The sequence below is a fragment of the Barbatula barbatula genome (assembly GCF_947034865.1).
Source record: "Barbatula barbatula genome assembly, chromosome: 10".
In the NCBI taxonomy this organism is placed as follows: Eukaryota; Metazoa; Chordata; class Actinopteri; order Cypriniformes; family Nemacheilidae; genus Barbatula; species Barbatula barbatula.
In genome coordinates this window covers 15,387,593-15,459,681 of record NC_136773.1, presented here as the reverse complement: position 1 = coordinate 15,459,681, position 72,089 = coordinate 15,387,593, and the positions used below count along the sequence as shown (strand labels likewise).

General features: G+C 38.9%; 2 protein-coding genes across 3 annotated transcripts; one reads left to right on the top strand and one right to left on the bottom strand.

The window, feature by feature from the left end:
* Positions 1–22,592: 22,592 nt before the first annotated feature.
* rgma (repulsive guidance molecule BMP co-receptor a) lies at positions 22,593–34,112 on the top strand. Its single transcript, XM_079466471.1, has 4 exons — positions 22,593–23,113; positions 24,817–24,932; positions 28,062–28,573; positions 30,773–34,112. Exons 1-4 carry the CDS (start codon positions 23,100–23,102, stop codon positions 31,472–31,474), a joined length of 1,344 nt encoding a protein of 447 aa, XP_079322597.1. The 5' UTR covers positions 22,593–23,099; the 3' UTR covers positions 31,475–34,112.
* A 604-nt stretch (positions 34,113–34,716) lies between these two features.
* chd2 (chromodomain helicase DNA binding protein 2) lies at positions 34,717–63,687 on the bottom strand. 2 transcript variants are annotated; one of them, XM_079465842.1, is made up of 42 exons: positions 63,380–63,687; positions 61,908–61,962; positions 61,713–61,759; positions 59,748–59,802; positions 55,476–57,436; positions 51,550–51,784; positions 51,325–51,411; positions 51,104–51,165; positions 50,202–50,321; positions 49,567–49,740; positions 49,314–49,450; positions 48,934–49,159; positions 48,724–48,824; positions 48,593–48,634; positions 48,342–48,511; positions 48,040–48,164; positions 47,089–47,305; positions 46,911–47,000; positions 46,628–46,818; positions 46,228–46,416; positions 45,902–46,064; positions 45,666–45,818; positions 45,142–45,213; positions 44,591–44,740; positions 44,213–44,361; positions 44,024–44,120; positions 43,828–43,923; positions 42,527–42,697; positions 41,846–42,015; positions 41,719–41,760; positions 41,282–41,421; positions 41,058–41,196; positions 40,676–40,826; positions 40,430–40,552; positions 38,942–39,058; positions 38,685–38,822; positions 37,714–37,830; positions 37,423–37,601; positions 37,242–37,341; positions 36,958–37,153; positions 36,588–36,831; positions 34,717–36,498 (listed from the first exon to the last, which is right to left on the bottom strand). In XM_079465842.1, the coding sequence occupies exons 5-42, from the start codon at positions 55,535–55,537 to the stop codon at positions 36,201–36,203; spliced, it is 5,433 nt and encodes a 1,810-aa protein (XP_079321968.1). In that variant the 5' UTR covers positions 55,538–57,436; positions 59,748–59,802; positions 61,713–61,759; positions 61,908–61,962; positions 63,380–63,687; the 3' UTR covers positions 34,717–36,200. The 2 variants fall into 2 exon arrangements, with proteins under 2 accessions (XP_079321968.1, XP_079321969.1); XM_079465843.1 differs by lacking the exons at positions 59,748–59,802; positions 61,713–61,759; positions 61,908–61,962; positions 63,380–63,687 and having other exon boundaries at positions 55,476–55,587; positions 55,925–56,647.
* Between the last annotated feature and the right edge of the window lie 8,402 nt (positions 63,688–72,089).

The window sequence follows — 72,089 nt, the reverse complement described above, 5'->3', positions numbered from 1 at the left end:
TATCAACCTTTGTCTGGGTTAGACATAGAATAAACAATGTGGGATTGCCAGATGAGTGAAAACTCCCCCAGCACACATTCGACCACCTCAACTTGGCATCATTTTCTGTTTGTTGTGACCTGAACAAACACCTTTATACTTTTGACACCTCCCAGAAAAGAAACAGAAGGTCTCATCTGCTCATAACCTTCTCCAGGTCCCACACAGAGGTGCTAGAAGCTGTTGACAAGTGGCCTATCTCACTCCACCATATGCTTCTCTCTTACCCTTCTCTGGATCTGTTTATGGCTTAAAACTAAATGGATCTAGCGTAGCAAACAAAAACATGTGTAGGATAAGAGCAGAGTTCCGGAGAGCTGAGTCTAAATGCATTTACTCCATCGAATTTTGTTAAATAAATTGTTTAATATACTGTAACTATTCCAATGTTATCTATAATGTGTCAAGAGGTTTGAAACAGGATGACAACAGTGTGCTTTCACTGCCATTGAATGATTGAATAAGTGTAAAAAGAATGAATGGATCGGTTAATAAATGAATGCTTCATGTTTGGTTCTCAGGGAAGGAATGTTCAAAGAAAGGCTAGAAGAGCTCTCCAACTCTTAGACTCTTGGAGTTATATACTTTCTCACACTTGGTTGGTCATTTGTGCACAATGCTGCATATAAGCCTCGCCCACTACTATTGGAAGCCCAATTAGATTCCTATTGTCACAGGCCTGGCCTCAAGGCCTGCTTCCGTTCTTGTGTTTTGGGCTCGCTAGTTGCCAAGCGCTGCTGTATTCAGAATGCTCATTAGGAGCTTTCTGGCATCTCGGCTCTCCTTACAATTTGAATTCCTTTAGCTCGTCTCTGAATTGATGGGAAGGTCAGTTGGGGGATAATAAGCACTAGTCTATGATTGGTGCTGGATCTACTCCACAGTTCCTCAGTTACTCTCAAGGCCCAGGTGCGTGGTACCGAGGGCTCTGAGGCACGGACGCCACATCAAAGCTAAATCAGCCTGTACCTAATTGGCAGGCTGGTGTAAATCGGCTTGGGCTGCCACTTCTGCCCTCCTGTCAGAGGATCTGCTGTTTGGCTCCCCATGGCCCCAGTGAGTATGTGACTACGCATCTACCCTACCACATTAGGGTAGCTTCTCCTGCCACATTGTAAATAAGAAGCACATCTGCTCATTAACGGTGTCCAAAACCCAAATTTTCTTTTCCATGGGTTAGAGCTGAATCCTGAAAGTGTCCCATAGCAACAGTCGCTTTGTCTTTTATCAAATGGCAAGTGCTCCCTTGATGTGTTTTGTTATACACCATGAAAAGGTTAAAGGAATAGTTCACCTAAAATGATAACTCTGTCAAAATGTCCTCATTGTTATGCCATTCAAAACCTGAACTATTGACAATAATTGAATCCAAAAGTTATGTGCCTTTCTTTATAGTGAATGTGAATAAAATTGTGACAAACTGACTACAATTTTAAGAAACAGTTAACAAATCTTTTTTTAATAATAATTTACTCTCTTTAATGGCATCCTAGGTGTATCTGACCTTCTTTCTTCAGCCGGACACAATTTGAGTAGTTTTGAAAGATGTCCTGGCTCTTCGCTTGGTAATGGCATTGGACAGTGCTCCATTGTTTGAAGCAAACATACATAAATCTGTCATAAAACTAATCCATACAATTCCATGGGGTTAATAAATGTCTTCTGGAGAAAAACAATAACGTTTGTGGGTAAAGAAATTGTGATTTTGAGCCTAGATAAATAGATTTTGAACATGTGTAGATGAGAAAACAAAGAAATCACATGAGAAAAGTAGGAGTGTCAAATATGAATAATTTAAGTTTGGATCTTAATAATGAATCAGTTCAGCCAGTTCACTAAACACATTGAATAATTTGTTGACTAAATTATTCAGACTCAACTCGTTGAATTAGCAGTTTATTAGGAGAAAACATTAATAATGTTAAAAATTTTAGTCTTTGTAATAAAGCTTTAAATGTAACACTCTTTTATTACACTTTTTGGTAGTTTTTATTTGTGAAACAGTGGCCAGAATAGTCTTGAATAATATTCAGTTGTTGTACTAAACGTCTGTTCAAATGTTTTAGAGGTTTGGAATGATATAAATGCTAGTGAATGATAACTACATTTTATTTTACTCATTCTTTCAATTCAGAATGAAAAACATTCAGAATGATGTATGTCACCACATACAAATTTACATCTTTCAAGTGATTTTTGGTGAGAGTGCAGCATATGGACTTAATAGACACGGTGATCTTTGAAAAGAGAGGGCAGAAGAAAAGCTCAAACCTTTATTAGGCAGCCGTCTAATGGTCTCTCTGGAAGAAAAGGGCTGAACAGAGCATGGGGTGGCCACATGAAAGAGAGTAGAATAAAGAGAATCTTTAATGTGAGACTGAATGTACAGCCTGGACAAATCCCATTGTAACCAAGGTAACCGTAATGTTTCCAATGGTTGTCAGTCATTATGTCATGTGTCTTCCATCACAATGTGTTTAGAGGATGCCATCAGACTGCCCAAAATTCCATCCCGTTTCTTAGTAATGGCCCATGTAGTTTCGGCATTACTTACAATCTGCAAGTAAACTATTATTTGCTTAAATTGTTAAAAATGAAAGGTTTGTTGTACAATTTATGCACTTTTTACGTCCAATAATATGCTGTTGAAGTCTCCAGAGATGCATCCAAGCAATTTAATTTCAAGTCCATGATGCATTTAAAACTGGTTTGTCAAGAACAATGCGAGCAGAACTATCGCTGATGCTCATATAAACAGAGATTCACTGAGGTAAACACATGCAAACACATGTGCAAACACTCACATACAGCCACATGTGCAATTTGACGTCTGTGTGTTCATCTTCTCGTATTGTGGAAAACCAATTGTTTCTGTTGGCCTCTTTCCACTGGGGATTATTTTCCACAGTTTCAACATCTGCTTACCAGTCAGGTCAGCTGGAACGGCAAATTATCTGTAAATCTGCCAGTGTCCGTGCATAATTTGGATTTTTAACAAATTTGAAATGAGGATGAACTGGCCATATGTGAGGGTACACTGGGAATAAATGGACGACAAGAGTGAGAAAACGGAAATCCAATTTAAACTCGGTTAAAGGAACAGTTCACCCAAAAAATTCAATTCTGTCTTTATTAACTCACCCCCAATTTGTTGCAAACCTGTGTACATTTTTTGTTCTGATAAACACAGAGAAAGGTATTTGGAAGAATGCTTGTTACCAAACAGTTCTTGGCCACCATTGACTACCATAGTAGGAACATTTTATATGTAACACAAAAGAAGATATTTTGAAGAATATAGGAAAGCAAACAATTCTGGGGAACTTTTGAACACCATTGTCATTTTTCTTGACGGAGGAAATGTTTTTGTTTGTTTATGCTGTAACCAGTTTTAAAGGGAATGGTTGACTGTTTATGATCACTGTCATGGATGATGCCGTTTTGTCACGCTCGTCTTCACGCTTGGTAACGTCAACAGCTTGATCTACCACAGAACAAAAGGAAAAGGGAAGTGTGGTAGAGGGATGCAGGGCTGAAGTCTTGTGTGCCTTTTCAACGTTCTCCCTCAGCGATCGAGATAATAATCGGGCGAATCCGCATCTTGCCATAATCAGGTGGTACTTATACATGTATATTTTTGCCTGGCTGCAAAAGAAGAGCAGGGCTTCTTATAAACACCCGAAAAGAGCTGCGCCTCCCACCTGCTATTCCTTTTTTCTGACTGCAGGTAAGAAGCCACCTTCAACTTTCAGTGCTTGTGCAGGAAATTGCTTTTTTTGCTGCGAGGGTTCAAGGGTCACCCCATTCCCAGTGGGGATTTCTTTTCTAACACCAAAATACATCAGGTATTATAGCTTCTACAAGAGGGCTTAGGTCATTCTGTCTGTCTGTCTCTCTGTCTGTCTCACTCTCTCTTTCTCTAACTTTAAATTCCTTCCTGGGCCTCTGTACCCCCACAGCCTCGGCTGAATGAGAAATCAGCATCTCTATAAAACGCCCTTTTACGCCTGACCCCCTCCTTCTGTATTCAACCCCCCCACCCCAATAACCCCTTCTTGGCCTCTTCTCTGAAGTTAGGAATCCATAGGAGGTTTATTTAAGATGCACTAAGCGTGAGAACGACAGGGTTGGGAAAATCCATCCGGCCATGCTGAATGGACGGCATAGAAGCGTTGTGCCGTCATTCGAGAATCGGACATCTCCGGGGTCTTTTCTTACACGCTCCCAGCACAACTGGGTTTGTTCTCAGTCAGCTCAAACAAAACCAGCTGTCGCCCATACAGAAACGCCATTGCTGCAATGCCGCTTTCCCCAATTGAGCCTTTCTGTGGTGTCACTGGAGGTCTTTTGTCAACATTTGTTGTCTGTAACTTGTTTCATGATTTGAATATATTAGATGTGCGATAGTGGTGTGTGTTTGAGTGACAGATACACAGAAGCAAGAAGCTGGCCGTAGAAATAGAACAGAGGGGACAGATCACATGCTTTCTGTGAGGTTTAGAGAATGCTTAGCTACTGGGCATGAAAAGAGAGATGCTCGCACAATGAGTCCCAGCTATTTTATTCACATCTCCCCTCATTTGGATTTCCTACCAAGATTGCAGCTGAGACCCTGTTAGAATACCGTTAGAGAAATGAGCAAAAATAGCAAAGAATGTGTTGTCTTTTAAAGCTGTGTGACCCACAATTTAGCCATCACCGTTATGAATAATGCATCATGAATTTTGTTTATCAAGTCAGTTTGTCTCACTGTTTTAGACTAGTTAAAATATTCATGTGAAATATTAGAATTTCAAAATAGACTGTCTTGGCATCTTTGGGCAGTCAGTTTTAGTGTCAGATGTGCTTGGGGGAAATCTTTGACCTGGTCCATCATCTGACCCACTTGCAAGACGATTTTACTGTAGTTCGAAATACATGTATTAAAGGGATAGTTCTGTCATCATTTACTTACCCTCTTGTTATTTCAAACCTGTGCGAAGAAAATATATTTTGAAGAATGTTGGTAATCGAACAACTGTGGTATCCCACAGACTTGGTTTTGTGTCCATACAATAGAAGTGAATGGGTACCACCGTTGTTCGGTTACCAACATTCTTTAAAATATCTTCTTTTGTGTTCTGCAGAAGAAAGAAAGTGATACAGGTTTGAGTAAATGATGGTAGCGTTTTCATTTTTGAGTGGTCTATCCCTTTAACCTATCCAGCAGTGCTGTTTTTTAACTACATACAAAATGTAGTATTATTAATGTATTGTTTGCTCAGCACTTACATTTTTAGTAAATTCAACTCTCTAACTGTAGTTAAAAATGTGTTTCAGGTAATATAGATAATAATTATTTAGATTCAGTTCAACCCAAACTGTTTTGTTATTAAACTGGAATTGCTTTATTAATGATTTACAAGAATGGGAATTTATGGTTGCAGTAATGATGTTTAAATCCTGCATATTTAAAATTGGTGTGTTAACATAGCTTAAACTGTAATTTGTATCTTTTTATTAAACAAATGACTTTGAGGCACAAACTTTCTTTCACATATTATGTGATTTCAAACGTTCATATAAATAATTCATTACAATTAACACGAATAAGGATTTAAATGGGTGCACTATTGCAGACAAATTGAACTCTGAGTTTATTACTGTATTGCGTTTCATTATTCTGGTTGTTCTTTGATGTGCTGATTTTTTTAATATCTTGTTTTTCATGAATTACTATGTTTTGTATGTTTATTTCTTTACTATCAATGTATTAATTTAATGTAGTTGAATATTATTACTGAAATATTCTTAAGGTACGTATTGATGTGCACCAATGATTAAAACTGAATTAATTGAATAAATTGTTAAAATCTTGTTTTAGTAAATGACTGAGAAAATGTATAATAAATAGGGGTGTTTGGCTAGACTTAAACTCTCAGTCCCTTTAACTGCTGCACCGAGACAGCTTTATACGTTTACCGGAACATAGCCAGAGAGATTTATAGCATTCCTTCCCTTTACAGACAGAACTCATCCTTGAGCAATGCCCCAGTCTTTCCTACGCACCTTTGATAGTGCACCTATATGATAGCCACCTTTTTACCATAAGACCAGTTTTGTGAACGAAGCAGTCAATGAGACCAACCTGCATTTAACATGTTTAAGAAATATATTAAAATTGATATGACAGTAATCCTCCCAACAATGTTCCGCGTTATGCCCCCCTCCCCGTCGTTTTTTTCACGCAGAATGTGCTCAGACATGCCAGTCAGATGGCAGACTTGTGGAAAATGTGAAAAAACTGCTCCCATACGGACTGTCCCATTTCTCCCTGCATATCTCTTGATCCTTCATTAAACATTTCATGGCTGCCAGACACTGAAGCTCTAGCCTTATCACTGCCACTATGTTAGAGCAAAACAATACTGATGTACTTAATATCGGTAGACGTGTATATTAATAATGTATTACGTAAATGCAACATTACAATAACAGGTTTACAGTATATGCCTGTGGCCATAGACACAGTGTGATATGAAAATGTTGTTATTGTTGTACCTTCTAAACACTTATGTAACTCTGCAGCAACCGGTGTGAACGGGCCTTTAATATGCTGCTGCTTGTTGGCTACAGAACTAACGGATGAAAATCGTGTTGTGTTCATTTTCACGTATGTGAAAACAGAGTGTTCAACATAAATAGATGTACTTCATATTTACTATGGTGCATGTATTTTGGAAGACATGGAAACTAATTTCCAGTGACACTAAGTGTGTTCTTCCATTATAAGCAAAAGTGGGTCAACAGCAGCTGTCACGCTTTTGTCATCACTGGTAATAAACAACATAATGATGGCGGTGTGGAATTGGGGCGGTCTGATCAATCAGTTCTAATCTAAAGCACTGGACCGATGGTTGATCGCTCAGAAGCCAGAATCCACAATGCACTTCAGACACGAATTTCATTTGGCTACACATTTTAATCTGTCACTGCAGATTCTTCGTCTGAAAATGATGTGCATCCGCCATGCCTAAATACGCACATGTTGCCAAAATGAACACTTACGAATCATGCCAAAATAGACATTTCCGACCCGCACATTTCCACACGCTGCCAAGTAAGGGTATATTTTTCTGAAATTATGCAGAGTGAGGCGAGACAATATTTTGAATATGTGCAGAAAGGCTCATTTTGATTCAAACTGAGGGTGAATTTGATGGGCAATGATTGGGTTGGTGGGGGGGTCGCAGGTGTTTTAAACAACAACAGGCAGGTTTGGCTGACTGGTAGACATATGCTTCCGTGTCAGAGAAATACAGCTGACAGGTGGCTGGACTGGGCTGAATACAGCTTCCAGAATTCAGTCAGAGAAGAACCAAGATTTAGACTGCTGCAGTATTTCTTCAGCAAGTGGCATGTTTTGTATTCTAGAGCCTTATTCTTAACTTTCTCAGATATTACAGATGGATGATGGCGAGAGGAAATCTTGACGCATCACAACTTCTGGAAACTTTAAGGTGAACAATCATTGTCCTCTTGATTGTGTCAGAGCCACGGAAATTTCCTCAGCTTCCCCATGACTGTTCCCCATCTACCTTATTACTTTAATGTAGACATGATAAAGCTTAGCTTCTCTCTCTCTCGCTTTGTTTCTCTCTTCCCTTTGACTGCATTACAGCAAAGTATGCTGCATGTTTGAGTGTGCCTGCATGTGTACTATACACTAGGTCAATGTTCGCATGGGAGTGTGTGTGTACTTGAAAATGTGTAAGACCTTGTTTCTTCTCATTAACTGGATCCATAACCTGCTCTAGTGGAACAAATGGGGTTGTAGTTTCAACTTGCCCCATTCTGACAAATGACTTATTCTCCTCATCCACTGCCTCCTGCCTGCCCGAGGTGCTGAAGTGACAATGATGCAGGTATTCTGTCTCTCAGCCAGCGCAGCTTTGAGGTTTTCAGAAAGATCGCAAGCATGGACACCCCCAGGTGCATTTATGTCTACACACACAAATGAGCACAGATGGAGAGAAAAGGGGAACATGCACACAAAAGGAACACAAAATAAATACTGAAGTGTGATATCATCTTTTAACAGCTGCACCTCTGTAACACCTCAGTCCTCCAAAGAGCAACAAACAAACACACACACACACACACACACACACACACATACACAAAGCATGCATACTTAACATATGCAGTTGCAATCCAGACCCTTTCTTTCTCACCTGAAGCACATCAAAATTTCAACAAACCATTAAACAGTCTCTCTTTTGATTGGTACGGTTTTGAATAAAACCACAATATGTTAAAAAATATTAGTTTGTTTTGCTTGGATCTCCCGGGAGCTTTGTGTTTATTCTTGGCTGGCCCTTAATCTCCCACTCGTCAACCCAGATTTGCTGCTTTTGACACTCTGCTTTGCAGTGGCACAAATTCGGCTGACAAGCTGACAAACCAGGTCAAGGTGTAAAGTGATCTTGCACCTGTGGCTCTTTTGTTCTTCCAGCACGCTTTATAAGCATACAAACTGCTTTGACTGTAAGCTTTGGCGTTTTGAAAGCACCTCTGAATTATTTGAAATATGTGAAGTCTATTGTTTCTTTTATATTGCACATTTTTCTCTGTTAAGCGTAGTACAGATAGACTTTTATAGCTCAGGAGACCAAACTATACTGTTATGATGTTTCCTCTTAACTTGTTGAATTGAGTTGTTAACATAGAGAAAGTACACAAAGCTTTGGTGGTTTATATAATAGCTCAGGTTTTGGGTTATGGAAGAATTGAACGAGAAATGTTTGAGTTCATGTAATCTCAGATTTTTTAGTTAAGATTTTGGTGTCTTGCCAAATCTGAGCTCAGTTTGTGACATTTTTGAGACTTCTTCTGAAACTACATGAGACAGGGTTTTTAAGGTATGCAATTGAGACATTACAGAGATCTGATTTGTTATTTCATTTCCTATTGGTGCATTGTTGCTATGCTCCACACCAACCTTCCGGCCCACCCTTTACCCACTACCCTGAGCACCTCCATGTTGTTAGAAGATATCCACACTGTAACCTAAGATTTCGTACCTGCCACAGTGTTGCCGCTGAACAAAGAAAAAAGAGGAAAAAGAAAATACATGTCAAGGCTTGTTCTGCAAGCCTGCTATTCTGACACACACAAAGACAGCACTCGTCCAGGCTTTGTGTTTGGGATTACTAGAGCAGATATGCTAAATCCAACCAAACTGAGACTATGGCTTCTGTCTTATTATGGCTTCTCCATCGCACCATTTACAGGTACTGCCCATTCACCCCTTCACTGCAGTTAGAGTCTTTTCTCAATCACGGAGACGATGTCTGTCCATGAAAAGAGTCTGGACACTAAATCTTTCTTGTGGCATGGTGGAGGGGTATTACTGACAATACACGTGGGTTGGTAGGCGGGGCTGAGAGAATACATAATGTGTAACTGCTGACTAGTAGTATTAGTTTCTTTTGAAGGATCGTGTCTTACCCGTTTGAATAGAAATGTGCCTCTCCCTACATGCCCTTTAGAAATTTGAGTTTACGTTGTTGTAAAAATCATGTCGTTTAAATCCCCAGAAGGATTTAAGTGAATGCGGCATTCATGTCAATAGTGAGGCAGAGCTGGTATATGTAGTGCTTAATGAATGTAACATTTGTAATAACTTAATGCAAAACAAACTTAAAGTCATATTAGGTCTGTGCACGTTAAATTGAACCTCTACCTTCTTTTGAACCAGGCTTAGGTAGTTGCCAAATATTGGAAAATAAGACAATCAAATGACCTTAAACAGCTATTCCTTTTTCACATTGAGGCCTGATTTGGAAACAATTTTACAATAAAGTGGCTCACATTAGTGAAGCATGTCTTTTCTCGTTTATTCTCTCTGACGCATTAAATGTGCCGCTTTTGATAACTGGCTTCCCAATTCTGGTCGCATTCATTGTCACATTACTAACAAAAAATCATTTTGGCTATGTCAGCCTCCACTTGGAGTTCATCAGGTAGACCTGACAAAGCAAACAATTCATGAGGCTGATTTAGTGTATTGGGTTTACTCATGGCATGAAACCACAGCAGAGAGGTTATGAAGAGGAGCACAAGCTTGACTGAACACATATCTGTCATTTCAATAAATGTATTTGCACCTCAGATGAACTTTTACAAGTTTATTTGGCAAAGGTTGGTGAGGACGTAGAGAGATGAGGTGCTTTTAATGGTATGGCTTGCCAGTGTTCTTCTTTTGTCTATTACTCTCTAACACAAACACTCTTCATTTTTGTCTCTCTCTCTGTGTTTCCTTCTATGTTCCATTGGTTGCCTTTTTTAAATAGCATTTTATTCTCTTTTTTATGAGGGAGCCTCATTGCTTGTCAGATGCCTCGGTGTGATTGAAGGCTTCACCTTTATGTCAGTTAGCCGCATTGTGTTAAAGGATTTGCAGGTGCAAAGGGACGCCTTCATGAATGGAGTTAAAGGAAGGCGGTGCTTGAGTGTGTGTGTGAACCAACAAATGACAGCAATTTGTTTAAGCCATTTTTTCGAGTTTTTTTAAAGGAATAATTTAGCCAAAATATATAAATTCTGTCATAATTTAGTCTCCCTCATGTGGTTAAAACCCTGTATATGTCCCTTTCTTTTGTAGAACACAAAAGAAGATATTTTGAGAAATGTTTGAGTTGTTTTGTGTTCACAATAGAAGCCAATGGGGTCTCTAGTTGTATTAACATTGTATTAACATGTGCTGCAGAATTGAATGACCCAAAAGTGAATAAATGATGAAAGCATTCTCATTTTAGGCTGAGCTACCCCTTTAAATAAGTGCTGTGATCAAATGTTGGTTTGTAGTTAATAATCATACAGTCCATTCTGCATAAGTTAAACAAAATAATAAAATGTTTGATAATTCTGACTTAAACTAACCTTTGTTACAGGGTTTAAGTCTCAAGGATGAGAAATGTAGTCAACACTGTTGTGTAAAAACTGAGAAAAGGGGATGAGCCCTGCAGTGACATCCATCATCTGTTGAAATCTTAAGAAAGGTCGTTGACTGAAGTGAGTTGAGGTCTTTCTATCAAACAATTCAAGAACAGTGAAGATTCATTCTCCAGCCGTTTACTTAGCATCTCTCATACTTAATGCTACAAAAGCAGCCAACACCTTCCTTAAATATTGATAGAGATGCAAGGAAGAGGCAAGTATGGACAGCATCTGCAGCCCGGGCAGTTTCTAGCTGGCAGCAATGGAAGTGTGTGACTTTCTTATCTGAGTGTGAGCGTATCTGTGTGATTTCAAATTTCCTCTGTGTGGGCTGAGACGGCTGAAAGCTCACGATTTATTTTCAGAGCTCCATACTGACAGATATTGGCAGGAATGCCAATGTGTCACAAGAGCAGCTGTTTACACACTCGTGTGCAGACACATACATGATGTCATACACACATTTGCACAAATCAATAGGTTTAAATCGATAACGTATTTGGCAGAAATGATTTGTCCTCCACCTTTTTGAAACTCTGCCTAGCACGGTTTCTGGATGTGTTATAGCGTTCCTCCTCTTGCGGTTGGTGTTTGTGTGTGTGTGTGTGTGTGTGTATGCATACATTCCTTTGCCAAATGGAATAAAGGTGGTTCTTAACTGTGAGTGGTGGAGTTTAGATCAAGGCACTGCACTGTTAAAACAATATAACTTGCCAAACAGACTGATATAGCAGAGACTGCTTGTGCAGATCACCTTACCATCAAAAAAAATAAATAAATAACCAGAGTGACTGACTGCTGCAGGAAAAAAAACATGTGTTAACCATCTGGATAACTTGTAGCAAACGCTATGCATCCTGCCCTATGCTTAAGACAAAGGATTCATTTTAGTGCCTGCAAAGATTTTGCTAGTCTAATTTTTGCATTCAGGGTCGAAACTGCTGCTGTCTGTTTGTGTCGACGGGAAAACACTGTGGCCTGTGGTTACATAACATTATCCATCCTGCTTTTTCTCAGCTTTACAAGACCTAAGCACTAAGTGGGCTGAGAATATTTCTGCCGCACCGCTGTGTTTGAATTGGCATTCTCCTCCAGCTTTGAGAAGGCCAGTCTTGGCACTACAATACCCAAACACTTGTTTTAAACTTGTAGCGTGTTGCCTGAATACCAATCCAGGGAATTTGTATTGGCCTGAAGGTCGAAGCGCCCACACTTTACTTGTTTTGGATAAGAGAGTCCTTTTCAAAGGGATTTGCCAGGTATTGTTTCTGCAAGATTTTTTATTCATGTCATGGAGGAACCCTGGATTCGATGTTTTCCACGTGGCAAGAATAAAACAGCCTTCATCTGGGAGGGAAACAAAAGCGTGCGGACATCTGCCGAAATCAGTGGTGTTATAGATGTCCTGCTTAACGCTTAGAGATGCCACCTATCTCGAATTAGCAAGAACATATGTTTCAGTTGTTTAACCCAGTGTTTCCAAACAGTGAGGTGGTGAAGATCAAGTCTAGTCTCTATATATAGTGTGTTTAATTCAAGTCCATGGCGAGTAGACTAGACTGCATGTTGAAACAGGAGAGAGAATGGCAGCATGGCCTGCAGGCAACTGTGAGTCACTGGTATTATTTTGGCAATGGCAGTCGAGTTGGGCTTGTGCCTTTCTGTTTCAGCAACTTTTCACCCGAGCCAGGTTCTTTTTCTCAAGGCGTTCTCGCTGCTCTGCCCTGATAAATACACAAGAAAATATACTCATGCTGCAGATACTGTTTAGTCTGAAAAGGTTAAGAGCCTTTGGGGTATGGTAATAAAACATGACTGATATCTGCCAACTTAACTGCGCTGGCATCTGACACTACTTGTAAAAAAGGACATCTGCAACAAGTAGCTGCTATTTAAAGGTGCGCTGTGACTTACGGTATCAGGTTTGTCCGGTTCAACGTCATACCGTTGTCAACAGACACTAGAATAAAAACATTTACATGATACTCATCAGCACATATGGAAATCAATTCCATTGGACTTTTCAAGATGAAAAGTGCTACTGTAGCTATACCATATAACTGGTTATGTGTCTGTTCTCTTTACTGTTGTAATGTACAATTAAAGGGATAGTTCACCCAATAAGGAAAATACTGTTATCATTTACCCTCTTGACATTTCAAACCTGAATGACTTTCTTTCTTCTGCAGAACACAAAAGAAGATATTTTGAAGAATTTTGGTAACCGAGTGGCCGTACCTATTGACTCGCATTAGAAGCAATAGAAATTACACTTGTCTGCAATAGAAGTGAATGTTCAATAACCAGCATTCTTCAAAATATTGTTTTAATGTCCATTTTTGGGTGAATTATTCCTTTAATTAAAGTTGTTCCTTAAAGTTGTTGTTTTATGTATTTGTCTCTATTTGCATCGTGGGTGATAAATACTGGGGAGATATACATGCCACCCATAGTTATAATGCCTGATATGCCCCGAATCACAATACTTGGTGAGATCAGAAAATATTCTGATCTTTGTTACTCTTACGCCATGTAAAAATTATTGTTATTTTAAGCTTTGACATTTTTCAGCCAAGCCGTTGGTTGATATGCACAGCGTGTAGAGGTCTTGGATGGAGTTCAGTAGCCTATTATACAGTATATCTTTTTTAAATGCAAATCTTTAAGCTGTCTTCTGCACATTTAGATACATCTCAGCGGGGAGCTAACTGTGCCACAAATTACTTTCACATGCTTGTCATTTAGTGCCAGAATACCTTTTATGTTGTTTGTAGGTTTTACTCCATCTAAATCCGTTCCATTGAAGAAGGCAAACTGAAGCAATCACAGTGTAATTTTACTCCAAGTGATCAATAATAGTGTAATTTAGCTCATCGGAACTTTCCCTTTGAGTCAGGAAGGCTGGTAGGATATCTGTAAGTCATTTTCCAGTAATCATTTGTCAGTGGATTTTAATTCTTCTGGACCTCCACGGGGACATTTAAGCAGCCTGTTAATGACTCAGTGCATTCAACATAAACTAGTTGAACATCTCTCACCAAACTCTTCCCAGCCCACTAGACATTTTAATCCCTGCGAAATTGTTCCATTGTTACTGTTATAATAGCTAACGCTTAACTGCTTGATTAATTTATCCCTATAAAGACTGCTGAACAACTCCAAACTAAACCCATTTAAAATATACGTTATATAACATTTATTGGATCAAAACAATAATGGACCATATATTTAGCAGAATCCAAGATGTTAATCATTTAAAAAGTATTATTTGTACTGCCCTGATTAAGCTATTTTACATAACAGTTATTTATTATATATATAGAAACTCAGATTTCCATATTTTAATTTTTAAATCATTAAAATTATAATAAATCATTATAATTAGTTTAGTTAGTGTTTGTTACTGTGTTTTACAAATAACTAAATTTTATCATTTAAAACCTTTTTTTATTTGATGAAAAGTAAGACAAAACAGGGATTTGGACAACCAAGGTTTCGGAAGGACAGCGGCGATATACAACTATTACAAAAATCGATATTCAAGAATGAAACAGAACCAAAGGGATATCAACCTTAAGATGTAAATTGGTTTGTTTATTTCAAATTTATAATTTTATTGCCCTTCAGCAGTTACACAAGAAGTTATATTTTCGCACAAAACCAGCTAATAAACTGGGAATAAAGTTCATATCAAGCTATAATATAACTAGTTATTTCATGACTTAGTTATACATCGTTTTAGGTTTTTTAAATACCAATACATCATGAAGCAGATCTGAAATGTTTTGATGCTGCAGTGCTTTAGTGCCCTATAGGCTTTCAAAGCAGGCTGGTTTGTAGTTTATAGTCTTGTTAACTTACATGTAAACACTGTATGTTTGTTGCTTGGTTGATGCAATTCTTCTGAGGTGGGACTACTTCTTTAGGTGGATGAACATTTTTGTGACATGGACATAAATCTTGTGGTTGGAGTTTACATAACTTCCTTGAAAACAATGTTTTATTGATATATACACAACATCATCCCTTCAACCTCCCATCTGAAAGTAACCAGATTTTCTCCCTTAACAGATTTACAGGTTATGATATGAGTTGAAAGATCCTATAAAACATTGGACAGACATGGGTGGTAACCAATTGTATCACATTTATAATATGAAGTGCTATGGGTAGATTTTCAAAATAATTTGCCTGATACCAGTATTTCGGTTATAAGTGTATTTAACCTTGGCAATTGACTGCCTGCCAGTTGCAGTTGGGTTGGCAATAACCCAAAATATTAAGCTGATTCGGAATGAAAATATGCATTTAGAAAAGATTTGACTCTGTTGAGATCAAATAGAGTAGAGCTGATTCTAATTGATTTCTAAACTCTCTCAACAGGGAGATTCTGATTCAATTACGGCTCCAATCCATATCAAGCACTATGTTGAAACAGCAGTGTATTGAGCATACATTTTGCTGGTGGCGAGCTGAATTAACTTTTCTCATCAAAGTATGCAAAATATGGGCAACTCCCCATTTTGTTTATGTTTCTTGTTTGCCTATAATTAAAAGATTTTATCCAATTTGTTATACAGAGAAGTACTAACCAGTACAATTACTTTGAAAGGATATCCGCTATTCCACATATACATAAATGTACAGCGTTAAACACCTGCGCCACTGTAGAGCCTCTTAAAGTGGTGTTGGTTTTTATTTGGAACCTGAATACTTCATCTGAGGGCTCAGAGCCAAATACATCATTTTTGTCTGTTGCAGCTCTCAGAGCAGCTGCCATCTTCTGTCTGCCAGACACTGAAACTGTGAAGAATCATGAAGGGTCGATAATTGGCCCGCAGCTGTAGTTATTTTCACTGTGGAGCTCTGGCCTGTGACTGGACATTACAAAAGGAAGAAAAGGACTCACCCCTACAGCTGTGCATACAAGACCACTCCAGAGGACCCTCTTCCAATCTAACAACACGCCCATTAGAAACAGGGGAAAACTGACATGAACCTGACATGAATCACCACCTAGTTGCTTGTTGATTCTTATCTTTGTATGCCACATGTTGTTTATGACGATCTCTGGCTTCAGTAGCACAGTTGTGTGTGTGATTCATTTTAGTTTTTTAATGCAGTTAAACGTGTTACTACTTTGTACTTTCCAGTAGATAGATATTTTGTAATGATTCAAATAACATTTTGAACATCCTACAGGTACTGTAGATATAGGCTTTTTTTTATTTTGCTGTCACACCCTATAGCACACATAGTACAGTTTATTTGTCAACTACCGTATCTGCATATGGCCAGAAAACTAGTAAATTGTTCATGTACATGTATTACTGGTTATTTTGCACTTCGTGTTTATCTATTATCTATATTATTTATATTTAGTAAATTTTATGGTTTTGTCTTTCTATTGGGCTTTGTATGGGGCATTTGTGACAACACAGGTCAATGTCCCTTAGACACATCAGTCTTTTTCTTCCTGTAAACGGCAACGCATTTGCGCTTATTTGCAGACGGAGATTCACACTCTGCCGGCTCTTGTGCACAATACGCATGGTCCTCGATTTGATCAAAACTTCTAACAAAGAACGATATATACGATTATACGAATAAGCCAGATGACTACTACTAGTAAATTATTACTTTTCCTCCTCATACTACTACTACTTCTTTAGAGGTCTTTATAAACCTCTGAAGACATTGTTTTGTATATTTGATTGCATATCTGTCAACATACCGTCCACAAAAATCTTACACTGAACCTTTAAATTGCATGTCCTTGATTTGAAAGGCTTGCATATTACTTGATAATATATCGATTAAAGTCGTTATTTTGGTTTGTTTTCGCACATTAAGTATTCTCTGCGCTTCAAAAAATAACCGGAGCCACTATGAGCTAGTGGACCAATTTTACAATGTCTTCAGTTCTTTTCTGGACCTTGACAACAACTATAACCATGATATCTATGAGGAGGCCTGGAAATCTCTCGGATGTCACCTGAAATATCTTTATTTGTGTTCCGAAGATGCCGGAAGGGTCATGTGGGCGAGTAAAAAATAACTCAATTTAGCAGTTTAAGAGCCTACTTTTGTTATGCATCTTACACCCAACTTGCTGACGTGACGTTATATAAATTTTTATCAACTCTATTTTGCCTTTGGGATTATTTTAATTGCAGACCGTACTTGCCTCTAAGTGCAAAGCAGGAATTAAAAATACGCACAGCTCTTGGTGGACTGATATATCTAACATCTAAGAGTAGCTTTCCAGCCAGACGATGTTTACATAATGAGACGCCCCATTCCCCCATCTAAAAGGTGTCTGCTTATAAAGTATGCGCTGCTAAAGATTCACATCAATGCTGTCGTATCCTGATAAAGTGAATGTAATGATGCCTCCCAGGCCTCCCCATAAGAGACAAACCCTCAATCGCACAAATAGATCACAATTTTAAGTCTTGTGCAGTGCTTTTCTTTGTGCTGTGGGTAGCTCCATGCGAGCGCTCTTGTCTTCCTTTATATCAGTCATCTGTTTCTTTTTCATTTGCTCTCAAGGCCACACATTTAATTTTGTGTTTCATCAAGGAGGAAATTGCACGCCTGCGAGAAGAAGCCAAGGTGATGTAGGTGCACCGAGACACGGTGCACCACTGAATCCTTTCCTCTTTAATTCAGCAAACGTTGCTGATGCATTATGCATGTCTAGGCAGTCATCAGTGGGGTCTCGGCACAGCAAGTCTATGTATTGTGTGTTTGCGTGTGTGCGTAATATACTGGAGGGTTTGGGAAAAGCAAATAACAATTTCTGGTTATTTGGTCTGTGAATCATTAAAGCAGATTTAAATGTTGGGATGTGAATTAGCAAATCTCTTATTTGATGCACTCAGTCAGTACATAAAGTATAGCGTGTTCACAAAATAGTGCATTTAAGTGATGTAGATATACGTTCAAGAAAGTTTAATGTTTGTCTTTACAATAAGGTTGTATGCATTCACTAACATTAACAAAGAAGCTAAAAAAAACTATATTATGTATTGTTTATCAAAAAATAGCCAATAAAAATAGTTGATGTTGATTTTCAAAATGTGTTAGTAAATGCTGAAATGATCATGAACTAAAAATAATAAATGCTTTAGAAGTATTGTTCATTGTTAGTTCATGTTAACTAATGTTAACAAACAAAGCCTTGTTGTAAAGTGTTGCTATGTTTGTCTAAGAACTTCTCTTATTTAGTCCATTTCGTTATGAAATCTCTTAAAAAATATACTGCTTTAAATGTTGATGTACAATTTGGTTTCAATATAGTTAAAAAATGTAGAATTCCCATTGCTGTGTATACGGGTAGAGAAATAGGCTTGTGGTGCAGATGGTTTAGTTGCACCATTCACAAGATTCGCATAATAGGACTAGGTGTTATAATCCCACTATTTAAGCATGTTTGAATTGCTATTGCATTGTAGCTCTCCTCTGTGTTTTGGGGGGGATAAATGATTATAGAAATACATAGCATATTTAATATTATCTTTCCTTCCTATTATCAAAGAGACATCTCATGAGTTGTGTCCGATCCCATTTTCATCACATCCATTATCCTGTGAAAGATGCCTTTTGGTGAGTTGCTGGTTATAATGCCCTTTGTATGGTTCCCATCAATGTCGACACATGGTCAGTTGTGCACCTCAGGCTCATTGGGTGTTTCGGCCCTTTATCACAAGACATCCTCAGCTAAAGGATGCCCACCGCAGGTTGGGTGTGTGTCGCATTGTAACAAGGTCATCTTGCAGCCATGCGGTGTCCATCCGCCTCAACCACAGCCATTGGCTTCTACTTTCCGCACCATTGGCCAGTTCTTGATTGTCCTCCACTGGACCTGTCCACTGAACCCCACTTCCTTAGTCATTTACCTCATCCAGATAAGTGGCTGCAGCCTCAAGAACACTTGCTTTGCTGGTAGCTTGGTGGCATCATACCTGAACGCAACCATTCACGCCAACCCGTTGGCTAAGGCTGTTCCAGCCCCACTTGCAAAAATGTGCATGCTTAATGTCCCCGGTTCCGTATGACATGACATTATTTGGGCTGTGGTTTAAAAAAATAGGAAATAAGTGGGAGATACTAGCCAGCCAAATCTTGATTCCTCCATCAGCTTTGGTTACAATCAAGCCCCTCTTTTATTGTCCCTTCAGACTCACCTCTAAAGACAACTTGATGGAGCTGCCAATTTCACACTGATTTTTCCCCAGAGTTCAGCTGTGACCATTAAACTTTACCAAGCATCCTTCAATTGATCACGTTTCCACTCGAATAGATTTTCCAATACTCACAGACAACTATGACACAAAACTGTTCACCGGGTATGCATAATTAATAGGAGTCTATTTAATTCTAATATGTTAAACAATCCGATCATTAATGATCATTTGTGCTAATGAAATCATTTAAACCTTGTATTTTTAGATATGGTCATACCTAAGCAATTATAATCACTTGCCGCCTATTCTAGAGGATTAGGTTAATGCATTATGCATGAAGTCTAAAGTAGAGGGATTATCCAGATCTGCGCTTTGGGAGAAAGAGATAAATGAAGGTAGTTATTTCACTTGGCACAGCAATCACAGATAGGGGGTTCCAAGCAGGCAGTTCTGACATATTTGTTTGCAGTTTGTCTACGACATGCTTTGCTTCATTTCTTATAAATTATTGCCGAATCACTGAAGAACCTCATGTGCTGGACATGGCAACAGAGTCAGTCTGGGATTCTAGTCAATCTCTGAAGTTGTCGAGTCAATTTGCCTGAAGTGAAAGTAGTTTTGAACTTTCAGACTCTCATTCTGCCACAGCAATTGTTTTGCAGATGAGAACAGAAGAGGGGGATTTTGTGTCATTGTGAACGCTGTCTGTAGAATGCTAAAAGAGCTAGTGCTCTCTGCCTGTGTACAAAATGGGGTTTTATGAATTCATAAAAAAAGTCCAACACCATTTGCTTAAAAGCAATTTGTTTGATCGAGGTCATGTCAGGATGAGAATTTTTTGCTATTGTTAGTCAGATGATAAGAAGGGTGATAAATGTGACAAATCTGTTTGCTTAACAGTGCTGTACAGCTAATAACTAATAGGAATGTCCCTTAAGCACAAACAGGGCTGACTGAGAATGTAAACTAACCTGAATCCCTCAGTTCTGTCATCTTCAGAATTTATAAAGAGGAATGAGATTCCACTGATGTAATAAAATGCATTTATGAGGTCGCTGTTGTGTTGGTCATCACAAACAGTCCTGTTTGGAAATATTGTAAGTACAGTTTGAGTCAAGAAAATCACTTTCTAATATGTCAGGTTTTTAATACGTATCTAAAAAACCAAAATGACTCTGACATTTCTAAACACAGGATCTTTCCCATATAATTATTATATGCAGACAGAGGTTGAACCCAATTAACCTTAAAGGGACAGTTCACACAAAAATCTGAATTCTGTCTTAATGTGCTCACCCCAAATCTTTATAAATGTCTTTGTTCTGATGAACACAGAGAAAGATATTGAATATTGGCCATGGACTACCATGACCAAAATTGTATTTTTGGGTGAACTGTCCCTTTAAATTGCTTCGTTATCCGCATATGTTTGTACACTTTCAAAAGAAAACAGCAGAATGGGACCCAAAGCATTTTTCCAAGCACATGTCACTTTCAGGCAAGGTGTTAGCAAATGAGCATTTGAAACTACACAAACTCCATTATTGCTGCGTTGAGCTGTGAAGATAACACGGCAACAACCCTGTTAAACTCTCCAAGCTGCTGTTTGAATAGCTAGTGTGGACATTCACTAGTCCACATATACGTTGATAAACCTTCTGACCTCTAACAAAGGGTCAAAATGCCAGTCCAGCCATTATTTTAACTTATCTCCCTAATTACACTTTACACAATAGAAATAAGATTAAACCTTCCTTTGATCGTGTTTTTGGTATTCTTGTATGCGTTCCTTCAAAATGTAACCACGCTTTAGATTATAGCGTCAGTAAAGCAAACAATTCATTAAAATAAATGTTGTTTAGATTCAAGCGCTGTGCCCATTCTTTTTCCTTTTACGACACAAAGTGGAAAATGAATGGTTTTCAGCTTGATCTGGATCACATGGTCACTTTCCATAATTACGGGCTGAAAAGCTTCACTCTCTGGCAAGTCTCATCCTCACCTCAGGTTCTGTTATCGCAGCCAGAGGTTTAAAATATGCCTAGAACTGACAGAACGCCTATAATGAGTTACATAAAAACATAATGAGATTGGCCCTGACAGGATTCAGTCAAGAAGCAAATGAAAGGAAATCAACAGAGAGCAAAAAGGAGGGGTCTTATCGATTTTTCTCTTTTTTTCTGCTGTGGTAAAAACGATAACTGATTGTATCTGTTTTCATGTCTGAATGAGTGACCACCGAAACATATTGAAGTCTATGTGCTTGACCGAAATTTATTAAATTGCTTTTCTTCCTCATTCAGCACAAGTGTGACACTCTGATGTCAGAGTCATATTGCATTTCTATTTTCACTTACTTTGTTTTCTCTGTCAATTACATACATATGGCACGGAATGTACAAGTTACAATGTCTGCCGAACATGGTTGTCAATTGAGCTTTTCTGTTTGCCCTTGCACCCCCCTTTTCTTGTCCTCCACCAGCTGTGTTTGAGGTGAATGTCCAGCATCCGGCTGTTCTAAAGCCATTTTCTTCACACCAGGGTGGAAGCCTCTCCCTTGGAAACTAGCAGATCAATGTAAAAGCGATACCCATCCAGCAACTAAAATATAATCATGTAACAAATAAAGCCTCAATTTTTTGTGTCGTTGAGTATACACTATTGACTCCCATTTTATTTATTTTCCTTAGGGCAATAAGGGGGGGGGGGGGTCGAGATCTGCTCGGTTACTGACATTCTGCCAAATATCTTCCCTTGTGTTTATCAGAACAAAGAAATGAGTAAATGATGACAGAATTTTCATCACTTTAAGAGTAGCAAACACACTTCAGGTACCAGCACATGACTCAGAGAAGCTGTTTCTAGCACTTACATTTCTTTCTGGATCGATGCCATTTACATTTAGATTGTCTAATTACCTTTTTTGTATCCTGAGTGGTTTTAGTGTTTAGAGATTTGCATGACAGTGCTTGTGTTGCACATGCTATGCATATTTCTAAAGGCAATAATAACAAAAAAACATGTGAAATATTTGAATTACTCGTAAATAAATAATAATTGTAAATATGATTTATATTGAATAATAGATGCATCATTAGGCCTATAATTTACACTTAGTCATTAAGCAGACGCTAAAGCGACTTAAAAAGAGTTCGGGGAGCAATAAGCGATATGTCATAAAAGAGCAATAGTACAATTGGTGCTAATACACCTAATATAAATAGACTCGTTAGGATGACATCAACGTGTTGAACAGTTGGTCATGTTTACTTGAGACTCGGTTTGTAAAAGGTAACCCTGAATTCAGTGGTTGGGAGTTTTGCGACTGCAGCGGCGTCACGCAGCGCGGATCATTGTGTCTCACACTTTCAAACTAGTCATTTCACAACACTGAGGCGAGGAAACGAGCCAGCGCTATCAACAGTGCTGCCCCGAGGGCTCTTCCTACTGAAGTCCCGAGAGCCGGAGAAGGAATTTGGGAATACAGCAGCAAAATGAAGAACACTATTGATGGCAATAGAGCTTCGCGAGGTTTCCTTTTGAATCGTTAATGTCTCGCTAAACTGGTTGACGGATTCTACCCTCATTCCCCGAGCGCCGGGACACGGATGAAAATAACATCAGACACCGCAAGTAGATTAGCAATCCTTAGATAAAAGACTTAGTCTATCTCGCTATTAAAATTATCGGGGAGTGTTATAAACACAAGAGGGACAACATGCAGGGGCGACAGCAGAGTTCAACCTCTGTTTTAACAACGATGTATAGATTTAAATAGGATTTCGGATTACTGATACAAGACACGCCAGCACGCGCTTCGATTCGGATCCTACCCACAAGCTTCATCCCGGTTCTGCAAAAAAACTCAACCCAAAAGTATTGAAGAGCTCCATGCATTCGAAAAGGTTGGTATGTTTTGAAGACATATGTAACAAAACAACGCAACTTCGGTTATTTTAAATGCATTACTCTTGCATATTGAAGTATATAGTATATAGGCAGCATTTAACTTTAATAGTTTTTTTTACTGTTATTGATAGCGAGTTTGTTAGTTAGTCAGCATTATATTACGAGCAGTAACATTGTTTTTCTAATCTAAAAGGATATCCTACATTGTGGTTACTTTCAGTAATAATTCAACATAAATTACTTATAAAAATCAATTTCCCTGTTTAATTTTATATGTCAGAGATATTACCATCACTATATAGGCAAATTTGCTGTTTTGTGGTCATTTGCTGTAGCCCCCCAAAAATATGATTGTCTGATTTTTTTCTTCTCTCACCTTAGCAGAAACTAAAGACGTTGCATTTGAACTATAAGTGATAAAATAGTTGTTTTTTCCAAAACGTTATGCACGAGTATAAAAATCTGGAGATATCGTTCATTCTTCACCACTGTGCAAGCGCCATCTGTTGGATTGCAACAGCTGACCCCCAAACAAACCACACAGAACAGTCACTTTCCCTACACTTCATCCTTCACTAAGTGACTTGGCTTGTTAACATTCCAGAGTTTAAAGGGAATTTTAGGATCTATTTTTCTATTTTATATCGAATGATACGTCATCTTTTTGGTGAGCAGTATCTTTATATTGTACAATTTATAGTTGATTTCCAAGCAATCCAGTTATATTTACATAAATAAGAGTAGTTCCATGAACACGGTTTGTGCTGCAGTAATGTGTGTTTTGGACATTTTTTTCATGCTAATGCAATGCAGTGCATTCGACCATTCAAGAGATCTGTCTGATTCTTACACGCTGTTAAAATTGAGTGCAGAAAGTTGTTAAATAGATAATGCCTTTATTTCGACGAATATGTGTGATGCCTAGGAAGTGCCTTTAACATGGTCGTGCGTTATGATGTTACAGTTTAGATATGAGGGGCGTAGATATCTTTCCCATTACTAATTATAAATACGTTTTAATGGCTGATAAAAGCATGTCTCCCCGCACCATGCCCTCCCTAAAATCAATATACTGTTTGTATACGTTAAGCATAAATGTCAATGTAAATCATTTAACATTATGCAAAAAAAGATTAAAGCACGAACTGTCCCCTTTTCATTCAAATAAACATTTAATGGGTGAAATAAACAGTGTATACTACACATTTGTATGGATTCATTATTTGATCTGTTGACGGTTCTTTTGCATTTAGATGTTCGTGTATACATATTTCCACTTTTTGTAAACTGCAGAATTGAAATCGCATACACATTGCATGTAGTATTATTCACATCTTTGTTTTTAGTATCAGGCTGTCTATTAAAGAGAAACAAGCGATACGTTCATTTGCACGGGTTCTCAGCTTACAATGCGAACGGCGAAGTAGTTTTCAAAGCGTAATTTGAAACTAGTGAAGGGTTGGTGGCGAAACAGCGACTTCTTATTGGTGCTGTTCACAGTATAGGCTGCACCCTCTTGACACCAGCGAACTGGAAGATCGATGGCATGTTTCTAGCGAGGCTTTGGGAATGTGTGAACACGGAGAAGAATACCAATGCCAAACGTGCACACATTTCGGAGTGTTGCGGTACTTCAGCAACTTATAATCAAAGGGAAAGTCGCAGTGCTCTGAATCCTTCACTTTGTTGGTTTGACTAGGGAGAGGAGAGGAGCGCTGTCCCGTGCTGGATGGATGGTTATGGGGAAAGGAGCAGGACTATCGGCGCTAGAAGTCTGCGAGTTCCTTGTGGTGTTTCTCTGTCTGTTTCCAACAGGTAAGAAAAATGCATATCATAACAAATCTGATGTATTCGGAATCTGGGTGTGTAAAACGAAGACGTGTGTATATGTCTATGCATTTGTCGAGTTGTTAATGTAGCCTAGTGGCTACAACGTAACAAAAACAACGCACACTCGGAGCAGTTAAACGTGTTGTAATAAGGCGGACAATTACATACTTTGTTACTTGGTTGCAAATTAAACGCAGTTGGGTGTACTTAGTTTTGTTTAGTCATTGCCCAATTATGTTTTGAGAAAACGTATAATCTAGAACTTGTCCGTGTACATTACTTGATAAATATACGTGATTTGTTGAATGATGTTATTGTTTGCAGCATTTCAATTCGTTTCACAGACTGAACTAAGATATAAAAAAATGCAAATATTTTTTCTGTTTATGCGCAGTTATTATATAAACATGTTACAGTCAACATTGTTTTAGGGATGTTGTTTAAAATGTGATGTAATGTTATACAATGGGGTTCGGTTCGGGTTTGCATTAATGCAGTGTTTCCCACAGCACTGTTGTGTTTGGGGGAGGGGAAGCGAACCCGCGTTACTGGCGCTTTCTCAACATCTATAACATGCCTTCACTCTTCATTCGTTGTATTTGTGAGGGCCACATCCACACAAAATCCCCACAAACATTGGCTTAAAAACACAGAATGGCAAAGACCGTTTTTACTAAATCTTATCGAATTATAAAAAAATACTTGTACAAATAGTTGTTGAAAAGTCAAAGGTGTGTGTATGGTTTTTGTTATAAGGGGTCTGGATATGTGTGATGATTAATTAATTTGTATCTCAGCATAATGGAATTTACATGGAAATGGTGTTGGGCTCTGTGAAGGTTCAGTTGTATGCAGTGTTCAGTTTGATTTCATACTCTGTGTCTCAACCCCTTTCAAGTAATTGAATGGTCAACAAAGGACAATCGCACAAGCGCTAGTCGTCGACATCTTAAATTAGCTCATTGTCTCTTATCAGATGGATGATAAATGCCCTGTGTTGCTGGTAGGTGGAAGGTGTGTGTGTGTAACAGGCATAAATGATAGGTGTGTAAGCATTTTGAAACAAAAAGTTTGAGTTGTGAAGAAAAACATCAAGTGTACCGTAGGCTTTTAAAGTTGTGTGTTGATGTTTCTTTGTAGAGTAAAGCACCCAGAAGGAGTTATGTGTTTTTAGTTAGCATATCCTCAGATTCACTGAATGTCATTGTTTTATTAAACACAAAAGATCCCCTTTAAATGATAAAAAATACATGATTTAAAAGCCTCCCGCCTTCAACTCTTGTAATCTGAGGAAGGGGGAATGTGCTTTTGCATTTGATTATGGCCTTTTGCTCTGGACAGGTGGCTATCTCATATCCAGTTTGACCTGTGGAATGGTGAGATCTACCATGTGTTCCGCCCATTGGTCCTGGAGCCAGTTTCCCTCCAGAGATCCTGTTTCTTTAAGGCAGTCCTCAGCCCCCTTCTCTCCTGCCCTGTATGGCTGATGAAACTCTACCTAATCCCTTTACACAGGGCTAATTTATGACTCTGCTGGTTTCTTCTCAATGGCAAATTGCATTGTCTTCATTCAGGGTCTGCACCCGTCCCACGTGCACACAAACAGCTACCCTCTTCTTTTAAAGCCTTAGATATAATTTTTGAGATGTGCATTTGCCCTCGCTTCTTGAGGTCACTGACACCCACAGAGCTTTACTAAAAAGCCCCCCAGCGATCGCTTAGCAATGCAAAGAGACAGCACAAGGTGTGAATGTGTGTGAATTTGAAATTAGATGATTAGCACTTCTCAATAATATACTTTTGTCAATGTGAACTTGTCATGCTTCTTTCCCATTTGTTTTAGTGCTGCTACTCTGAATTGCACCTCAGACGATGTGTGAAATTACTATAAATTAGTCTGAGATCTGGAAATCTTTCAAGAGGTTTTCAATATAACATACAGTCATTTTGCAAGTATAAAGTGATGCCATTCATGGTAAGGTAATGAAGTTAGGTAAGCCTGTCAAGAGTTTATTACTTTGTAATGATGCCTATTTAGATGCGTAGTGATTTACGTTTGTATTTAAATAGCTGTTAAATGTTGGGCCCTTTACTGTTCTATAGGCATAATCTGAATATCTCATTAACATTTTTAATGTTTTGCATAAAACCAACAAATATTTATTTGCCTACTTTTTTAGCGTTTTATTTATTTATAGTTGTATTAAATATTTTTAGGCCACACCAAGCCAGAGCTTTCCCTATCCAATGTTTATTTTACCATTTCACTGTGTCATCTCAAGAAATATCTGTATACACACAAAACCGTTTAACCGACTCAAAACAATGTAGTATACACGCCAAATCAGTATGTGACGCTGTTATTCCTTCACACAGAGATAGAAGCATTTTCTTTCTAAGGTTTTCAGACTTATCACCTCTGGAACCCGGTTTAAAAATAAGCGGTTTCAGGCTCCCAACACGCCAAATCCATGTGGACGAAACAAAACCTTTATGTATACAGCTAAAAATGCGTTTCCGTGTGGATGGCCTATTGAAGGGCAACAAGACAACAATAGCGTGGCTTTATTGTACGTGATGAGGACTTAAACTTGATTGAAGTTGGCAAAACACAGAGTCTTGAAACTTGGTTTGGAATGTTGCTTTTTATTACCAATGGAATTAAAGTTTTCTCCAGATGTGGATAGAATTTGTGCGTTGTTGTTAGCACCCAAAGCACAACTGACATTTACGAACAAAACATAATAAACCGACCTTTATTTATAGTTCAATACTGAAATAAGTTAAAAAGATGTGTATGTCTATATATAATGTATATATATAGCATATACAGTATGTATTAAATGTATAGTGTAATGTTTTCCTGTAGTGATGTTATAGCTAAGGTAAATCTATAAGAATGGCAGACGGTTTTGTCAAGAAAACAGAGATTTCACACTTCTGTTTCTCGAAAGTCTTTGTTTTATTTTAGCAGTTAGTTTATTCATTTGCAACTTTATCTCAATTTTATCTGTTTTGTCAGCTACTCTAAATTGATCCTTATTCTGATTTAGTTTACTCTAAGGTTGGTTTGCTCTTGGCAGTGTGTTAACTGCATCTCTCTTTTCTTTTCAGCAACTCTGCAGTGTAAGATCCTCAAGTGTAACTCCGAGTTCTGGGCCTCCAGTTCTGGCCCAGAAGAGGAGTTTTGCATCGCTCTGCGAGCTTATAACAACTGTGTCCGTCGAACTGCCCGTACATGCCGAGGAGACCTTGCCTACCATTCAGCTCAACATGGCATAGAGGATCTAATGAGCCAACACAACTGCTCCAAAGAAGGACCTACTAGCCAACCTCGTGCCCGCACACCCCCTCCCCCAGTCCAGCCACCTCCTCAAATAGACACCCATGTTCCATCAGATGGGCCAGAGGTGTGTCACTACGAGCGGAGTCTACTACGTAACGCCGCACCGCCCAATTACACCCATTGTGGCTTTTTTGGAGACCCACATCTCCGCACTTTCAACGATGACTTTCAGACCTGTAAAGTTGAGGGAGCCTGGCCACTGATTCACAATAAGTACCTGTCTGTGCAGGTTACAAACACACCGGTTGTCCCCGGGTCTTCTGCTACTGCGACCAGCAAGGTAATAATCTTTTTTGGCTGAACAAACGTATTGGATAGCATTTTTGGACAACTGTTTAATCATAGTGCCATCAAAAATGGTTCAGCAAAGTTAGGGGTGGATTGCAATTCAGTTCTAGCAATTCAAATCGATTCACAAATATAAAAAAAAGATTATAAATGCTTTAAGTAAATATAATAACGTGGTGTCATCGTAACAAAAAAGTAAACCGCGAGAGATTTGCAACACCCGGTCCAGTTAGAGAGTGCACACCTCACGCAGAGATACAGCAGAGCATACACGAGCAGTAGAGAAAGAGAAAACCATTCAGCCCTGTTGTACTAAACTTCAATATAAACGAAAATCTTTCTCTGCATCTACTCTGTGCAGCTTCAAAGTGTGCTCAATTCACCATACCAGAGTTTGTTAGCCAGATCACGCGCACTGCACAAGACAAATACAGTAATATTGTCAAAATCACCTCTCTTACGTGTATCTGTCAGTTAAAAAAATGTGACTGCCGTTTAACATGTGGCACAAATGAATCGCGTTTATTTACTATTATACACTTGTTTTAATGTCTGACTCAAGAATTTATTCTGAAGCGAATCGTGACCCTAAGAGTCTGAATTGAATCATGAGGGACCAAACAATTCCCACCCCTAGTAAAAGTGTGGTTTAACCAGTGGGAAGAAAAGGCAGGCCCTGAGTACATACTCTAGTTAACATTTGGAGCGGTTCCACAGATGATTTGATAAGCGAAACAATTGATGAAAATCTGTTAAAGAATTTTGTTAGGGAATGCCAGAAGTTACAGAGGTTATAACAGTTACCCAGACTCTTTCATTTTTTAGGCTGCCAAGACTAATGTTACTATATCTGTTGCAGTCTTTGCAATTGTTTGCTTGTAATTTACAAGCCTTGTTGTTTTAACTAAGTGCACAGTCCTTACAGGAAACTGGCGATATTTTCTCTGCCTTAGTTGGCCCTCATAAATTATCATTGTTTTGCTTTACGGTACATTGGATAAAGTGGGGAGCTGCCTTAGAATTAGCCCAAGGTCGAAGCACGAGAATGAGTTTACGTGTTCGATTGTAGAATCCTATTTTTTGATGTCCAGTTTTAACTTTTTGAGCTCCTTTTAGAGGCCCCTGTTGTAAAGCAGTGAGGGTGGGAGAAAAACACAAGAACTTTGTACTCAGTCAAATAAAAAACAGACCAATTTTCCATCATCAGAAACCTCTAATGATTCATCATTAAGTAGATGGACCCAGAGTTTTTTTCTCATAGGCGGTAAAGGGATAATGATATTTTTCTAAACCTAGCTAGTTTTAAATAAATGATAGCGTCTCAGAGGTTGCTCAGCTCGGACAAAAGTGAAAACAAGTCTGCAAGCAGATGGCACCTGTGCAAACAAGACGTCTCTTGTTTATTGATAGGCCCTTTGCTTTAAACAAGCTCTCGCTGTACTGTGAAGAACTAGCCTTGGGTGGGTAGCGCTAACCGGGGGCAGATGACAGCAGCATTAGTGATTATAGGGTGGTTTGGTTTAACTGACTCTCCACTCAAATCGGCTACAAACGCACACATATCACCGTCCCCCTTCACCCAAGATCAGAGCAGCCAGGACATCCCGAGGTCACACATGTGTCAGCAGTCCATTGGCCTCCTAATGGCGGCTTGCTGGAAGAGTCAGAGGTAGGAGCAGCCTTCTCTAATTAGCCCGTGTGCAGGCTGTGCTCTCTAGCTGGCGCAAATCCACTCCCTGGAGCTGAATCTGGGGTTCACAGGCAGGCTCTGAGCAGCATGAATGGATTGTCTTTGTGTCTACATACTGAGGCCTGCTGTAACATAGACTGGACCTGTGTTTCTCCAGAGTGCGTTTACATTGGCCCCCTGTATCTTGAGCTGCTGTTGAAATGTGACATAACGAAAGCTGCTGGCTTGGAGGGTCCGCACTACACAATCCTTTGGTTCTATAAAGACAAGGCACAGTTATGTTGCGTGAAATACTTAGCCACCATCTTTTGACATTTGCAATAGTGCATGAAAAACTTCATGTCCTTGGCTTCACTTTGTTGTCTTAACAACTGTGGCGTATTTCACAACAAGTAAAAACATTGTTCACTGAAGCTGTAGCTAGAAGTATTTACTTCTTAATAAAACTGATATGATGTAAATAGTTTGTTCTTATTTTTCCTTTTTCTCTCTTTATCACAGCTAACAATCATTTTCAAGAACTTTCAAGAGTGTGTAGACCAGAAGATGTACCATGCAGAGACAGATGAACTACCAGCTGCTTTTGCTGATGGTTCAAAGAATGGAGGTGACCGCCACGGGGCAAACACCCTACGTGTGGTGGAGAAGGTGCCTGGTCAACATGTGGAGATTCAGGCACGATACATCGGCACCACTATTGTAGTTCGGCAAGTTGGTCGCTACCTCACCTTTGCCGTGCGTATGCCCGAGGAGGTGGTTCATTCAGTGGAGGACCAGGACAATCAGGATCTTTACCTCTGCTTGCATGGTTGCCCTGCCAACCAGCGAATTGACTTTAGGACCTTCAGAGCACGGGCCGCAGAGAGCCACGGCTTGGGCAGAGGTCGACCTGGAAGTCCTCCACATGGCTTCACCTACCAGTCAGCCATGGCCAAGTGCAAAGAGCGTCTACCTGTCGAGGATTTATACTTCCAGTCATGTGTTTTTGATCTGCTGTCTTCTGGAGACATCAACTTCACCATGGCTGCCTACTATGCTTTTGAGGATGTTAAAATGCTCCACTCCAACAAAGACAAGTACCACATATTTGAAAAGGATACGATATTCGACTCTGCCACCAAACAATTTCGTTCTAGCTTCTTTGTCCTCTTCAGCCTTGTTACTACATGGTTGTGGACTGACTTGTGTTCCATTTGTCTGTAGTCACTCATTGTTAAAGATGATTGTAAGAAGCTGTATGCATGTGAAATGCTGCTCTCACCGTGTTGCATTCCATCAACCAGAGGCTGAGCTTCTCAGCCAGAACCTGAGCTTCTGCCGAGGGCTTTCACTCTGGTGTGTCTTCTGTGACGCTCATATATCGCCATCATCATGTATGTCTATTCATCAGACCCCAGAGTAGGAGCGTTCCTGCAGAGCCACCGGTCTCTATGGTCATCTTGCTGATCCTATAACTGCTCCGTGATGGGAAATGCAGTGCTGAGAGGTCCCGAGACACTGCTCAGATTAAGCCCTGCTGGTTCCCACCAGGGTGACATGCCACTGACAGGAGTAAGAGGGGAATGATCCTTTGCAGAAAAAAAGTTTGGAGATGTTTTTCTGTTCACTTGATGCCAAGTGAGAGGTGAAGTATGTGTCCCGGAGCAAGGCTGGAGGACATGACAGGAGCTTTTATTAATGTCTCCTAAGGATTGAGGGCCGCCAGGAGTCCTCTCTTTGAAGAAGCTCCAGCTTTGGAAAAGCGTTAGCTTTCTAGAGAAAGCCCCCTGGCCAAGGCCATGTCAGACTAGTAAGTCATGTTGGCTACAGTGGAGATTAATGGGCCATAACATCAGGCCTTTTGTATAGTTTGTCTGTGTGTGTGAGTAAATGAGAATGGTGGTGTGTGAGTGAGCAAATCATGTGTAATTGTGTGTGCGTGATTATATGAATGCTTGTTTGTGTCTGTGTGAAGTGTTTCATAATAGCTGTATATTGCACCCAGGGTCCTACTGTAGCTCTGGTGTGGTAGTTCATTGGTCAGTAAGACATTTTACTGCCTGCCAAGAGCTCTTCTCTACACTTTTATAAAAAACACATGTTCGTTATGTCAATCAAAGTGTCAGACTTAAATATACAACCACCCTGCTTAGTTGTTCTATATTGTATATATATTGTATTTTCTGTCAAATCTTATGTTTTCATTTAGTCCAAACTCATTTTCAGGCACATAGAGAACGATCTTTGTGTTTACAGAGTACAAGCAAAAATAATATAGTTTCATTAAAAACAAATAATCCAAGCCATACGGTCGTATGATAGAAGACAAAAAAAGAAATAAAAAAATTATGCTGTCAGATTGCAGTAAGTTACCTTACCTAACAATCAAGGAGAGCCAAGTTTCACATACAGCTTAAGCAGTTTGAGATGAGACCCACAAGCCCTATAGGCAGATCCATCAGTCATCCTTATGGCTTCTTAAAGAGTAACGCCTAGCTTTCCATTTCAAAAGGGTGTAGACGTGGCTGTGCTGTAGGCCTCGTTTAACACGCAACTCTGTAGATCTGTGAATTTATGGCAAAGGCTTTTTGCCAAAGAACAAGTTCTGGTGCCAACATTTCCCAAACAGCTGAATTTTCTCTTTCTAGCTTTCTCATGGGGCCTTTGTGGTTTACTTATGTATTTGGGCTCAAACCAGATGTCCTGATTGTGTATACTATTGTAAGGTGCTGCTAACTACATTGTGGTGCAGGGAGCTATTGAGGACATCTGCCATGACAGTTTGAAATGGAAGGCCTTTCTCTTAAGCCATTAGCTGGCGCAGGAGTATCTGCACCCAGTATTGTCCATAGCAGTAACAGTATTGTGACAAAATATATACGATACGTAGCGTCACTATTTCAGGGGTGGGACGTACCAAAATTGGCTTGTTTGTTAGATCCTAAGTCTAGATCAATTCTCTAGTTAATACTTTTCTCTTCAGCATTAGGTTGAAGCGCACGCCCAAACTAACAGGCCATGTCTAGAAAGTTTTTGGCAGATGAAGCCCAACTAACATCTTAATCAGATCATCATGGCCCTTTAATTCATGCAAACATTTGTCATGCTTTTCTCTTAACAGTGTTTGTTTTCTCTCAGTAAGAGGTTTTAACTATGAAATTATGGTTTAGATGCAATTATACATAAAGAATTCTTTGAGAGAGAGAACTGCTTCATGGTAATTTAATCTTACACTGTAAACACTTTGCAAGCCGTACTACTGCAAAGAAATATTGTGTTGGTGTAGTTCATGGCTTCAAAGAAATTTGAAAGTATACAAAATGATTGTAATGATGTGTGCTTAAGTGTGTTTGTGTTGCCAGTGCTTTTTGGATTTAAATGTGTAATGTGACATGTATATAAGTATGTGCGTGTTGGCAAAGAATATTTTGTGCTGTTTTTTATCAGAGGGTATGGTGAATTGTACCTTTAAATTTAAAGCGATATTGTGTTCACAAACACCACAATGACAGTAGGATCATATTTGGTACGATAATAAAAATGAGTTATCATGTCCTTAAGTAAATAATATGTAGGAAATGTGTGACTTGTGCTGTTTATGTGTTGTTTATAACAAAAGCACTTTATGTTTCGAAACGTTAACTTAGCTCTTACTTGGTTTTAACTTGATGGGGAGAGAGTTTATCAGATTTGTAACTACAGAAAAGTAATTGACAACATTTTCAAATGTATTAACGTTGAATGGGAGATGCCAGAAAGCTGTTTTTGTATGTAGGACTAAAGCGGTGCCACACACCACCTGTATATACTGTAACGTTAAATTATTTATTTGAAGACAAAATAAAGTGTCATGTTAAATTCTATTTGATGTGTGTATTATTGTATTGCGTTGCGCACCATTTGTTTGTTTATATTTTACCATGGAAATGTTTTACTATAGTCAAAGGCTTTCAGTGCAAGTGCTGTTCGTTGGTTAATACTGCCATCTGATGGTATTTTCGGTAAACGTTTATATTTTGAACCATTGAACCTATTATTTGTATTGATACAGAAAGCAAGAAGCAAAAAGAATATCTACAATTTCTTAGGTAATTCGCCATTTTGAATGAATAAATTACATGCGAGAAAAACGTACATCGAAGGAACGTACCATCACTCCAACCGTATTTCACTTAAATCCAATCTAATGCTATTAATATATTAAGTTAAATTTACATATATTTTTAAAATATCAGAAATATGGCATGAAACAAATTACCTCAGAAACCCCAGCCGTTCCTGTGTCTTGTGCGCGTGGGTGAGTCGAGCACGCGCTGGACAAACAACAAACCCGACGTGCGTTGGCACGTTTTTGCCTCTTTGGGAATTTTAAGTCAATATAATTCTAAAACCACTTCGATTAAATAAAAATAATGCAGACCGGTTTGTTTTGCATCACAGCGAGTAATAAAAGTCACAGACATGTCCACGATGTAGGAAAGTTTAATACATATAGGTCTATAAACATTATGTACAGTACAATTAATCCGAACAGTGGCTTTTCACAAATATAAATTATTTAAATTTGCTTATCTCGAAGCTTAACACATCTGTTGAGTGTGCGCAGGACATTGAATGGGAAGAGGAGAAACGTCTTCAGTATTTCAGAGCCCACATCTCACTTCACTGCCACCATGATCTTTTGGATTTCAGCGCACCAAATTGTTCCCCAGAGCTGGCTTACCATGCATTTCATTAAAACTTCATCCTGGCAATTGTTTTAAATACTCAACAGAATAATACTGCATCTCATACATCCTTATACCAAACTGGTGTTTCAGTCTACACAAGAATAAGGCACAGATGGAGAAACACAACACATAAACAATCAATGAATGGTATTTACCAGCATGCCAGTCTGAGAATGTTTGGCACAAAATAGCTAGTGACACCCAATAACTCCATGAACACACATCTTTCCATTCATTACACACAGTACTCATATTTCCACTTGAAGGTCAAAAAGATCGGCATTGTTAGCACATTCAAACTGGGAAATGAACTTGAGGAAAATAAATTCAGGTAATGTCTATCATTACTACATAATCAAAAACAAGCGAGTACTGTCCTTTAGTGCAATACAAAGATGCTGTGGTACCGATTATACGACATCTGACCAGAAAGTGGATTCAGATGGTGCCATGTGTTACAGAAAGTAAGACAACGATAGCTTACACGTTATGATTATTTAGTGTTCTAACAAACAGGTCTTCATAGACCCTGAATACTCTTCAGCCTTATTTTCTTTTTTAAATAAGGCTACTGTCCTCTGAGAGGGTCTTTGTGCATTGATTACAAACAGAGGACATGCGTACATATTCAATTCAATAAATTGAGCAAATGTTCATTCTGCTGAATCACAAATACAAAATTTATAATATCGGAGATCGATGTATGATGACAAGGAAAAGGGAAAACATATCCTACATGTTTTAAATAGCTGAACAGAACGATGACTAAACATCTGAAGGTGCAATTAAAATCATTTTTTTCCTACAAAAGGCTACTTTCATGAACTATTGTTTTTTTTTGCACAAATCAAAAGTTCACAAAACAAAAGACATGAAAATCAAATTATGGTTCGCTTCTGGGATACACCCTCCCTTTCTGACAATGACTCAACAAACAAACAAAAAATACACGAGGCACTTCCAGCTTAGCCATACTTCAACACTCTTCAAATACATCATAGTCCATAGGACTAACCATGCCTTATTGTTCATTATCCACAGTCAACAAAATGGCAGACCTAACCTGGTCGCTGAAACCCAGAAGACAGCGAAAGACAGTTGATAGGCAGAGCTCTAAAATTTGGACCTGGTTGTGTCTCCTCCATTTACTGGGTGGCACAGACAATGGCCTTTCTGCCACATGGCAGCACTGGCGGTCTCTGCTCTGACCAAATATTTGTTCACGTTTTCCTGCTGTTCCAGTTGAAGTCCGTCACAGATTTCTGCTCTCCAGTTCTTTCTGCAGGTGAGATTGGTTCGAGAGGGGATTTTTGGGCTTGAGGGGAACGAGGATCAATCAGTGCTGGTGGTTTGTCTGGGTGAAAGGGGCGGTAGTGATCAGGCCCCGCAGGGCCGTGATTCCCAATCGGTCCCCTGTGATCAGGCAACCTCCTGAAGTCCTGTGGATGCCCTCCTCCCCCTTGATGGTAATTCGGGGAACGGTATTCATCGGAGCGCCTCCTCTTGGGATCTGGATGTCTGAGAGCAAAACAGCTAAATCTTAGTGGTCATGAAAATATTAACTCACCCTTTTGTTTCAAGACTGTCTAAAGAAAAACAATGCTCACCTGTCATAATAGTCTCTGTGGCCCCGATGATCTCTGTCATTACCATATTGGTCATAGGGACGTTTTCGAGGTGAACCGCTGTTACGGTAGCTCCCCGAGCTACGGTAATCATTGTGAGGCCGGCGATCGCCATAATGGTCCCTGTACCTGTGATTGTCGTACGGGTGATGCCGATCCCCTTGCCAGGGTTGACTGCTGTTACCTGGGTAGCCATATTTACGGTCCCTTTGCCAATCTCCCCTGTCTGCCAAAGATGTTCAAGCACCACATGAGAAGTCACAAAATGGCATTTAAATCATTTGTAACATAATTTGATTCAAACATCAAACTGTATTTAAACCAGTCGAGATCTGATAGTTCTGCAGCTCACCATCATTAGGGAAAGGCCTTTTATTAGCCTGGTTGTATGGCTCTCTGTGATGGACATGGGGGGGTCCGGGCGGGTGATTGGCTGAAGGGTGAGGCTTGGTTGACGGCTGAGTGCCTGTTGAATCCCGGCTTGACCCTGATGGCTCAGGTCGAAAGGGCTTCTTTTTGGCGGGATCGTCCTTTTTCTTTTGATCCTTCTGTATGAAGCATGAGACCAGAGTAAGTAAATGGTGGATAAAAAGAAGTGTATCTGTATAAATCTTTTAGCCCTTAAGCTGAGCTTACCTCTTCCTCTTGCGAGCGCTTCTTTTGAGCCATCTTATACAGCTTATGTAGCTTCCGAGCGCCAAACTCAGTAAATTTGGACACGAAAATCCAGAGGTTTCTGCAAAAAAAAATGTTCAGCATCAATATAAAGCTATGGAAGGATGAAGGTGGATGTTAAGTGTGCTTGTGTGTGTCATACCTGCGCCACGTCTTGACATGCTCAGGGTCGCTGTATGATTTGAGGCACTCAGTGATGCGGTCTCCGATCTTCAGCAGGCAAGTACGAGTGTGCTGCAGCTGTTCCTGTACTGACAGATCCTCATCTGGTTTATCCAACTGCTTCAGAGCTTTCTTCACTGGCCTCATCCTCTCCTTACACTAAAACATCAAAAGCAAATATTAATCTCATAGTATTTTGTACATACTAGTAAGATGCGTCTTTTTAAAGAATGACAAAATATCAGACACAAAATGAGAATTTAACACTCACAATGCTGAATGTTTCCTGATCCAACTCATCGTCTTCCTCTCCAATTGGTATCGGATCACTTCCAGCAGTGATGTGCACTGGACCCTGAGCCTTCTTCCCTTTGCCTCCTGGTTTGGCCTGAAATTTTGAGAAGTTGAGCAGATGAAAGAGACAATCTCATTCAAACATAATATTTAGTTATATTTTACCCCTTTATACTGGGATTCGGGTTTACAGAACCTTAAAGGACCAGTTCACCCAAACATTTTAATTCTGTCTTCATTTACCTGTCCTCCAGTTGTTCCAAATCTGTATACATTTCTTTGTTCTGATGAACACACAGAAAGTTACAAGCTGTTTGGTTACAAGGATTCTTCCAAATATCCTTCTCTTTTGTCATCAGAACAAATACATTTGTACACATTTGGAACAACTCGAGGGGTGACTAAATGAAGTCAGAAGTTTTATTTTTGGTTGAACTGTCCCTTGAAGGCTGTAGTATAGTCTTAGCTTTTCTGCCTGCTGTTATGTCTTTGCAAAAGTCTTAGGCACATTAGATGTTTAACCAAACATACTATATAGAGTAATTATTCGACAGTGAGCCCAGACTGATGCATTTGATGAATACATACCGCAACCTAGTGCTATCTTTTTTTAACGCATTTAATCTCATCCACATGCAGACAAAACATTCAAATATGCAAGTCGTAAAAATAATAACTGCACACTGACACTCACTAAAATGAGTGTCACAAAAATGTGTGCAATACAGCCTGAACACAGCGTAAACCTAACAGCTTTTTAAGTAGAAATTATTATATTGGGAACGCAGACAAATAAATTGTAATTGTATAATTAAACTGTTGGCTACTCAAATCATCTCACAATCATTTAGTATGGTAGTGAAATATAGCACTTAATCCAAGGTTTCTAAAGGAAACCCTCTGTAGAGAAACATAATACTAAAGACTCGATGGCAGCATCTGAAATACCTTCTCTTTTTTGGACTTGCAGCGCTGTTTGTCCTTCTCCGCCTCCTTTTCTTTTTTAGGAGTTCCTGCTTTTTCTTTGTTCTCTTTATTATCCTTTTTCTGTTTCTTCTTTGTGGGTGATTTTTCTGCTCTGTCGTCCTGGAAAAAAAGAGAATTGCAAAAATGCAGTGTAACCAGTTAGGGTTGTTTATTTATATCCTTACGTTGAGTCTATAGTGTTAGGCAGTATGAGATGTGGTGCGCTGAAAGTAACATACCTTCACTTCTCCCTCCTCTGATGGGTTGTCAGAGAGACGAGGAGAGGAAATATCATTAGCCAGCTCGTTGTTTGGGGCCCTTTTTTTCATTCGAGGTTTCCTCTTTTTGGCTTTGGTCTGGTAAGTGGAAGGACATAGTTTAATCTTCAATCGTTTTAGGCTGCAATTTGTTCTTTGAGGTCCAAAACGTGTAGAACATGACTAGTTGGTTACATGGTTGTTGGAAATAATATGGAAATATTTAGGAGGAATGTCCTAAACCCCACAAACCCTCGAGACTGATGATCAATGTACATTGGGTCTCATTCATAAAACACGAGCAGAAGATTTTTTTTTGTAAATCGTTCATAAAGTCAATTCCAACATAAAATGTTCAGATTCATGAAAATGTTAGTTGGTACGAAAGAAATGTACACCTGCTCTATACCACGTGTAGCGCATGTAGCGTTCTGTATTATTTTAGACAAACTGATGACCCTGCATTTAGATGCACTATCATTCACTATGTATCACTTTCCCGTGGCTCAGAGCATGGCACTAGCACCGCCAAGGTCATGGGTTTGATCCCAGGGGATTGCACATACTCAAAAATGTATAGTATAATGCAATGTAAGTTGCTTTGGATAAAAAGTATGTAAATGTAAATGTTTCATAGTGATATTTCACAAGTCTTATATAATTTGTAACTTTTTAACTTTGGGTAAAACGCAGAGCTCGTCGCTGTCCTTTTTTACACAGACGTCCAATCACAGTGAAGAAGATGCGGGACAAATACTACCTTGACCAACCATCATACACAACAATGGAGAAGTTAATATTAATGGCTACTGCATTTTCATATTAAGTAATATTCGTCAAAATAAGATACTAGTAACAAGTAGGCTAACTGTTGCGGATATTCTAAATCACAGCACTATGTCACCAAGGCATCTACGAAATAATGTGCAGTGCCTCTAAAGGGTTCTCAGGCGCCACCAGCTGGTCCTTTTCAGAAGAGAACCAAGTATTATTATTTTAGCTGGCTAAAAACGCTTTGGTGGACATAGTATAATTGAGCATATAGCCTATTAGTATCTTATGCATTAATGCAGTATAATGTAGCCAAACCAGAGAATGAAGTCCAGAGGATTCCAGCATTCAAAATTCATAGGAGGGGACTACGCTCATTGAGAATGAGCATGCATACGCACACTGTTTGTGAATGATTGGAATTCATTAACATACACACATTTTACTATGACATCTGACGTTCACGAACTATTTGTGAATGCAAAGGAATTTTGAGGAAGGCAAAGGTTTTTGGGAAGCTCTGTTTTACGCGCAAATAACTTGGAATGTACTCATATATTTACGAATATGAGGCCCCTTGTGTCATAACAACTAATGGCACTCCAAAGCTCAAAAACAGTGTGACGGATCTTACGATCCCTTGCTGTAGTGTTGTTTTGCAAACACAATAAAACTGATTGCTTAGAGCTCTATGATCACCCCATCTCCTGCTTTTGCTGTATCTTGGCTTTCCTGTTCTTTCTTCATCATCTTGAGCAAGTAGTCCGCTCGCATCTGCAACTGCTTTGCCTGAGGTTTTTTGTTAGGGTCATCTGGTAGAATCTACAAACACGGACAACAAGAAAGTACTTAACGTCAATTACACGGCCAACCTGAGCATCAGAGATCTCTTTTTTGCCTCCTAGGAATTTTTGAAACATTCATTGCCAAGAACTGACTCTGTACCTTTTCTGAGAGTTTGAGATCAGGGTCGGTTTTAATCAGGTCCCAGTTGCTGTAGCCATGCTCGAAGATGCCCAATAACAGCTGAGTGTCGTCATTAATATCCCAGTCAACATCAAAATGGGGTGTTTTCACTCGACAGGTCAGCTGAAATCTGGCCATTAAAAAAAAAAGAAAGTCATTCATAACCATTGCTTATCTTTATGAGAAGTCAAGAAAAAACTAATTCCAGAGGGTTGATTAAATCTCCATCCAACGACCAATGAGTATGCTTACTTCATGTGTAGGCCACACTGCAGTTAAGTAATATACAGCTACTGAATAACGTCCTACAATAAACAATGATCACTATAATATAGCCTTGACATTTGTGATCCGGGCTTACTTGCTCCTTTCTGCAGGATTTGAAGGCACAGATTTATTGAGCGGCTCTAAATCTTCCTCATGCTGGATAATGGACTTTGCATTGACCTGAACCCCTGAGATCTTGATGTTGATGCCTCGCCTTTTCCCAGGTCCTTTAGCTGTAAAAAGAAGTATTACATGCATTAAGAGAATGTGTCATCTAATAGTATTTTACTTCGCACCGCTGTGGTAACATTGACATACCTTCTACAGGGTTTTCCTTAATGTGTTCCTCGTGCTCTTGTACTGCAGTCACACAGCTGTTGTGCAGCAGTTCTCCCAATCGCTTCAGGTCTGCTATAGATTTATCCACCAGCTCAGAGTCACGGGCAATCCCCTCCAACCTACAGAAAATCAGCCGTGACCGGGTTAAGTATGGCTTTTTACACAATATGAAAATAAAGATAAGTCGTAAAACTAAGAGGGTCAAAACACACGAAGCTCATAATTAAAAGTATAAACCCATGTTACAAGTTTTCTAGGGCCATTAAAACCTTTGTGTGATAAACAGCACAATAATACCAGTTGTTATTCACCGTAAATCGTGGTAAAAAAGTAGAAAAGCCCAGAACATATTTTTGAATTACAACACAAAACATCATTATTTATTGTTCTTTGTAATAAACTGGTGCATTTCTTACCTCTCAAGAGGCGCTGCAAATTTCTTGTATGCCTTTATGAACCTAAAAGCAAACAAACAATTAAGTGCTTAAACAGTTTAAATGTCTCAATTTAATAAGAAACTGGACGTTCTGTCTGTTCCATTACCTGCGGATCTCAGCGTCTGTAAATCCCTCGACGTTGTTTTTGCGAGCTCTCGGCCTGCCTCTACGCTTGGGCCGTTTGTCATCCCCGCTGTCATCTGATTCGCTGTCAGAGCCTGAGGTTCTTTGCTTCAGTTTTGATCCCAAATCACTGTCACTGTCATTAGCTTGTGCCTAAAAACATCATTAAACTGTTTTAACAAACACAATCACCATGTTTTCATGTAGCCTTGCAGGCTGTACTGTACTTGGATCTGTTGGTTTTATGCCCTTAACCAAACAAAAGCAATATTAAAAAAGTGATTTAACTCAATATTTTCTGCAAAAAATCAAAGCAAGAGTAATGAGCATGTGGTTATAAACACACATTCTTATTGCTGGGGAGTCCACCAAGCTGTAAAACTTAATGACTCATTTCCAAAAGCTACGATGCCGCATATTTGCACATGTTCTGCTATCCTGGGGGAATGCAGCACTCGGCTATAAAATCTAATGAGTCATTGCGGTTTGCGTAACATATCACAGATCCGTCTTAAGGGGAGAGGATGTCAGGGAGCCCTTCACACTGCCCTCTTATGTACTTGCATTAATAACATATGTGTAAATGTACACTGGCATGTATGTACTGTACATATGATGACGCTAATAAGTGGATCATCAGGTTATTCAAGAAACACTTCCTCACCCTCTTGTTGGAGCTCCTACTTCTGGGCAGCATGTAGATGTCTTCCATCTCTTTCTGTTTCTGTTCCTCCTCCACCTTCTTTCGCTGGTCTTCAGGAATGATGTCATCCCAGTCTCGCACATGCTTCTCCTCAAGCTCTGGAGTGCTTTCATCCATGGTGAAGTTTGCCACCTGCCAGAAAACATACCAAGTTCACACTCAAAATTTTAAGGTTTGCAGATTAACAAAACCCCAGAATAGAAACAATTCAGCATTTATTTCAAGTACAGCACCAGTCAACTTTGGAAAAAGTGAGAGGCTAATGATATTAACTGGAGGTTGACCTATTGATCAGCTAGCCGATTAATTGGGTCGATTTTGGGGGTTTTCAATTTATCAGCATCGACCGATTGTGCCGTAAATTATGCCGATTAACAGGCAGGTGCATCTGTGTGCCGTTAAGCGTTGTTGTGGAACACGCGACGCTACCTCTTGCGCCAAACAGATTACCACCGGCATAAAACTGTGACGTCCCCCTCTGCCTGCTAACTTTATAACTACCTGATAACTTCACAAGAAAACGGTAAGACTTAAATACTTTTTATCCTTAATCTAGCCTTGTATATTTCATTAATAAAATATGATGCTACTTGAGAATGCGAGAAACTTTTTGGAACTGTATTGTTAGCGAACCTTCCACCACATAGTTCAGGCTACATGTACGCATGGGTACCAAAACCTGGTGACGAGGCCAGCAGCTAAATTCTTACAGTTGTCCGCATTGTATAGCTAGATAAACTCTGACGTTACCGGAGAATGTCTCTCCCTCTGAGGCTATGAGACGGAGCAACTCATACTCTGCAGCCATGCCTTGATACAAGACTAAACGTGCACGTTATAGCCAGATGTTAACTTTCCTGCTTAAATGTGTCTGTGGGTCGGACTAAGAATGCGACCGGGGCAGATAAACACAGAGAGGAGCGTATTTTTTTTTTTTAAGTTCTTTTTATTAAGCCGCAATACACGCTGAACACTGTAAGTGCGAGTTAGAAATCTGAAATGAAGAGAAAACATTCTGCATACCTGGTATGTTTTTCGTCATTAAACGAAACTTTTAAGTCTTCAGCTAAAGTTGAAATCCTGACTTGTTGTTTCCCGTCGTTTACACATAATGTCCGTTGGTGTTTTAATTAGTTTCGCAGACAATATAAACTGTTTTAATTTTGTAATCAATATTGTTAAAATAACTTTTGACTGACAATGTTTTTAGATGTTCGAGCATCATCTGTGTTTGCATTTGTTGTCCATAATCTCCTTAGTACCTTGAACTGTGACAGAAGCTCATCTGTGGCACTCCCTAATCCCTGATCACTCTCTCTTGTTTCAGCAAGCCGCAAGATCTCATCGATGTCCATTTCCTGAAACAGAATTTAGCCTCAATACCAAAATATAATATTCTCCAATGTCTATGACAAATGTGAGGTTAATCCACCGTATGTTTTTGATGATAAAACAAACCTGTGGTTCTGATTCCTCTCCCTCAGCTTCTTTGAATAAATCCTCTGCTCCAAACTTTAAGATTGCTGTCAACTCTTCTTTATTGAAGGGGTTTGAGCTAGAAAAAAGTCAAAAAGTAGATATACATTACTTGTTATATTTTGACTTGTAAAAACTTTTTGTATCCTCTCGGAATTTGGCGGTTCTCACTTTGAATTTCCAGAGTTGTTATCCAGCACGGTTCGCCCAGTGGTGTCCATTCTCTGAATGACGAGATGGTCAAGAACCATCTTCTTTTTTGCCCTTTCTATAATGTCCTCCTCCACCGTGCCTTTGGTGACCAGTCGATAGATATTCACCTATACAGGTAATCAAATGCATACATTTATGCACTATTTATACATTTATTTTAATATGTTTTTGTACATTAAATAAAATCTACTCAACAGTTAAAGATTCTTTGTTGAGGTCTACCGGAAGTTAAGTTTGGGCCACAATATTTGTTTACGCTGTTGCCCCTGAAACCGACTATAAAAAGCTCATCCACACCGATGTGTGGTTACACATTACATCAAAAGTTTTGCATACTTGTTTTTTTTGGCCAATCCTGTGAGCTCTGGCCTGGGCCTGAAGATCATTCTGTGGATTCCAGTCTGAGTCAAAGATGACCACAGTGTCGGCAGAGGCCAGGTTAATTCCAAGCCCTCCTGCACGTGTGGACAGCAGAAAACAGAAATCCTGAGGAAAAAACAGCCAAAACAAGTTGGATGATAAAATTGTTATCACCGATTATGCTCAAATGAACTGTATAGAACAACAGGACAGTAACTAAGTGCTTAAAATGAGTTGAGCTTATTTTTAAGGTACAACATTGGTTGCTTTTTATGTGCAACATACATTTGCCTTTATGCACCAATCCAATGCAATAATTTAGATTTTAATGGCATTGTGTATCTCCTATCTCCAAAAATATCTCTAGGCCTAGATTTCCCACAAATCATGCATTCCCAGCAATGAGCTCAACTGAGCTCTGACGTCAAGCGTTGATGGACCATCAAAATCACAACCAAAACAAATGTCTCAGGACATTGAATTTCTGCCCATAAAAACAAACAACCATTCCACATTTTGCTTCTTACCTCAGAGCCTTCAGCATTAAAGTGGTCCAATGCTTGCTTTCTGAGCTCTCCCTTGATCGAGCCGTCCAAACGCTGAACATTAAAAAACACACAGACACAGTTAAAGAATGTCAAACCTTGCACCTCAACCAAACTAGGCCACTCCGGCTAGAAAAGCTTCCACAAAATCCCTAAACCCTCTTTAAAACAATATTCCTTTAAGGGCGAGAGAAGATATTTTGGCTGACCAAAACAACACTGAGACGCTAGCTGTGTGAACGTCAACGATCAAAAAAGAACCGGTGGATAAAAATAGGAACTAGCTGTCAGAGCATCCATACTGCAAACCAGACACATGATTCCCTAAATCATTCGAGCCAAATACCAACAGGCTCGAACACAAGCTACACCTCAAAAACTTACCACAGATCTAAAGCTAGAGAACCTGCAAATAATTAACTCTGTCTTATTTTTTAAGTAAGTTGTATTTGTCTGCATCTATTAGCACTATTCCTTCAAGACACAGTGGTTATCTTGGATCATACCTGGAATTGATATCTTTTGAAAGACAGGTAATCTGCAAGTATGTCCAACATGCGGACCATCTGTGAGAAGATGAGAACACGGTTTCCTCTCTCTTTCAGTCGTGTGAGCAGCTTATCCAGAAGAACCAGCTTCCCACTGCCACGCACCACAGCCTGAACATAAACCAACCAACATCTTGAAACCAATGTTCTGCAGTGACCAAACACTGTATTCCGCACATCTCAGTCAGCTGTACCTGCAGCCGCTCTAGTGTCGTTTCAGTCTCACTGTCCTCCGGGTGTTTGATGAGGAAACCATGGTTACAGCATTTCTTCAGCTCCATCACGATGTTAAGAAAGCCAGAGGAGCTGCCCCGAGTTCCCTTAGACAAAGCTCTGAAGTTTCTTGTTAGGATCCACCTTAAAAATGTCACAGGAGCAATGATGAAAGACCTGCATTCCAATTGAAATCTGGAATCTAGATTTGGCTCAATCATGAATTTGTCATTTAACAGCTACTGTATCAAATGCTCGAGCCTGCAGACTTGGAATGTAGTGTGAAATTGGATAAAACTGTCCTTACTTGTAGAACTGTTTCTGCTGGGCGGACATGTCGACTCGGAGGATTTGCTCCACTTTAGCAGGCAGGGATTTCTCGACGTCTTTCTTAACACGCCGCAGCAGGAAAGGCTCCAGAACTTTGTGCAGGCTCTGATAGCCGTTGTCCCTGCCTTTACCATGCTCATCCTCAAAATCCTCCCAGGACTCAAACCTGAAGGGAAGTAAAGTCATCATCATTCTCTTTCATCATCTAAAGTAAACCTAAACGGCGCATCATCTAGATCTTGGTTCCTGTAACCGATTAAAATCAAACATGCAACACATTTTTAAAGGGGCCACATACAATAACATTTTCTACGACCTGAACTTTGATCTCATTCCATATACAAATTATTCATGTAGTCATGACTGTGTCCACCTACTTTTCAGGCATCAAAAAGTGCAAAAGGGACCACAGCTCCTTGAGCGAGTTCTGCAGCGGAGTCCCTGTGATGAGCAGCCTGTGATTGGATCTGAAGTCAATCAGAGTTTTGTACAGAAGCGAGTCATCATTCTTAAGCCGGTGAGCTTCATCAACTCCCAGAAAGGCCCAGTTTATATTCCCCAACACCCCCTGCACACACAAGCAAGATCTTGCTTATTAAGCATGTATTTCCACGACAGAGATTTAAGCAAAAGTGAATCAAATACAAACACTTGTCATACCTTATCCTTCAGTAGAATTTCATAAGTGGTCAAAAGTGCATTGAACTTGATTCTTTTTGTCTGCTGATGGATCCACTCGTAGTCACGGATCTGGTCAAAAAGAGAGGGTTATAGCTCAAGATGGCAAAGTAAGAGGTCGTTTCTGTATTTGAGGTTTCATTATCTCAGCATGGCTTACTGTCTTTCTGCTTGAGACATCTCCCAGGTAGACCACTACATTCATATCAGGTGCCCAGATATTAAACTCCCTCTGCCAGGAGGTGAGAGTTGACAGGGGAACCACCACCAGGAAGGGCCCATAAAGCTGGTGTTGATGGAAAAGGTAAGACAGGAAGGAGATGGTCTGAATGGTCTTACCAAGACCCATTTCATCAGCCAAGATAACACTGTTACACCTGCCGAGAGGAAAAAGAAACACTGAAAAGGTTATAAAATGTCCAGCAAAAAATTTTATTCTAAGAGGAATCACTTTTACAAAAGCATGATACAATCAAGTAGTATGGGGGTTTACAAACAGAGCGGAATGACTTTGACCTAAATTATTTACTTAAAGTACCCCCTGAGATTTTAAGTAAATATTTCAATAACTTAATGGCGCATTTGTGTGTTTAACTTTATTACCAATACATTTCTTTTTTTTAAGTTTCTTTATTTACGCTTTTATAAGTTGAAGTATTTACATTGCTATTTTTACTATACAATTCAGAAAATTATAACATTTTATATTTGTGAAATGTACTGTAACAAGTAAACTACGTTTAATGTAAAAAGAAAATACGTTTCATTATTACCATTTTCACAAAGGCCTTTAATTTTGTAATATTTCAATACAGTTTCCTGGCAGATTATCGTTATACATTAGAGCTTTTACATTTACTTTACAATTAAATAAACAAAGTAAAATTTCTTTGTAATTTCTTTGTTTTTTTGGCCTGAGAGTACAGTATAGAGAGAGGAAATTATGGGATGAGAGAGAGGGGTACTGGACCAAGAAAAGACCAGCTGGGAATCGAACTCGGGTCGCAAGCAGGGCTTTTTGCACAACATGTCACAGCATGTTAGTATATGCAAAAAGGTATTTAATAAAAAAAATGTTTTACGGGAAAATCTCATTATATGTGGTACATACCTGCACCAGGAGTGGGCGAGCCAGTTAACTCCATCTAACTGGTAATCTCGGAGTTCAAGATTCTCATCTCCAATGTACGAAGGCTGTTTCTTCAGAGGTGCAAACCTTGGTCTTTGTTTCAACACCTTGGAAATAAAAACACAACAGTGTTTAAAGCATTGTGTGGTGCAAATCGAGGGCCAAACAGAAACTGCACCCATAAAACTCCATAGAAAGAAAGCAAGATTTTGACAGAATTGAAACTCTAGTAATTTCCGTCCATGAACAAATAAATACCAGAACTAAAAGACTCTTTTCCTCACCTTACAGTCTTTGGAAGGGATCGTCTTACAGGCATTCCTGGTTTGGAAACCATCAACGCAAGTCTCAAATTTTTTTCTAATTAATGCTCCATTCTCCCAGGTGCACTCGACATAGGGCAGTCCCATCCACTTACACAAGTACTCGGGCTCACTGGAAGTGCTTTTTTCGGCTGTTGTAAAACATTAGACATTTATTACTCACAGTACAAAACATCCCTCTGGACTGTGTACATCGACATAAAAAAACTTACATGAAAAATCTGAGGGTGCTTGTGATTTTCCTGTTCTCATGGCTGACAAATGAGAGAAAAGATGTGATGTCTTTACACGTTTGTGGTGCTTGTAAAGCAAGATTATTTCATTCTATAACGTATTCGCTTACCAATCACTCTTTCTACAATTTGGAATTGCTTGCTCAGGTCATTAGTTAGTTCTTGCTGGCAGTTGTAATACTCTAAATCCTCAGGTGAAGCTCTTTTCATCCTGTAAAAAATAGAAAACTATGAAGTATTTTTCATAGGCAAAGTCGACATTCAAGTTTTGAGATAATTTTTTTAACATCACATGTCTGTGCATTTGCAGTGTTCCTCACCAAGCATTAAGCTCTTCGTTTTTCTTCTTGAAGTTGTCTAGCTTCTTTATCCCTTTGACCTTCTGCTCTGTGAGTGAGTCCACACTTTCCCAAGTGTTGTGGATGTAGGACCAGCCTTTCCACTTGATGAGGAACTGAGTTTCCCCTTCCTCTTTCTCAGGGTCAAAGTCTGCTCCCGGGTCTCCGTTTTCCTCAACAGCATAAAAGGTTGTGGAAGCTCCAGTAGCTGTAAACAGAGAAAGGCTGTGCTATGAATCAAATGAACATGCTTCATTCCAAAATTATGAGGTTGTAATATTCATGCTGTATTTCGTACAATATTAAACAAATCTTCTTAATAGTTCTAACAACATTCATAAAGTAAGTAACTGAGGTCTTACCTCCTTTCTTTCCTATCCTGGTCTCAAGAACCTTCTCAATGGTCTCACTGTCATCATCCTGTTGCTCCTCAGCACCTTCTGCCATTTCAATAAGATCATCTGAGTCCGTCTCAAAATCATTTTGATCCTCCTTGTAACTGGATACACATTCTTCATCATTATATTATTTCTATCATTGAGTCACAATACTTTATGCATATCCTAAAAGAACACACACAGTCACAACTATTGCTGGTAAAAAACGTTCCCCTACCTGACTTTAGTTGCTGCTCTGCGCCTTGTTTGTCTTTTTGGAGTACCATCATCGTCATCATCGTCATCATCATCATCATCATCATCGTCGTCATCTTCTTCTTCGGAAGACTCTTGTTTTCTCTGTTTTCGTGCCTTTTGCGACTGCTTGCCTGCAGATGACTTGGTCTGTGGTCTGGAAGAAGGAGAATGCACAATCGTATATTAAACACTTATTCTACACAATAGGCTACTTGCCTCTAAGTCCTGCATCCCTGATCTTGATCAAATCGTGCCTGATTTTATAGTGTAGCGATTCATTTGCACGCCTATCAGCCTGACTCATGAGCCTGTGGCCTTGAGACAGCTTTCAGACAAACAAAGCAGTTTAAATGTTCAAATCAGAGCTATTGTTTACATTTATCATATAATATGCTAGAATAAATACATTATTATATTGAACAATGTGGCAAAAGTTATGAACATGCTTTAACAAGTTATATTTTGAAAGATTTTATGAGCAAAATCACTTCACCAATTTCAGTCAAAGCATAGCCATCATTGTTATGGTTTTATCCTCATTGGAAGGTAAATAAGACAGCTGGCATAATAATTCATACTGTGCTGTCTGAAGGCCAGGCTTCGCTACACTCTTACCTTCTAGCAGGAAGTCGTCTGGATCTAACTTTTTGCTCTTCCTGCTCACTCTCTGAACAGCTGGCCTCTTCCTCATCATCATCTTCTTCGTCATTTGAGTCATCATCTTTCCAGGTTTTACTTTCAACACAGAAATACCAAAGATTCACCTATTGGGCCTCTAATAGCTTCAAACCGCTACCCTACTGAAATGCTGCAAGCCAGTCAGTTCCACCCATTACCCACCACGCAGGAAGTTCATCATGCTGTGAGAGGTTAAAATGATTCAGTGAAATGTATTGCAACTATAATATATTGCTCTGTGTTCTAACTTCTATGCAAATTGTGTGTAGCGGTTATTTCAAACTAGCTTTACTGTATTTGGAAGTGTAGGAATTAATAAATGAAAACTTGTTGCATTCTTTGCTGTCATGATCCAGCCGTTTGAATGTTTTAGAAATAAATATTATAAGAAATATATACACAAGATTTCTATTTGTATATCTACTTAAAATATCATCTATACATTACACCTTAGTAAATGCATGAATGTACTAATGTCGCTGGTTTTCCACCAAATTTTGAAATCAGATTGTGTCTAAATACATTGACTTAATATCGGGTATCTACTGTTTTATCATGTAAAATCGTACAAACTTGATAAGCACTTTGTTTTGTTAATTTTGTTAGTAATGCGATTGGATCGAGTTTTCAAATATTCTTGGGTACACTATATATGAATATAAGGATGTAGTATGTGTGAAAAAAAATTCAGAATACATTTTACATGAAAACATGAGGGTGAGTTTATGTAGCAAGCAAATCAAAATTACATACATACATTTATGGGAAAGAAAAAAAAATCACTCTTCCAAGTAAATTATAGAAAACAATGAGCTGAAGATTTATATCAGTACACTTACTCTTTCTTTTTCTGACGTGAGCCTTTTCTTTTGGGACTTTCACTCTCTGAATCACTGCTGCCCTAAACATCCATGAGAGTCCATTTTGAATGCATGGCACTTTGATTACATCTTAGTAAGCAACCATGTCAACAAAAAAATCATCAAAGTGTTTTAACAGTTCAGCTACTATAACACTAGGGGTCAGTGTTGACAATGAAACGTCTGTACAGCCACCCTACCTCAGCTCCAATGTTGAGGCGTGCAGGCTCTTGTCTGCTGCGACTGGATCGTCTAACACCATAAATATCTGGATGTTCTTCCCACATCTATGACCAGTAAGGTTGCAGTTATTTTAAATTAATATAAAATTACTTGTAGAATAAGGATCTCAATTGTGAATGTTTGAGGATTTCCCAAATTTGGATTGATTTTTCAAATACGCTGGCCTATCTTTAAGCCATTACCTTCTTTACATCTGCCAGGTTGTCTTTCTTTCTGACTGGTTTGTCTTTGCCCTGTCCTGAAGTCTGGTGAGTCTTGGACCCAGTGGATTCACTCTCCGACTCTGAATGGCTCTCTGAATCTGAGGTGCTGTTGGATGCGGAACGCTGGGGACGAGGCCTATCACTTCCTTGCTCACTCTCCGAATGACTCCCAGACTCTGACCCAGAGCGGTTCGATTCCTCTGACGCTGAGTTGCTACAACATTAAAGATGTAGATGTTCAGAAAAAGTTTAAACATCTTAGCTGTTTCTAAATCATCTTGGGGCACAACGTTTTCATTTCCAGACTCCAGAAATACCCAATGATTAATTTGATTAACATCAACAGGTGAATTTGTAAATAGATAAAACAGAACACTAATGTCTAATGTAAAATCTGGGTCTGAACCACTTACCTAAAGCACTTAATCAACTTACTTTATTTAGTAAATTGGTTACATACTAATTTTATTATTTTTAAATCAACTTTAGAACAACTGAACCTCTGAATTGAATGTCTTAAACCATACTGTATCAGAATACTGTAGCAGATGTATAAATTAGGGGTGCAACAACACACAGCTCATGATTCAATATAATACACAATACAGGATTCACAATATTATATGAATTAACAACAATATTAATTTTATCATTTTTTGTAATGTATATGTATAAGGACCCGGATCTCAATCGGTTACTCCATAGAATACATGTGTTGAATTCAAATAATGATTTATTTGTAAAACATTATCATATATACATCTACTTAACAGTACTTACACTGTACAAAATATATTTAACCTTCTATGTGAGAATCAATTCAAATAAAATTTTTATAAAACTAAGAAAGTTATTTAAGTTACTAAACCCTATTAGAGAACTTATTTAAACAACACATATTAAAGTTTAAGCAGGTCACGTGTTGGCTGCTCAACCAATAGGATTAAACAGACATCATATGTTAAATTTATCGTCATAGCTCTATAATATGTAACAATCCTGTATCGTGATACATTGCAGCATTATTAAACCCCTAATATAAATTTAACAGCAGTACAGTAATTTTTGACACCAAACAAACTTGGACGCCTTGAGAATTTGTAAGAATCATTTATTTGACAGCAGGTTTTTTTACTGCTCAATGGTCAACAGGCACTTAAATATAATTGGATTATTCTATTTATTTGACTTCTATTGCAATATTATCTACTTATCGGAAACTGATATTAATTAATTACAAATAATTCTAAAACTATTTGAAAAAAACCTGTGAATGTCAATTCTTAATCATTCAAAAAGTACTATTTAACATAACTCTTTTCTAAATTCTAAATCATTTAAAGAAATTGAATATGATTGTCATCTTCCAAATGAGCAATTTCTAAATGATTCAAAAACTACTCTAAGTATAGCTGAATATGATTGTTATACTTTAAATGGACAATTGTTATCTAAAAAAAAAAGTGTGAATATGATTATCTTTCAAGTGTGCAATTCTAAATATTAAGAAAATGTAATGCTGAATATCAGTGTCAGTAAAATAATGATTGTTTCACAGAAACATTTAGTCTACACAATGAGATCAGCTAATCTTATTTGACCATATCAATTGCTCCCCTTCGCCCTTTGAGTCTAAAATTAGGAGCAATGGCATCTTTCTGGAACAAGGCACCCCATCCCCCCCACTACAAATTTATCCGACCTTTAAAATAGAAAACTCACATCTTCCTTACATGGCTAAAACATTAGCTATACAACTATCATATGATAATATAATAAAGCAATACTTTACTAGAATTCATTAAAAATGCTTTGTTCGTATAATTTATTCGATAGACTGGTAATGCTATGAAAACAAAATGCAGAGCTGAACGTGAACGCTAGACACAACCGCTTCTGTCATTTGCTAGGTGGAGAATCTGGCCTGCTGACAAAGCAGTTGCACAGGCCAGACTGTCCTTATATGGTTGATGACATCATATATGGGCAGATCCAACCTCTGAACTGAATTTTCATTGGTTGGTTATTGCTAGGCACAGCAAGGCCCAATGAAACAGCAGAATGAAATCACATGACCTTGAGTTACATCCTGCTTCCGCTTCCTGTAGTTTCAAGAACCTTTTATATAATGCAGCAACTAATACAAGCTATGCAGCACAAAGCAAGAGCCATTTTGTGACTGAGGACTTTCAGCCATTTAATGAAAGCAGTCTCATACAGTGATGAAACATAACAGTGTTTTTTATGCAACATTAAACCATGTAAACACTTAAAAAAAAGGGCCGGCATCAACCTAGAAATAAAATACCATGCATAACATGTTTCTCAGCCCTTAGTAATGTTTAGAAAATGGCTGCCTGTGCAGCTGAACAGATATTAATACTTCAACCATCATTAGATGAAATAAATTATTTTATTTTCAACTATGAATGTCAGCATGTTCTTTTGAAGCCATGGCAGCATGACAGTTCTAAAAAACAAACACTGTAACTGTTTTTTCCATTTCTAATTCAAAATACAGAAACAGCATTTAAAATAATTAAACAACATATGCAGGAACCTGCGTGAAATTAATTTCTTGACAGATACAACCATGAGAACAATAACAATAATAGATCAAAACACAAGCATTACCAAACTTAGTAACTTTAACTTATTTTTGTGCACTGTATGCACTATATAAAGATGTATAAAACATTTCAAATGAAATTATTTTTTCAACTAATTTTATGTTTTTACATTTTAAAATTGTGAATAGTGAATAATAAAATGTGGAATAAAACTGCAAGCGTGTTTTCTACTCAAATTCCCATTAGAAAACCTGTAAAGAATAATTAGCCTAAACAAATAATACATCCATTATATTACAAATAATATGAATAATAAATTATTAAGACCGTAATAAACGACAACAAAAGGAAAACATTTGGAATGAACTATAATTGTAAGTTATGCGACTATAATAATTTACTTCCATTACTGTATTTTATCATGGAGTTTTTAGGTTTGAAATAGGTGATTGACTGCTAAACGTTTAATATATGAATATGGGAATGTGAGGTAGCATAACACAATCCACTGGGGAATTCTTAATGAATGTGTGGTATCTTAAAGCCTAAAGAAAGACAAAAGTCCTATTCCCATGCACACTGTGACTCCAAAAACATAACTGTTAAAAATGGGACACCACTTTCAGTATTGTTTTTTTATAAATAAAAGCTGACACCCAAAAGTGATTAACAATTCCTGTAATAAATGTTAGCAATTCAAGTAAAAACAGACAATTGTACAGAAAACAATAAAACATTTCTTTGCCAAATGTACAAAAAATCGAATTAAAAAGGATGTGCGCATAGTAAGAATGTTTTAAATAAAATGCAATAAAGTTTTTAAACATTTTAGTGGTACATTTCAGCATAACATTTAATAAAACCACAAACTCACTGACTCTGTATCAGATTGAACAGGCAGTGAGTAAATGACTGCATCAAATACTAACTATCACAACACCTGTAATGTTAAGACTAAAACCGAAAATAATATCATTATCTTTACATAGAATGGTGCAATGCAGCACATACTAATCAGACAAGGTCATTTAACACAGTCACTTTAAAACTGAAAGAATAACAATTCTCAGCAATGTGCAAATCTTAAAAAAACAAGGCATCATAAGCATAAATCTGTGTAAAGTCAATCAGTAAGGCCAATGGGCCTTGCATTCAGTTTTAGAAATGCTAGCAAAATCAGGGTGTGGCTACACATATCCCAAGGTCAATGATATGAAACTAGATGATTTCAGACACATTGTGGTTTAAACTTCGGCACAGGTGATCAACCATGCTTGTAAACGTAAACATTCAAGACAGATGTTAAAAAAAGAGAAAAAATAGTGAGGATCGTACCTGGAAGCATTGCTTTGGGTCGAGCCTTCGTCTTCCTGCTTTTTATTCTTATTCTTCATCATGATTTTGTCCTGAACTTTTCAATAAAGGTGGTCTTTTGTCCAGGTAATAACTGTCAAAAGTTTAAAGTGGGATGAACCATCAAGCGAGTCAGTCCGCTTTCAAAGGACGGCAAATAAAAGTCTCGACGTTGCGAAAAGCTCGAACGACATATAATAAATAAACGATTAACATACAGTATTTCTAAAGTTATAAAGCATCGGAAACGAAATGACACCTGCTCGACTCTATTCGATGTCAGAAAAACCATGTGTCGATAGCATATCAAGCCAATAGATTCACACAGCCACATACATAAATTCCTACTGCGTCATCAGACAAAGGACGATTAAAACAACACGATGAAACACAACGAAATCGACAATAGAAATTAAACCATGTAAACATACCTATTCCATTGACAGGAGGAGGTTTGAAGCGCTACATTCGGATCTGACAAAAAATGCGATTTGTAACTTTGTCCATTAGAACAAAAAAAAGAAATATATTCCACAATTCAGTTCGAAATGAAAATCGGAATAATATTCGAAAAGAAAAATAGCCGCTCTAATCCAAGGATGGCTATTTGAATGGAGAGAGAGAGAGTGAGAAGAGCCCAGCAGAGCGCACTAAAAATGGAGGACCGCAATGGCTGCCAGTACAAGGCAGGGAAAACAACGACTGGCCACTCTACGCACGCAGCACAAGGTTTTCGACGAAACAAAAGTCACAAAATCTACGCATTAACGTCTATATATCCCGCAACGTAAAATAAAGAACGAATTCGCGCTATAATTAAGTCCCGAGTGGGATCCAAAGTTCACCAAAGTTGAGATACAAGTGCTATTGAGAGCCCTGCGAGGCTCAACGCTCTCCCCTTCCCAAGGTTCATCCGCCATCTAAAGCTCCTTCCCAGCTCTGCGAGCTTAGCCTTTGATTGACGTTCTCTCCATTTACCCAGCACTCAGGTGATGCACCCAAGTCCCACCCCTTTTACTTTAAAATATAAACTAGCCGTTTACATTTATTTTAAATGTTTACTTTAATGCAACCCAACAAGCATCAGCACAAATGAATAGTGGCCACCAAGAGAAATCTTTTTGTGCTTTTTCTTTATGAAAAAAAATCATCCTGAGCCTTCACTTCCTGCACAGACAGGAAATGAGGCAAAAGGGGCCATTTTGCAGTGTTGGACTACACTGGACACCATTTTAGAGCATTTAGTTTTAAGCCTTTACACTTGGCTCTGTATATGTAATTGTGTTTAATGTTTGCAGGATATTTGAAGATGAATCGAAGACTTTGACGTTGTTTTCTTGACATAAACTGCCTATTTTATTTATGGAAATCAGTTGCATCTTTGACTGGGATATTATGTCATTAAGGCAAAATAATTTGCAAAAGCCTTATTATTGTTACAGTTAAATAGCCCTAAACCTCGGTTAATTTTTAAAATATTGACTCGCAATTGTCCAATTAGCTTTCCCAAACAATAGTAATTAATTGTTGATAAATGAAGCGCAGCAAAACAAATCTTTTTCAATTAAAATGGAAAAATTAAACACGGAATAAGTTGAGATTGGATGTATACAGTAAATATCTTTAAAAACGTTACGATTTTTTCATCCAATAAGATCAAGTCGAAAATGTTCAATCACGAAACTTTTATTTTTCTCATAAAAACAAAATAGTATACTGAAATACAGGCATAGTTTCAATAAAACAAAAACAATAAAATATGATAGTGAGGTACATGTAAAAGAAAAATACAAAGATTGAGAACATGAGCGAATTCGTATGTCACAGCAAATCAGAAATGACACATCACAAGGCGAAACTTTCTTTCCAAATCCTAAAGCAAAATCTGAGCCGCCATCTTCCTCATTAAGCAGTCGTCTCCACTTGACTGTACAGAATTGGTCCTTTAAATCAAAAAGGAGAAGGGAAAAATGTAAACCCCAAACGTATTCGAAGTTACGATGGCTTTTTATAAAAACGCATAGCTAGGGACAGAACAATCCAAGACCAAATTATTGTTTATAAAACTAAAATCAAAACTACTGTACTGTCCTCTTTCAAACAGTTCAACTAGTAATTTAAAATCGTGGAAGTTTCAAATAATATCTAACCTCTCCAGGTAGCTTAATATGGTCAACTGTCATCGGCAATGTCAACGTTAACTGACATGCACAACTCAACCATAAAATTACATAAAAGAAAATTACAGCAAAATGCGTTTTCCATTTTTGCACATCTGATAATAAAATGCTAGCAGTAGCATGCTATCTGCAGATTGTCAAAGTTGCTTTTACACATTTTTTTGTTACATTTACCTACAAATGTAAATGGCAATCGAATTGGAATATCTCTAAGTTGCGTATGAAACAACTAAATAAATCCTCACGAAAACTTAAACTTTCAAAATAAATCATAGTACTTCAGCCACTTTCCAGTAATCACATTGATGCTCAAAGTTTCATAACAGCAGCACAACACAATCTCAACATGCATTACCAAAACAACATACACAGACTATTTTAAATACTACAGTGCTACAACATATGTCTGTCATTAGCTAATGTTTTCTGAAGAAATAGGTAATTGGTATTTTTCTTCCATACTTCATGTATTTGTTTAAAAAAAAGGTAAAAAGAGTTAAGTTAAAAAGTGTGTCAAGTATAGGTGTATAAACCGAAACGCAACTTAGCTCAGTATACTGTGGTAGGCTATATGAGACCAGTTTATGATCGCACTTATCCATTTGGTTGTCTTTATTTTCTTCGAATTGCCTCCATTGTTTACCTCATCTGTAAGTTGCTTTGGATAAAAGCGTCTGCTAAATGACTAAATGTTAACAATGAGAAATTCAATTAATTAAATATGGACGTCCTTACCATGTTACAACAGCATTATTACAATGTGTAATAAGAAAATGTCGAAGATAGGAACGTTTTAAAGAGAATTGTAAATGTTATATTGTTGTCATTCAAGAACATGTGGGCCTCCAAGACTTGAGAGCAAGAAGCCCTTATATTACTAACAACTTTTGTCATCAAGTTATGCTAACCACCACAGAATGAGGATGCTGAAAATGCATCAGGAAACCAGGAACTCTGGGCCACAGGGAAAATACGACATTCTTATAAATATATGATGAGATGATGTTTTGTAAAGATTTTGTCTCATAACATGAACCGACATATGAGACCTACAAAGGGAATGCTGACAAGATAAGACTGAGGTATGTCTTAAAAGCAAGACCTTTTAAAAGTGTCACTTAAAAATGGTACTGAATCAATTTAAATCCCACTTCATTCTCATTGAACACATCATTTGTTATCTCCATGGAAAAGTCACTAGCCTAGCCCATCACGATGTAATAAGACTTGACCAAATTAGCCAAGAAAGAAGTGTAAACTGGAATTGGAATCCTTCATCCTCATTTGTCCTCCAAATGTTATTGTACAATAATTAGATGGCTGCTCGAATTGGACGGCCACTAAGATGAGAACATGGGCTCATGCACTGAAGGAGGCTCACTATTTGGAATTTAGTTTCAAAAATCTTGTTGTCCGTTTCCGTTGAGGCTACAGTAGTAATTCTCCATTCTGATCCAAAAATCAGACAAAAGATTCAGCCATCACTCAGGGTAAAAAGAAACTTCTGCATAGATCAGTAAATGCAGCAAAAGCACAGTGAGAATCAAGCATTGAGTGGACAGATGAAGCAAATGAAAACTAAAGAAGAGACCAATTGTGGCACAATCAAGAATCAAGAAAGATGTGTAAAACAAGGCTCCACAGGACAAGACGTCACTGATCTCAAGGAAGTTTTCAAACGAATACAAGATCCAACGATGACAGCACCCAAGAATGATCAGGTACTCAAGAAAAGGAAATGTATGATCAATCCAGAGCGGAACATGAAGCCTTTCCCAAGGTGTGACAGGAAGCTGTATTAAAAACTATTCCATTCCTCTGAAGTTTGAATTTCATTTCAGACACTGGATGTTTTTCATTTTCCGCAAAATCAAAAAGGACCAAAGCAGTTGAAAATTTGTTTTGGACAAAATGTAAAAAATTGCTGTGTACAATGCTTCAAATTTTGAACGTTTCTCACTATAAACATTTACCTGAGGCAGATATTTTTAGAGCTGTAGGATCTAATTAGCCTAAAAATGACAGACATATGAGGTACCAGCTTTATAATACAAATACCACTGTGATGACTTACAGAGAAGTCTTCTATTCCTTGGACATCTGCTGCAGCGTCCTCAGGCAAACTTCTTCTGCATGGAAAAAGACACGCAATGAGATCAGATGTATAAAACAAAACAGATACTCTTTCCTCTCTGTGATTTGTTGAATAAGTGTCAGTCTCAAGTACTTCATGAGTTGGTACTCTTAGCATCACAAACTTAACTACAACCTGTCTGCTGTGTTTAGTAACGGAAATAATTTTGTCCACAATTTTGTTTGACTGTTGAAACAGACTAAGTTTTAAAGGGATTTAAAGGAATTGTATCGCTGTCCATTCACCACATTTTTGATTCCATATATGGATTTTGTAATCCAATAACAAAACTTGTACATCGTTTACATTTATACGTAAAATGTGTGTGACAACTTTTTAACTGATCACTTTGAAATACATTTTAATATCAGGTGTAAATGAGGATCATAGTCTATTTTATTTAGATGTGTTTGTGAACAATTTACATATGAATCTGCCATAATTTCTAAGATCATTCTTGCCGCTGATTGTAGCTCACAGAAACTTGCTCACAAAGTAAGGGTTTGTAGTTGTAAGAAAAGAAATTGGAAGCGCGAAAAGTGGAGTTTTTTCACTGCATTGGTATTTACTCGAGTCCTGTTGCCATTTCATTGGCTTTTCTTTAATGCTGCTCTCTTGCTTTGTCTGGAGAGTGCGCACACCTGACCACTAGTCAGTGCGAATTTCAAACTGGTCTGTAATAGCGTTGTTACGATAGACGATACTATCGTGTATCGACAATAGTATAGCCGATTCCTTAAACTGTACTTGGCTATTTGCCAATATATGTTGTAAATTAATATTCCAAATATGCTTTGCGCATTTCTTCGTCCAGAGAGATTTTATAATTTGCAGGCTTAGAGATTTCCATGAATGAGTCCGCAGCTCAGGTTTTTCCTTGCAGAAAGTATTATGCCCGTGAGGGATTAAGACGCAAGCCGGAGTTGTTCCCTTTCAGCAATCAAGTAATAACCGCGCGTGCAGGCGTCAATGACGCATTTGGATAAATTATATTGACTTATAGCAATAGTTTAATTTCATTTAAGTTGCGGTAGGGAGTAACCATGTTACCAGCTGCACTGAACTTTCACTCTGATAGAATGCTAACAGTAGTCACACATGAGCATTTTCTAGCCACGTAAGCTTCCGTTTTTGTCCAGCTTATCATAGATAAATGTGTAAATTGCCCCGCCCCTCGATACTTTTGTGTGTCGGCGATCCAAAGGCTGGCGATATAACGATCTGACTATAGAAAAATGTCACCCAACACTAATCTGAAATCGGTTTAAGCCCATTTGAGCGTGCTAAATGTGAATACTAATTGAGCTTCAAACACATGCTACAGTTCAGACTTCTCGCAGAGTAGGCACGAACCTAAAACTTGAAATGATAAATTTAAATAATATAGTATGTGTTTGGCCAAGGTGAGACACCACTTCCAATAAAAATATATCGAGTAACAAATAGTTACTTTTTAAATTTGTAAATTTAAACTGTAATAAAACAAAACATTACGAAAAGATACTACTACAAATTGGAATCTATAACTGTGCAGTCAAAACCTTCAGGTCTACTGTGTAGTGCGAAAAATGTAAAGCGGTCTGGTCTTAACAAAACCAGTTAATGTGATGTTTTTCTTATTAATAATTTAATTGCAAGTTAAAATTTCACAAATGTTTGTGTAATTGTATGTGATTCTTAATGCACTATTTTAGGTTGTTTTACATAATTGGAGTTTGCAACGGGCTACATAAAACATGTTTATTACTACGAATTCACGGTATGGATTTTTTAAAAATGGTTATGTTGTTTTACCACAATAGCTAGGCTAAGTTTAAAGCTAAATAAAAACAAGCACTACAAAAAAGATCATAGAAATGTTCACAATTCTGTAAAACATTATTTTATCTATGTTTAAATACTTACAGTGGAAATTATTTTCCCCCTCATTCCTTGACATTAGGCAGAATGACCTTTAAAAAAAAAATATATGTTTTGTTAGATTGAACATTTATTCTACGGTTATTTACAGCACAACCTAGTGGTTGCCAATGATAACAAGGTAATTAAAGTGCACAGAACGCACTCCAGAAAAGATCAACAAAAATACATTACACTTACATTTACAAGCCATGATACTGAAACTCCATCATCGTTTGTCCAGTTGTTCTGATGCCTGTATATGCAAAAACATTTTGGAGAATTAGATTTGCTTTAGCTACTTTAAATATTCACACTCACTTAGGTGTTACACTATTTAAATATACTCATGCGGTTTCAATGCATGAAATACAATTTCTTTAGCAAGCAAGGTAGATTGAGAGTACCGTTCTTCATTTCTTCTCAAATATACGACATATGCAAAGTAAGAGCACTTCATTTACACCAACATATAGCAGAAATCTTAAATATAGAATAGTCACTGAAAATTAGTTAATTTTCATCTATTCTTAAATGTTACGTTGTTAAAATCTTGCTTAATGGTTCGACATTGACGCCGTCTAAAATTCTATATACATATTTTTTGCCAACCCCTCTTCATATTTTAAGGCCAAGACATTATATTTTAAATAAATACAAACTAAAACTGTATTACTTGTAGTAAAGCACATACTATAAACTAATCCTTTGTGGAAAGGTCTACAATTTATATGATTTTTTTGGTAACATTTATCCATATTTTCTTTTATATTTTAGATGATGTAGTACTTAAAATGGTACGAATCAGGTAAAAACGTACTTCACATAATTCTGTGAGAAAAATCGAAAAACAAAAGGAAAGACGAAATTTTCTAGAATACTACAAAGTCCTTTGTGGATTACAAGGGGTTAAAAGCCAACACCCTATTATTTAACATCGAAAAATAAAGCATAAATGTTTTCCAAAACAACAAATACAAGTGTATACATTTATTTAAGTACATCTTTAAACAGAAAAGTTACATTAAATGAATAAGGATAAAACATTGCATTTCACACAAATAACAATAGAATCTTAAAATAAAGTAAAATTATGCACAAAATCCTAAGGTAAGTTGAGATATTCACAATGCATTACTTATAAAATAATGCACATCCAAAGAAAGAAAATCACTTTTACAGTAATTGAGACACAATAAGGCATTAAAACATTTAATAAAATTGTTTATTCAAAGAGAGCATTTAAAATCATCAAGAAAATAGTCTAAATGTTAGGACTGAAGATGGCACCTTCAAAATCGCATTTTTACAACATTATTTCTATTTAATATATTTTTGCCGTCGAGTGTTACAAGGACATTTGCCCTCCCAAGGACAAAGCAAATTTAAAATGCGTAGACTGTTAAATCCTCGCTTCTCTTCGGTGTTGTCAGCTGAAATCTTCTCAGTTTTCCTGTAACACAACCCTGCATTGTTTTCCTAAAATTTCACATCGTTTTAACGTGGAAATCGTCTATTTATTCGACGGAATGTCTTTTTCCAGTTCTTGGCAATGGCCCCATCATGGCCATTTTACAACACCTCGTCGAGTCCGCTCCTTTTCCACCATATTGGTGCGTATGTACCACTACGTCTAACCCGTGAACAAGTTACAATCTATAACAAAATCTTACCCTGATCCAATGGTTGCGATCTGCTCTTTCTTCTGAACCCTTCGAGGCCATTCTCGTCGTTAATATTCTTGGTTTTAGCAGGATCTTCTCGTTCAGATGGCGCCACATCACCAGCTTCACTCACCTCTGCTGTCTCTCCTCTCTCGTCTGTGCACGTCGCTCTCTCTGCCTGTACTGTTATACTGATCGAGTGGACAGCCCTGTGTTTCAGCGTAAGCGCAGACAACTTCCTCTCACTGCGGCATTCTGGGTAGAAGAACCCAGCGTCCATTACTGTGTCGGTAAACCAATATTTTACTGCACGGACTTTCATTTAACAACGATTAGTAATATTAGCACAAATTAAATCATTCCTATTCCTATATAAACGGATAAAAATCAGGTTTTAATAAAAACATACTAAAACATGCCGGCTGTAACTAAAGTACACAGTGTTAAACCTATTAAACTTAACCCACACGGTGTACATTAAATCAACATAACAAAATAAAAAAAGTAGACAGTTTTTTAGAAATGCTTTATTATTATCATTCTTTATGCATTTCTTTTTCATATAAAAATAAAACATAATTATGAATGTGTTCTGCTTAAATCTCTCTGTATTGCATAGTATTAAGCAGAGACATGACTGGGCCCCGGGTTTTCTGTTTATGAATGTTTTTCACAAATCCTTTTCACAAATCCTTCACAAAAATTTGTCTCTTTACAAATATGGAGATTAGACATACACGGTTTATAATGTTTGAAAACACTTTACAAATACTTTACAAGTGCTTTATTATTAAATGATAGGCTACATAATGCATAATGATAATATTATATAGTAATTTGATGAGTGAAGAATTTTTCTTCACTAGATGAAGAAAAAGGTCTGTAATCAATATAAGCTGCAGGGGTCGCCAACTAGCGGACACCGGACCGTAAGTTCGGACCGCAAAGCTTTTAGACATAATGAAATAAATAAACGCTAAATGCTTTTTTTCTCTTGCAATCAAATGTATAGCAGGCACATCAAATAGCAGTTTGGTCTGCGGCGCCACGGACAGAATGCGCACTTCAGACGTCGTGCAGAGAGCCGAGAGTAAGTGTCAAGTGAGTGAAAAACAACACATTTTCAAAATGAGAAAGGTTTCCGCTGAAAAACGTGTTTTCCGAGATGATTGGGTCTAATGATACGCATTTAACATTATTCGTCGACTTGTACGAGGTCGGTTTATCTCATTTGCGCGGAGCCTCTTGCGGTTGTCAAAAGAGGAAACCTCAAACGACATAATGAAACAAACGTTAGACACTTTGAAGAAAGGTAAGGGGACGGAAAATAAATGCGCTCAAAGCCAAGTATGAGCGATCTACCACGGGTCCCACTCGCTAAGAACACAGTGGATGTTAGGAAAACATAACAAGCCCTTTACTGAAGGGGAAATAGTAAAAGATTACGGGGGCTACGTGTGAAACACTTTAGATGGAAAGGAAAGACATGAACTAGTAGAAAAAAATAAACAAACCTCCCTTTCAACTGCAACAGCCACAAGAAGAGCTGTAATGTTATCAGAGGATGTCCAATCACAACATGCTGCTATTTGTTAATCTCAGTTCAGCAGAAAAGAACACTGTAGGCTAGTTTTTTTAAAGTTGTTATGTTGTAACGTTTAGGTTCGGTGCAGGTTTAAAGATTGAGGCATTATTTTGCACAAGGCACAGTGAACCCAAGTGCTCTTTTTAGATGATAGTAAATATTGCATTTCATTTGGAAATCAAGATCCCGGAGGAAGAGTGGAGAGGCACAGAATCCATGTTGCTTGAAGCCCCGTGTGAAGTTTCCACAGTCATTGAATATTTGGGCTGCCATGTCATATGCTGGTGGTTATCCACTATTTTTTATAGTCCACAGTCAATGCAGCCATCTTACCAGGAAGCTTTATGGAGATGCTGATATCATTTTCCAGCAGGACTTGGCACCTGCCCACACTGCCAAAGGTACCAAAAGTTGGTTCAATGACCATGGTGTTACTGTGCTTGATTGGACAGCAAACTCGCCTGACCTGAACCCCATAGAGAATCTATGAGGAAGAGAAAGATGAGAGAGACCAGACCCAACAATGCCGATGACCTGAAGGCCTCTATCAAAGCAACCTGGGCTTCCATTACACCTAAGCAGTGCCACAGGCTGATTGCCTCCTTTTCACGCTGAATTGATGCAGTAATTCATGCAAAAGAAGGCCCAACCAATATTGAGTGCATAGAAATGAACATACTTTTCAGAAGCCTGACATTTTTTTAAAATATCATTGATGTTATGTAATTATAAAAAATTCCTGAGACACAGAATTTTTGGTTATCAAGATTTCAAGAAATAAAGTCTTAAAATATTTCACTCTATAATCTATATACTATATGGGTTTCACTTTCTGAAATGAGTGACAAAAAATATTCACCATTTTCACGATATTCAAATTTTTATAGATGTACCTGTAGATATGAAAAGACATGATTATCCATTTGAGATCATAATACATTTGGTTCAATAAAGATGTTTTCTATGCTCGTTTCTTCGGTCTGCTAAAAACCATCAATTCATGATTTTAGGTTTTTAATTGTACGGACCTCGGCTGGTAACGAGGGTTCATTCATTTACTGGACCTCAAGCAGTTTTAGTTGAAGACCCTGCTGGAATGGTTTTATGCATTGTGTTTGATTTGTCTTATCTGATTGAATTACCCTTAAGAAAATGAACCCTTTAATTATAATCATATTTACAATAAAAGTTGTTATGTTGTTATAATTGCTTCCAATGTTTCCTCATCTGTAAGTCGCTTTGGATCAAAGCGTCTGCTAAATGACTAAATGTAAATGTAATGGAAAAGTGAACACTGGATAACAAAGTGGGTAGCAAAATGTCTAACATTATGGTTTATTGTCACACCCCTGAAAACCACCATACCTGTTTCTTACTGATGGCTGAATTTACTGTAATTAAGGCTAGCAATGCTTTTGCAATAGATACAACAATAATATATGTCCACAAATCAGTAATATAACATAATAAAGGTAACAATAAAATGGTTTTAAAGCTGCACAAAACACTGAATTAATATATACTTCAATATGAACAGCATTAGGTACTAAGGGCTCTGTCCTAGAACACATTTTAATCTTCTGGAAAAGCTGGTCTACATACCACAGTAGTTACCTAGCAACTGTAACTGGATCAGCCCTTGGCTCCCTCCCACTTCTCAGTCCTGCCACGTAGGCATGAGGCAACAGACCAGGTGTTGTTTTCTCATAAAAGGAATGGCCCTAATATTAACCACGCTCTCAATAATTTGTATACATAAACAAATAAAACTACTTTAAAGAACTACATTATATTCATAAGACAAAGGTGTTCACATTTAGATGCTTTTGTTTCTTCTGTGAGCACTGGAGTATTTGGGGCACTGGCTACATACATTTAAAGAGATTTTGGTTGAAGTGAAATGATATCACAAGGAGCCCTCTTGTGGCCTTTTCTGTCAAATCTGTGGTGATATTGGATATCTGGTGGTATTAGTATGTGGATGTAAAGTAAAAGGTTTGTTCAAAACAAAAATAAAAACATAAATGAAAGTTTGTTGACTTAGTAATTATATTATTAAGTAATCCATCCATCCATCCATTTTCTTCCGCTTATCCGGGACCGGGTCGCGGGGGCAGCAGTCTAAGCAGAGATGCCCAGACATCCCTCACCCTAGACACTTCCTCCAGCTCTTCCGGGGGGACACCGAGGCGTTCCCAGGCCAGCCGGGAGACATAGTCCCACCAGCGTGTCCTAGGTCTTCCCCGGGGTCTCCTCCCGGTCGGACGGGCCCGGAACACCTTCCGAGGAAGGCGTCCAGTAGGCATCCGTAACAGATGCCCAAGCCACCTCAGCTGACCCCTCTCGATGTGGAGGAGCAGCGGCTCTACTCCGAGCTCCTCGCGGGTGACCGAGCTTCTCACCCTATCTCTAAGGGATCGCCCAGCCACCCTGCGGAGGAAGCTCATTTCAGCCGCCTGTATCCGGGATCTTGTCCTTTCGGTCATGACCCAAAGCTCATGACCATAGGTGAGAGTAGGAACGTAGATTGACCGGTAAATTGAGAGCTTCGCCTTGCGGCTCAGCTCTTTCTTCACCACGACGGACCGGTACATCGACCGCATTACTGCAGAAGCTGCACCGATCCGTCTGTCAATCTCCCGTTCCATCCTTCCCTCACTCGTGAACAAGACCCCGAGATACTTAAACTCCTCCACTTGAGGAAGGAACTCTCCACCAACCTGAAGTGGGCAAGCCACCCTTTTCCGACTGAGGACCATGGCCTCGGATTTGGAGGTACTGATTTTCATTCCAGCCGCTTCACACTCTGCTGTAAACCGTCCCAGTGCATGCTGAAGGTCCTGGTTTGAAGGGGCCAACACGACGACATCATCCGCAAATAGCAGAGACGAGATCGTGTGGTCCCCAAACCTGACACCCTCCGGCCCCTGGCTGCGCCTAGAAATTCTGTCCATAAAAATTACGAACAGAACCGGTGACAAAGGGCAGCCCTGCCGGAGTCCGACATGCACTGGGAACAGGTCCGACTTACTGCCGGCAATGCGAACCAAGCTCCTGCTTCGGTCGTACAGGGACCTGACAGCCCTTAGCAAAGGACCACAGACCCCATACTCCCGAAGCACCCTCCACAGGATGCCGCGAGGGACACAGTCGAATGCTTTCTCCAAATCCACAAAACACATGTGGATTGGTTGAGCAAACTCCCATGCACCCTCCAGCACCCTGTAGAGGGTGTAGAGCTGGTCCAGTGTTCCACGGCCTGGACGAAAACCACACTGTTCCTCCTGAATCCGAGGTTCTACTATCGGCCGTATTCTCCTCTCCAGTACCCTGGCATAGACTTTCCCGGGAAGGCTGAGAAGTGTGATCCCCCTGTAGTTGGAACACACCCTCCGGTCCCCCTTCTTAAAAAGAGGGACCACCACCCCGGTCTGCCATCCCAGAGGCACTGTCCCCGACCGCCACGCGATGCTGCAGAGGCGTGTCAGCCAAGACAGCCCCACAACATCCAGAGACATGAGGTACTCAGGGCGAATCTCATCCACCCCCGGTGCCCTGCCACTGAGGAGTTTCTTGACTACCTCAGTGACTTCGGCTTGGGTGATGGGCGAGTCCACCTCTGAGCCCTCAGCCTCTGCTTCCTCAATGGAGGACGTGACGGTGGGATTGAGGAGATCCTCGAAGTACTCCTTCCACCGACCGACGACATCCCCAGTTGAGGTCAACAGCCTCCCACCTCCACTGTAAACAGCGTTGGTAGGGCACTGTTTCCCTCTCCTGAGGCGCCGGACGGTTTGCCAGAATCTCTTCGAGGCCAGTCGATAGTCCTTCTCCATGGCCTCACCAAACTCCTCCCAGGCCCGAGTTTTTGCCTCCACAACCACCCGGGCAGCAGTCCGCTTGGCCTGCCGGTACCTGTCAGCTGCCTCAGGAGTCCCACAAGCCAACCAGGCCCGATAAGACTCCTTCTTCAGCTTGACGGTTTCCCTTACTTCCGGTGTCCACCACCGGGTTCGGGGATTCCCGCCTCGACAGGCACCGGAGACCTTACGGCCACAGCTCCGAGTGGCCGCTTCGACAATGGAGGCGGAAAACATGGTCCACTCGGACTCAATGTCTCCAGCCTCCCTCGGGATCTGGTTGAAGCTCTGCCGGAGGTGGGAGTTAAAGATCTCTCTGACAGGAGACTCCGCCAGGCGTTCCCAGCAGACCCTTACAGTACGTTTGGGTCTGCCGAGTCTGTCCAGCTTCCTCTCCTGCCATCGGATCCAACTCACCACCAGGTGGTGATCAGTTGACAGCTCCGCCCCTCTCTTAACCCGAGTGTCCAAAACATATGGTCGCAGGTCAGATGAAACGACCACAAAGTCGATCATCGACCTGCGGCCTAGGGTGTCCTGGTGCCACGTGCACTGATGGACACCCTTATGCTTGAACATGGTGTTCGTTATAGACAAACTGTGACTAGCACAGAAGTCCAATAACTGAACACCGCTCGGGTTCAGATCAGGGGGGCCGTTCCTCCCAATCACGCCCCTCCAGGTGTCACTGTCGTTGCCGACATGGGCGTTGAAGTCCCCCAGTAGGACGACCGAGTCCCCAGTCGGAGCACTTTCCAGCACCCCTCCCAGAGACTCCAAGAAGGTCGGGTACTCTGCACTGCCGTTCGGCCCGTAGGCACAAACAACAGTGAGAGACCTAACCCCGACCCGTAGGCGCAGGGAAACGACCCTCTCGTTCACCGGGGTAAACTCCAACACATGGCGGGAGAGCTGGGGGGCTATAAGCAGACCCACACCAGCCCGCCGCCTCTCACCATGGGCAACTCCAGAGTGATGAAGTGTCCATCCTCTCTCGAGGAGTGTGGTTCCAGAGCCCAAGCCATGCGTAGAGGTGATCCCGACTATCTCTAGTCGGAACCTCTCAACCTCCCGCACCATCTCAGGCTCCTTCCCCGCCAGCGAGGTGACATTCCACGTCCCTAGAGCTAGCTTCCGTGTCCAGGGATCGGGCTGTCGAGGCACTCTCCTCCGACTGCCGCCCGATCCACAATGCACCGACCCCCTATGGTCCCTCCCGCACGTGGTGAGCCCACGGGAAGTTATTAAGTAATTATAATGCTTATTTTTAAAATAACACAGATATTTGAGGAAAGGTCAGTCATACTGATGTACAGTTAAATAATGAATTGAAAGAGCAACATAAGCCACCAGCCCACACCAAGAATGATTTCTACTAATATGTATATCTAAATTGCACGTAGTAGTAGTAGTAGCTAGTAGTAGTAGTAATGTCTACTGACTGAATCTGTGTAAATTGCGCCATCATGTGGCATAGTTATATAATGGCAATGTGTACAAAAAAGTTATTTCTCACCACATTCAATACCACCTGAGCCCAATCTAACAACAAATTATTTCTCTTTGAATTCATATTTATAACCTTTAACGACTGGTGCATATTGCCATCATAATAAGGATATTGACAAGCATGATACCATACACATACCTGCCAACACTAGTGTGACTTACAATTTATTTATGTATATATATATATATATATATATATATATATATATACACACTGTCACGTAGGCTAGCGTTTCTTTTAAATGTTAAAATGTGTACATTACTTTAACTTATTTACAGCATCTCAACACGGGCCATAATTGAATTAGCTACTAAAGCCAAAGTGAGTCAATTTGAAGTTGAAGCAGCTAAAAAACAATGTTTAAAATGTAGCCTGCACAGTGACAAATTGTAGCCTACGTTAAAATGCGTGATGTAAGTGTGCTACGTTCATCAGTACACAATATAAAGATCAAAGTCCGATCGTTTGCATATTTAAGTATATTTAAAAAGTGCGGGGAGTTGAACATGTTTAGAGGTCATTTGTGCATAAGTCATAAACTATTGTTTCATAATTCATCAAACTTGTGAAACATCGCCAAAGGTGGTCAACGCGCTTTTCCTCTTAAGCATCTCGCATCATGCACGCGCATCTTCCATAATCACACGTTGGTTTCTCATCTCGAGGCTCTTCCGGATGTGGATAACGCACATTTCCTCCTGCCGACAAGCATTCCCAGGAAAACATCCTGGTTAATGCGCTGAGCGGCGTATTAGTGGAATACAACGAACCAGACAGAACACGGACGCCTGGGTGGAACAGATTAGAACCGAATACTTGCAAGATACTGGAGATTTCTGATGGCTGACTGTGGGAACTGTGTCTGAGAAAATGCTTTTTCAACATCATTCGTCTTCCAGCTGTTATTCACATCTCGAGTTATAGAGCGCAGACCTTCGCCGTACTGACTTTTGATTATACAGGACATTAGGGAAAGCGTTGGATTTAAAACAGTATGTCGCCGTATTGTTTTACAGTTGCTCTTATTGTTATTGCGCGGCAGGTTAGCGGAGAACCGCGTCCATCCTCAGCAACGCAGCTGAATTCAACGTTATCGCCTCCAGAGGAATATTCATTACATAATGCTACAGACGCAAATGTTGGATCTCGCATTTCTACCATTTTAAGAGATCTTCCTACCATCAAAGCCATTTCGATTTCCATCTGCGTATTAACAGTCTTGCTTATCACATGCCTCGTCATAAAACTATACAGGTAACCATTCGACACAACGGTTTAATGCTTTATTCGTTTCTAAGTTCGTGCAAATAACGTGTTTGCAGTTTCTATAAAAATTGCACGTGTTCTTGTCATCCGAAAACGTGTTTATGCAGATATTGGATACATTTGGATAAATATTTATAGAGCCTTTAGGCTACATTGTTATTCCGTCCGTGACTTAATCCTCTTGTGTGCCTGGCAAAAGTACTCTCGACTCTATTGAACATACAGATTATTATTCCGTTTTGTTTATCTGTTGTCTAATCTCCATTGTTTTATTCAGATCTGGTAAGAAAATCAGAAAAACTCGGAAGTATGACATCATCACGACTCCCGCCGAGCGCGTGGAAATGGCACCTTTAAATGAAGAAAATGACGATGATGACGACTCGACACTGTTCGACGTCAAATACAGGTGAGTGACACGTGATATTATCCGCTATAACATTACCTGAATTTAGTTTCGTTTTAATTCATATCGTTAATTTTTCTCATTGTGTGCTG

Excerpts from the sequence above, each read along its gene's own strand:
- rgma (XM_079466471.1), top strand. Across the intron at positions 24,933-28,061 it reads TCTCTGTCTGTTTCCAACAG|CAACTCTGCAGTGTAAGATC; the intron begins GTAAGAAAAATG and ends TTTTCTTTTCAG. Across the intron at positions 28,574-30,772 it reads CTGCTACTGCGACCAGCAAG|CTAACAATCATTTTCAAGAA; the intron begins GTAATAATCTTT and ends TCTTTATCACAG.
- chd2 (XM_079465842.1), bottom strand. The coding sequence starts at position 55,537 with ATGATGAAGAATAAGAATAAAAAGCAGGAAGACGAAGGCTCGACCCAA. Across the intron at positions 48,825-48,933 it reads AACGAAGAGCTTAATGCTTG|GATGAAAAGAGCTTCACCTG; the intron begins GTGAGGAACACT and ends TATTTTTTACAG. Across the intron at positions 37,342-37,422 it reads CATGTCAAGACGTGGCGCAG|AAACCTCTGGATTTTCGTGT; the intron begins GTATGACACACA and ends TTTTTTTTGCAG.